Source organism: Trachemys scripta, chromosome 11 (assembly GCF_013100865.1).
Source record: "Trachemys scripta elegans isolate TJP31775 chromosome 11, CAS_Tse_1.0, whole genome shotgun sequence".
NCBI lineage: Eukaryota > Metazoa > Chordata > Testudines > Emydidae > Trachemys > Trachemys scripta.
In genome coordinates, this window is record NC_048308.1 from 37,110,431 (window position 1) to 37,182,519 (window position 72,089).

The 72,089-nt window shown below is 41.8% G+C and overlaps 1 protein-coding gene across 3 annotated transcripts; it reads left to right on the forward strand.

Annotated features, from left to right (window-relative positions):
- The first annotated feature begins 7,126 nt into the window (after nt 1-7,126).
- Nucleotides 7,127-45,466, forward strand: GAD1 (glutamate decarboxylase 1). 3 transcript variants are annotated; one of them, XM_034786075.1, is made up of 17 exons: nt 7,127-7,730; nt 9,126-9,272; nt 12,904-12,966; nt 19,934-20,092; nt 21,185-21,427; nt 25,212-25,302; nt 29,725-29,837; nt 31,101-31,216; nt 31,327-31,406; nt 31,614-31,668; nt 32,818-32,934; nt 33,230-33,294; nt 37,771-37,849; nt 39,824-39,973; nt 41,672-41,779; nt 42,680-42,769; nt 45,091-45,466. In XM_034786075.1, exons 2-17 carry the CDS (start codon nt 9,203-9,205, stop codon nt 45,262-45,264), a joined length of 1,773 nt encoding a protein of 590 aa, XP_034641966.1. In that variant the 5' UTR covers nt 7,127-7,730; nt 9,126-9,202; the 3' UTR covers nt 45,265-45,466. The 3 variants fall into 3 exon arrangements, with proteins under 3 accessions (XP_034641966.1, XP_034641967.1, XP_034641968.1); XM_034786076.1 differs by having other exon boundaries at nt 7,127-7,666; XM_034786077.1 differs by lacking the exon at nt 7,127-7,730 and adding an exon at nt 7,793-7,924.
- The last annotated feature ends 26,623 nt before the right edge of the window (nt 45,467-72,089 follow it).

A 72,089-nucleotide genomic window follows, 5' to 3' on the forward strand; every position in this document is an offset into this window, starting at 1 on the left:
CAACAGAACTTGGTGGCTCCTGGTACACTATAGACAATTCAACCAACCAGTACCATTATCATGGTGCCCAATAGAATACATAGTTCAGAAAATGGCTCAGGTCACAGAGGCCAAAATTTGCTCTGGATGTAGGAAATGTGGTTTTGACCCTTAAAAGTAGATCCTGGTGATCAATATAAATTGGTCTTTTCATTCGGTCGCTAACAGTACATCTGAAATAAGTGCCTTTGGGTACTCTAATGCCCCAGCTGAGTTTAACATTTTGCTGCACAATGCTATATTAGATGCAGACACTGAAAAAAGCTGATATATGTAACAATGTGCTAAGAAGCTGAAATTCATGTTGTCTCAGTTAGAACAGTTCTTATTGCCTAAAAGCCAATAAGGCAGTTCCTGGATCACTTTGGGGCATAAGTGGGAGATAGGTGCACAGAGTGAAGCAGCAGAGGTGGAAACTTTTGCTGAAAAAACTTAAATGCTAAGTTTAGGCACCAACAGATTTAGGTGGCAGCCAAGTGGAGGTTTAGTGGATTGCAGTGGAGCCTAAAAATGAGACTTCGGCACCTAAATCTGGGAGTTATCATGCTTATGCAATGATTTAATCAATTTTGGTCTCAAATTTATTCTTGGTAGTTAACCAATTTTAATTTGTACTGTTGTTAAAAACCTTGCTATAACTTGCATTGTAACCTGAATTGAATTCTCATGTTTTAGAAATTTATAATAAATTAGTTAGCTTTATACTAGCTTATGGTTTCTTTTTTAAGAGCATAAAAACACACCAAATAGGTTTTCTTTGATTAAAGGGACTCTAATTAAACACTAATAAATCATTTGTCTGAGATCCTGAAAACCCTCTTGTTACTACACAGCCCTGTGAAGGAGTACGTAAACTCCTGCAAAGTTGCCATTCACTCAGTGACTTCTATAGTTGACTCTTTTTCTGATTAATCTAGACACTGTGATAGAGTAGATTAGCAACCTTTAATTTCCCCTTTCAGGACAGAGTAGTTTCTGCAAACATTATTTCACAACCCAGGGTAACAGAGTAATTTAAAATAGGATTTACTTTTAATTTAGATAAGCATGTCCTATTTCTTTGACATAACCTCTCCCCCCTGCCCCTTATTCACACCTTAAAAAGTATTAAAGAAAAAATAATTAATAGAGGTGGCAGGCATCCCTGCCAGGTAGCTTAAAAAAGAGGAAGAAAAGTTACTTAGAGGAAAAGGTATCTCTTTAGTTTACTTGGTCTTCAAAGCACCAGTCTGAACTGCAGTTCAGGGGACTAAGTGATATCATCTCTAGTTGGTACCTTATGCTGTATGGCAGGCTCTCGTTGAAGCACCTGACTAGTCAGCTGGCATAGATTTGGCTCCCTCCTTCCAAGGGGAATAGGGTGGTAGGGGCAGCCCTTTCTAGTGTTGTGGTGGCCTAGGAAGATCACTTGAATCTTTACAGTTGCAATTCTAGTTCACTCCCTCCCTTGGCACCTCCCCAGAGATCTGAGCAAATCAGGGGATCACCCTGATAACATGGTCCAATCTGAGGATGAGTGAGCTTGACTTTTGGTCAGACTGGAAAGCCCCATCTCTTATTGGCAATGCTGTAATGACATACATCACTAAACTACAATTGATTAATCCAATACTATTAAAAATCATGGGATTAGCAGGAGTTGGCTCACAGATGTGGCCTAGCTTCCCTCTTTTGTGCAAGTACAGATGACTGGTCTTCACATGATCCGTGTCCTTCACTCATCCTTCCACTCGTTCATTTAATTCTCACTGGGCTTTTTACTGGTAAAGAATTGGGAAACTAACAATGATTTTGCTTAATTGGATAAAGGCTCACCTCTTAGCAAAAGAGTTGTCAGATTTTATTCATATAAATCCTAATTAAAAACTAAGGAAAAAATATTGTTTCCAGAAGCTAAAGGCCTCATTCAGGTAGGACAATACAGGGGAAATGGGCCTATTTACAAAATGTATTTCTCCAGTCATTTCTATGTTGTAATTTGCACTCTGATAGGAAAATGTTCAGTTATTTTTGAGTGGATTTATCTCTTCCTATGCCGCTTTCATTTCAGTCAGGGGCATTTCACCTTCCATTTTGGAAATAAATTTGATTGGATTGCTAATAGAAGGCTCAAGATTACCAGACTTGGTGATCTAGAGACCTACAAATTCGCTGATGCCTGTTCAAGTGTAACCTACGTAAAAATTGTCAAGCAGGAGATTGACCTTCTCCATAGGAGAGATGCCACTTTTAGGTAGGAGAAAAATATCTAATCAAAGACACAGTTTTTGTTATTATAATCTTGAAAAATGGATGTTAAGTCTGATTTAAGAAACCCCTGTAGGAAACCTTCATATGCCCAATGTTACAGTCCTGAAAATAGCTCAGGTCTCCCAGGTCTGGTTATACTCTGAAAAGTGACTCTTTACAATGGCAAGAGGTGCCCTGTTTGCTGTATCTCAATTATTCCTTATCAAATGCTCTTTGGTTACCACTCCCAAAAGAATATATATTCTAAGTTCCAGCCCTCCAAATTCTACCTGAGATTTGAGATTCAACCTGGATTCTTTACTTTTTTGTATATTACCACCATTACTGAAGGTTCTACGGGCCTCATTTATGCCTTTCAGTTGGGTTGCACAGGTATAGTGGGAAGTAAACAATTCCATTGACAACACACAGGAAGGAATGGAATCCAGCTTTTAGCTATATTAACACTGCAGGATTAATTGGGGAGGAGGGAGTAAAAAATTATGAATCACAAAAGTAGGCAGCTGTGACTCTCTAACTACTCCCAAGGAGCAGATCTGCTGAGTAAAGTACCATTTTTACAAAGTTACTTTTCAAAATAGGACCACCTTTCGGTCCTTTCATTAAAGAAAACTACATACATTTTTTTCTTCGTCTTGAGATTAGGGTGTTTAGAATAAACAGCAGCACAAACAAGCGTGAATAAAGAAGGGAATAGCTTGCATAACAGGGAGACCACAGTGTATGTAAAATAATGAGATTTCTGATTAGTCCTTTCTGAATGTCCTTCATCACAGAGGTGCAGAATGTGCTAGCTGGCAGCCTATATTTAGATATTTTTGAAATACCCGATAAGCCCGATTTTAAGTGTGGGACACTTAGCATAGATCTGTGACGGATCAATCATAAACATGAAGCAGACGGTCTCTCATGCAAGGAGGAAAAAATACCATCAACAGTGAAAGCAAACCTTTTATTAAGTACAAGTAGATAACTATACACAACCAAATATTTTGCAATAGAGCTCAGCATAACTAGTTACAGTGGTTACAAGTCTGATGTAATGAAGAAGCATGGGTTTTGAGCAGACTATAAGTTTTATTGTGACACTATAGGCCCCAACTGTGTGAAGATCGTACCTGCCCCGAAGAGTGTTCGGTCTAAACATATGAGGACTGAGGCAAGAAGTGGAGAAAAAACAAATGAAGCTAGAGGACAGGGTATTGGAGAAACTACCATATTTGGTAATGCACTTCCTGAAACTCTAAACAGGCAAAGCTAGCTTCCAGTATTTGGTATATTGTATCTTAATGACCCTTTCCATTTGAGTTTATTCAGATCTATGTTAATTTATATATGCACCTTAATTATTGAATAGCCATATAGAGATATCCATACAGATATTTATTTTTAGTTCCTGTAGCCTCCCAGAATTCTCAAGGTTCATATTAACTGCTCACTGAGAACTTATTCAGATGAGTTTAAATGGAACCAATACTAGGTGTTAAACAATATTTGCATGGGAGATTTCTAACCTGCACCATGATAATAAAGGCACCAAGAATGTAGCACTACAGCATACTATATTCTACTATCTTTGGACATATTTAACTCATTCAGTAAAGGTCTGTAAGTTTAAAGAATGGAGAGGCTCTGTCATGATTCTGGCTTGCAAAGCACACAACAGAAAACAATTGTGTGCATGGTCTGTGTAAGGGGCACTCAAACAAGGCAGCAAAAGCACAATTTACACACCTTTTTAAGATAAAGTAACTGTACAAATAATTCAAGTTTGTATCACAGAGTGAGGGCCTAATCTTGAGAGGTACTGAGTACCTGCAGCTCCCACTGAAACCACTCTCTGATTGGACCCTGTCTAACCATAGGAAATAATCTTTACAACTGCTTAGGAACCTTTTGTGTTTTAAAAGTCTAAATATTTACCATGTTTCTGAATGTTTAAACCCATTGCAGGGACTTACGTTGGGAAAATGTTTAGGGCCTAATACTGTTCCCACTTCCTTCCGTGGGTGTCTTGCCCATACTCTCCAATGGGTGTAAAATGAGACTCCAGACCCCTTAAAGTAAGGATGGATTCTGCACGGTGTAGATCACCCTCGCCTGTCCTTGAAGCCACAGGAGTTGATGGCTCGGCCCCCTTGAACTGCACACTAATTCAGATGACACTACACAGAGTGAAAAAAACGCTGGAAATGTAAGCTATACATTATTGCGTTCACTATAGGCCCATCTCCATTAAGGTTACTTCTGTTCAAAAGCTGAAATTGAGAAATAGCGCCATCTGCAGGAATGTTTCTTAAAACATGTTTTCCCTTTGTAACAAAGGCTGTCTTCACTACTATTGTTTGTCCGGGGTTTTTCCCCTCTGCCCTACTGAGTCCAAATAAATAGACTGCTGCACCCTTGTAAACCCTTGTTTAAAATCACTTTAATGCAACTTGGATTTATTTTACATTTGTTTTAAATTATAAAATAACGTTCCTGACTAATCTATACTGGGGCCCACAAATTTGTGTTTGCCAGCTAGATAAACCGCTGTTCCCTAATTTGGTTTTGACAAAGCCTCTGCCCGGTTAAAAAGTTCGGATTCCTTGCTGTGACACAGAATCTGGTAGCACATAAATACTCCCCTCGTTGATGAAGGGTGTTGCCTTCGATACGTGTAATACCGGGGGGGGGGGGGGGTTATGTTTTGCATGAAACTGCAGGATTAAAGGAATCTAAGCAAATGCGGTGTGTTATTGAACCACCCTTTAGGAGAAGGCTGTAAAATGATCTTTAAGGCATAAGAGCACCTTACATTCAGATCGAAGTTCCATATCTATCCGCCTTGACAAAGAACTGATTTCAAACACAAAACCTTTTATCTGCCGAGAAACAGGCTCCGAGCTCTGTTTCCACTGGAGCTCTGCCCAGGTAAATGTGCCCAGGTTTTGGGGATTCGGGTTAGAAAGGGGGCTAAGGGAGAGAAAGAACCATGGTTTTGCTGGTTTTGCATTGACTTCAAGGCTCTGCGTGCTTCTCTAAGCCACCTCTGTGAGAGAGAGCTCAGCGTGTGCCACTGGTCCCCTTCCCTCTCCCGTCACTCAGCTGTGACTCTTACTCTAGCAGCAGCCTGAAATAATTATGGTCCTGATGGATCCTTGCCTTCCGGCTTCGTTCCCAATAGTTAGTTGAATTATTTGAGTCGATCTTAAAGCTGAAGCAAAAAACCTTGCAGGCAGTTTGCATGTACGTACAAAACCCTGTAAGGGAGAGGCGTGAGGTATAATCGTCGCCTGCCCTTCAAAGTGCTAATTCACAGAAAGCACCGGAAGCGAACTCTCTTTGCATTACAGGATTGCTGTCCGAGGTGCTGAAACCAGAGCTGGTGTTTTGACAGCTAAATGAGCGTGAATGCAATTTCCTTACTATATAGCCTATGCAGGAATGTTCTGCTGTCTACTGGGTTGCCATTTTTCTCGCATTACCTTTTCGGCTGGAAACATGGTGCCTGATAAACGTGGACTAAAAATGCAAAGTTTGGTCCGTTTGCCTTGCAATTCTAAACAGCACTTTTCAGAACCCAACCTGACAGACGTTCGTGCTATTTAATGATTTATTGTTTCAGATGCTGAAACAACTCTATCTTCAGCTTGCCACTGAAAGCACTTTGGGTTCTAGTAGTTTGACTTCTTCCCACTAACGAGTTTGCGTTTTTCTTGAGAGTAGATGTATAGCTTTTCTATTTTACTCGAAGACACAGCTTGAAAAGTTTCACGATCTAGAAGAGCAAATGCACCCATTTCTATATTTTGTATTAATTTCCTATAAGCAAATATATTTATTTACAATTATATAGTCAATTAACTATAATTACATTATTCTGTCTCATTCTCTGTAATGAGCAAACGTTCTGTCTCATTAGTTGAAACATCATTTGAATAGTTTTCCCGAGAATAGCTGGAGCTATTAGATCATTTCAAAGATGTTTTTTGGTTCCGAATATTTCAGTTGTGTGCTCATTTCCTTGGCAGCGCGTCTTCACGGCAGAACGATCCTTCTGGGCATTTAGTGTTGTCATTCGGTAGTTTTGCTCTCCAAATCGGAGATTTTAAGGTGTTTTTTTCCATTCTTCCAACCACCAAGTCCTTCAGAAAGGACACGTCTTTGAACCTTTTACGCTGCTAACATTTCTGACTGACGAACGCTCATTTGACCTCCATAAGACGTTTCCTTTTCAGTCATTGCACATTCCTGCAAATCATGTATCTGTCTTCTTTAGAGTCATTCGTATCTATTCATATGTCTAGTTACTTCAACAATTTGTAACCTAACGCTACAATCGTCATTGGAAATTGCTAGCAAAACATCTCCTTTAAAATATAATGCTTTTCTGAGTTTTAGAGGCTAAAACAAAAGGCTCTCTGAATGTATCTTATTTTAGCAAAAGGATGTCGGTGGTAAGTTCTGGATCTAATGAAAACATTTAAACTAAGTAATAAAAAAACAGGTGTTCCTTGTAGCCATGGTAAAGACCAAAAGATTCGTCCGTCTGGATCTTTGACGCCCTCTGGTGGAGACTCACAAAAATAATTACTCCGAGCTTGGGGGGTTCGTAAAGAGAAAAAAATGAATGGGGTATAAAACTCTGATCATAATGAAGAGAGCGCCACTTAACAAAGACACTGCCTGAAATTATCCCTGAGATAGCATGTGTTATATGGTAGTACAGTGTGATATGAGTTAGAACAAAAGAGACTAAAAGGAAGCTAAAGTTGAGATCAAATAGCTTTCTTTTAAAGAGAAGATTTTTTTAAAAATCGGCTGTTAGTTGGCAGTCACGACTGCTTCGTGTTTATATCATGAACGTTTTTGGTGTGTTTGAAATAATCCTCTCCGGCTCGGAAAGAACTCAAGCGGTATTTTTAAAAGATGTACATCCCCGAGCGGAAGTGTCTTTCCTGCTAGCCCCCCTGCCCCTCTCTGAAAACGGAGCGTGCTGAGTACGTACTGTATTACTCATAGGTTCAGCCCTTCTGGGTGCATCTTCGTGATCTGGATTCACACGCGAGCTATAAAGCCCCGAGGCGACCAAAACACCTGCAAATAAGTCACGTTAGCCTGGGAAGGCAACACTTGGCCGCGTGATTTCCAACCCAGCAAACTGACTTGGTCGACCCCCCCCCGCCTGCTTGCCTTCCATATTGGAGAAGAGGAGGTGGTGGCAGCGGTGTGACTCATGCCTGCGTCGGAGCAGACCAACCGGCGATTCAGGCTTTAAAAAAGCAAATCCAAGTACTTGTGGCAAAAGGTCATATCGAATTAAATTCCGAGGCGCGATTGGTATTCCGACGTCGTTTCTCGCGGAGTTTATAAGCGGCGACTCCCTCCCAAGGTTAGAATTCCCCTGGCTTTTTGGACACTTGGAGTAAGTGTGGGTTTGCTCGCTCTCCTCCGCGGTAAGTCTCCTTTAAACTGTCCTCACTAGATTATATTATTCACGCCTTCAGGAGGCTCTTTTGGAATGGGGCGCTTTTCACAGAACCATTTTTGTGTGGCTGCCCTGCCCAGGAAGAAATAATGGGTATTTTGAGACAGCCGGTGCGGTAGACTATTGGGCTAACCTGTTACTTCACTTCCAGGCATTGTCCAAGTGAGTCCCTCTGCTTTAGGATTTCTATTTATAGCTTGGTTGGTTGTGGGATTTTTTTTTTTAATAATGTACCCGTTTACCATTGAAATCACTGGCCCGTTGTATTTAAACGCTGGTTTTAATCCGCGCACTGAAAATGAATAACGAGTATTATTGGCTTGGGGGGAGAGGGGGGCTTCTTAATTTACTGGACCATGATTATCTTTCTTGAATTTTCTGGATAAAAGAAATCAGACCCAGCCATGGGTGGGAACCGTCAGATAAGCGAGCTATTGATCCTGAGGTTCTCGATCAGCGAGCCAAAACTGGTTATTGGAATGCAATGTCCGTCTGTACAGAACTTAACAGCTGGCTGGGAACAAGGGTTAGTCCATAAAAGGTGGATCTTACTATGATCACCTTATTCAGCTACCTACCCCTGTATAGCATATATAAAATTAAGCCAAAGCTTAAATGTGAATGTCATGGTTCAGTCGTGCGTACGTTTGAACGTGCATCTATGCACACACATGAATACGTGCATATAACACACATACCCGTACAAAGGCAAAAATGTGCCTTTGTTACCGGCGGCAGATCTGAAGATGTATATATCAATCCTTCCTGAATATTTTTGTATTTAGTCTGATGAATATTTCAGGGATTAGATGATAAAACACAGAATCGCAGCAAGAATTCTGTGGAAATTGTAGGTCATTTTGACTGGTAATTTAAAAGCCTGTTTTATAAGTTGGTTTCAATTTGACATGAGCCATAATTGCCCTCTTCAGTGGCCATTGATATAATTGCGATAGACTTCATGGTCTGCTAAATCCATCATTCCGCACAGGATATAGCGCTTCAACATCCAGCAAAGAAACGATTTAGCTCTTCAGCCTATCGAAGCAATTTCTAATTGCCATGTTTCCATGTTAGCTGTCTTAAAACTAAATAAGTGTCCGCGGCGCGCCCTCCCTGATCTTTCCTTTTCATCGCTTTGTTTGTGAATATTTTTGCCTGGCTAAGAAACGTCGTGATAAGGACTCTTCTACTCGAGACGCAACCCTTTGTGCAGGCTTTCCCAGACACTGTCACTTCGCGAGGAGTTTAATTGCTTATTATTGGCTGCAGAATCCCACCCTGACTAGTTAATCTAAACAGGACTCGCGTTTCATCCTTCCAGGAGACCAGATCTCTAAAGCCGCCTTTTCTTTCCTTCCAGTAAATTCTTTACTGTCCATCCACCAGAGAAATATTGGAGGAAAACACGGGACCAAAGGACTTTGACTTTCTGAAGTGATGGCATCCTCTGCTCCATCCTCCTCCAACGCCAATCAGGACTCCAACCCCACTAATTTACGACCCACAAGTAGGTTTTAGTCTTTCTCCTCGTTTTAAACCTTTTGAATGCTTTATCATTTTAGCATGGCACTTCCGTGAGACCAAATTCGCCACAAAACGACAAAGCTGAAAATCCTTCTTCCATGCCTTTAAACTAGGTGTGGAAAATGTATTATAGAAATATTCCATCTTTCTGATGTTTTAAAATCAGAGGCTGGTCCTTAGATTTTTCACTAATTTTCTAAGGATGCCGAAAAGCCTCAGCTTCAGTAGTGTTTGGTTTTACAGGTACATTTTGGGAGATTTAGAAAATAAACTAACTCCCCAAATGGCTAAAAAATCTAGATTTTTTTTAAGAGGTGGAGGGGACTGAATTGGTTAGAGGATGAAACTAGCCCCCGGTGTGTGAAGTGTGTTCCAGACTTGCATTTTATATTGCTAATGCTATAGCTTCCTTTTTGCTTACATTGAAGCCTATAATCAACTGAAATTTGGATGCTAATTGTAGCTTTTCAGAGCTCTGTATCCCTAATTGCTCCGAATTTGCCTTGAGTTATTGAGGTGTGAGTGGGAAGCAGATCTGGTGCAGGTGGATGGAGAATCGTTTTATAGCTTTGCCTAGACAATTCAGACAATCAACTACCGAAAGAAAGGGGAGGGGGGAGCTCGCTGACATAATCACCGGAGACAAAGAGGGGGAAATAGTAAGGGAAAAAGCTTGGCAGGCACAGTAACGCGGGGAATAGCTTTTACCCTGAAAGGGCTGCCTGGGCTATGAGGCATGAACATCAGAGTCATTACTGTGATTATTCTGCAACTGGAAAGAATGGGCGGGGGACACACAAAATGCAAAAACCCGCTGAAAAACAGTTCGTTTGTGTGAGGCTTGAGTTTGAGGGGCGGGTTGTCTTTTGCTGAGATGTCAGGACTAAAAGCGGATTCATCAGAAATTTAGTTTAATGAAGACATAACCTATTAATGCCAGCAACACAAAATCCCATTTTCTCTCTGTATCTACGTTGGATTAGCAAACAATTGTTAGGGGACAATCTGATAGGGTTTGAATTTTAAAAAAATCACCCAGGGGGGCACTTAACGAAATTCTCCATCTAACCAAATCCATAAGCTAAAAATAGCCCAGGAGTGCAGAGCTCCCTCATCCACTTGAGCTATTCCTCCCCCCACTGCTGTTTTCTCAGCCGCCTGGGCACTGATTGGGGAGGGCTGCCATGTTCCCGGAATAGGTGCTTTTCTGCCCCTGGCTCCCTTTGGCCATGATTTTGCTGTCAAGCTCCATCTTATTCTAGCCCTTAGTTGCCTTCGGCTGCTTGACGTGTCAGAGGGTTTTTTTTCCAGGCTGTCACTCTCTCCTCTCCTGCCCTCCTGGGTCCGCCTCTGACCCCTCCAGCCCCCGCACCTCTTCCCTCCTGGCCAAGCCAGTCTCCACCCCTTCAACTGAGCTCACCTCGCCCGCCACCTCCGGCCTTGTGGTCCTAAGCCTCGGCTTTGGTCCTGCCCAGTCTGTTCCCCGCCCCTACCTCTGCCTCTGCCCAGCCCCTCCTTTCCCGCTCGCTCCTGCCCTGCAGCCCCGGCTAGTCTCTGCCTCTCTCCCCTGGCCTCTCCCCGTACTCCCCAAGCCCCCTTCCGAGGCTCCCCCTCCTGCCCCTTACCCCTTTCCTGGTGTGAGCTCCCCTCCCCTGTCTAGTCTCTAGCCAGCCCCGGGCCTCGCTCCTCCCCTCCAGCCGGTAGCGCCCTGCCGCCCCCTACCGGCAGGAAGCCGCGGGGCGCAGCGGCGGCGAGAGACCAGGGGCTGCAAAGCCGGTCCCGCCCGTGCCGGGCGCTGAGAGGCAGCTGGCGGAGCTGGGGCGGGCTCACGCTCGGCACCTCTCTCCAGGGCGCCGGGCTGGGTGGGGGTCAGCTCGCCGAGCCCACGGAAGGGCGCCGGGCAGAGCTGGCTGGTGAGGGGGTGACCCTGCCTGCCCCAGGCCCAGCCAGCCGCCCCCGGGAGCGGGCCAGCGCCGCTGCTCAGACCGCGGGGCCAGCACCCTTCCCGCCCTGCGGGCTCGGCGCGCTCCGCGCCCGCTGACAGCGCTTCGGGGCGGCTCCTGTGGCCTTTGCAAACGCCCGCCTGTGGGAGACCGGCAGGCGGGACCCGCCCCTCTAGCTCAAGCCCCCGCAGGGCTCCCGTGACTCAGGGGTGACCTCGGTCTTCGTTCGTAGAGGCCCCGGGCCCTACCTCCGGGGCTGGGCTGGCTCCATCACCAGAGGCCCGGCGGCTTGCGAGTGGCGAGACACTGCGGGCCCAATCCCCCGGGGCTTTCGCGGCGAGTAGCGAGGGATGCAAGGGGTCCAGGGGCCCAGCTCCTTGTCCGGCCCCACGTGGGGCGCGTGCGCCAGGGCAGGCGGCGAGGTGGGGTCCGTCACTGCACAGGACTCGCCCTGACTGCGGGGCACGTGTTATACCTCGACTGCTTATTCCGGTTACTGACAGGCGCCAAGTGACCCGGAGACCAGCGATCACAGCCCATCGGGCCCATTGCTGCCCACGCCCTGCCACGGGTTAGCCACCCAGCCGAAGCTCTGCGAGAGGAGGCTTTGTTAGGGAAAAGACTGGGCCCGTGCTTTCTCGCCTCCGTTAATCTCTACCCCCCTCTCTCACTCATTGCCTGGTGTTGTTTTGTCTCCATACCCCTCCCGGCGTTGTTTTCGGAGGGGCTAGCTTGCCTGGTCTCTTCACCCCAAGCCCCCTGCCTCACGTTAGCTCAGGTGACCCAGGATCATGCCCTGCGAGGAAACAGATCAAGGCAACCGGAAAGGAACTGCTTATGGTACCGTGGAAATATACCAGCTACTTATGCGTTGTAGCTGCCTGGCACTGTAGGGGGACAGTAACCTCCTGGTAGCTGAATGGCGGGCATTCAATCCCCACACACGCTGACAAACGCCAGGCAAAGAGAAATGTGATTATGTCAACGATTGTTTCTTCTGTCCTCCCTCTCCGCCCACACCCACACGCCCATCCCCAGTTCAGCGGTGAACCCTGCTGGCAGTGCGCACAGCCCGGGGGCGGGGTTGAATGAAGGGGCGGCTGGAAAGTGGGGAGCAGAAGCGGGGGAAAGACGTGAGACGCACTAATGTGCTTCCCACTGTCAGTCCGGTGGAAGCTTATTCATGCAAGTCCGATCATGTAGTCAAATACTATTTTTCACCCAATTAATTCCTGAACTCTTCCAGGACCCCATTTCATGCCAGTTTATTTTAAGCTGCCATTTTGTTGGAGGCATGCCAATAAATTATTAGATGTTCAGGTCTCAGATGCCTTTTCTTGATGGGCTGATGTGACGTCTCGATGGTACTGCTGATTTGAAGACAGTCATCTCTGCCCCGAGTGACTCCAGGCGCCAGTCCAACACAGACCAGGCGCTTGGAGCCCTTTTAAAATGGTGATCTCTGAAATTCTCTGTACACCTCATAGGGCAGTGAGGATGGGGGATGCAAAGGCAGGAGATAGGCAAGAGGGGGAGAGGAGGAGTGTATATTGTATTGATTTGCTGGTATTTTATTACAATGTAACAGCAGATGCCCCCCAAATGGAAGTGGCTGGATCTCAGACCCTAGTGCCTGGCTTCCGTATTATGTGAATCTGTCTTTTGTTTTAGCTTACGACAACTGGTGTGATGTGGCTCATGGATGTACCAGAAAAATTGGTCTCAAAATATGTGGTAAGTACAAAGACGCTGTCCATAGTTCGCAATGTGCATTTGTGACCCTTCTTCTGTCTTTGACCCCATCCATGCCTGGGAGTTTCTTGTCAAAGAGAACGCTCTCTCCTGGTCTGAAGCAAGGCTGAGAAAGGGAAGCTTTAGTAAGCCATCTTCTTTGTATTAAGATAATTCAGCAAAGGGAACAAAATGAGAAGAGATGTGCCTCCTCCCACTGAGAGCCTGAACGATGCAGCCCCAAGCAATCCCCCAAACTCATTTAGCAATCCGATATGCTTTTAGTAATTCGTGGGAGGCTGCGTGAGCGCCGCTCTTTGCGGACTCTTTCGCCCTCTGCTGTCAGAAGTGAGCAAGGGCAGTGCAGGGCATGGAGGCGCAGCACTGCCCTAACTTGGTCTCTAGAGACACAATGAAATCCCGGGTTATTTTATACGACCCCCTTGTGCTCGAACCTGCTCCAGTTGAAGTCAATCGGAGCGCTCCCATCGACGTCCCCGGGAGCAGGTCAGTGGCTCAGAGCGCCGCTTCACGCAGCTTTTCATCCCTTTTCTGAGCCATATTTAAAAGCATTTTTTTCAGCACCGAGGTTGGGAAAAAGTGGCCGAGTCTGTGTGGGGCTGTGGCGGGGAAGATGTATGGGGCGTGGTGGTTACCGTTCCAGCACTATTTGATCTGCTAAAAACGAAGCGTTGTCTCTATGCTTCTTTATGAGAAGAGCCGTGAGGAGCATGGTAGATCACCGTGGTCTCCTGTCTGATGACACAGCTCCACTGAGCTGGGGAGAGGGCTAAGGGGAGACGAAAGGGGCAGGGCCTGGCGCAGAACTTGTGGAAGCTTAATGAGACTGAGGGAGCGGCCAGAAGGGCGGCTGTGAGAAACAAGCAGGGTTTTTGCCACATCTCACTGTCTGAAAATGTTCAACCTTATCAGGCCAGAAAATACGGATCTCCGGGGGGTGGGGGGGAGATTAACGAGAGCCTTATTAAACGGCAATTCGTCAGAGCGCTGTGTTTGGGAGATAGTGCTGGCAGCCAGTCAGCGTGCAGGCACATGAAATGAAGGAAAGGAAACAAATATACAATCAGATTGCAACGTTACAGCACGAGATTCATTTACAGATAACAAGCTGTCTTCGCCTCTCCAGATTTCTTCATAGCGCCTTCCCTTTTGAAGACAAATACTCTGATCTTTATTATCTGATGCCAAACGATCATTCCTTTTACGCAGCATTTCCCCCGTTATGAATAGGAATTATTTTCTCCCCGTTCTCAATTACCTTTTAGTAAGAGGACCATTTTAGTGTGTGTGAAATGGGCGGTGAGAGCGTTTTTATCAATGCAAAGAACTATTTAAACTCCTTTTTCCCTAATCAAAGCTCATTCGCTAGATGCTTTGTTACATGGAAGTTTGGATTCAGGAAAATGTAGGATGCAATTTTTTTAGCCCTAGGTCTATTAAGAAGTTGCATTGGAACCCAATGGTGCTATTAACGGGTAGCCGTTTAGTTCTATAAATAGCCCCTGATCTGGGTTTAATGGACCGTTCCCCTACGGGTCCCTTCAGTGTCTGGAGCTATGGGCTTTTTCATCATCGTTTTAATTTAGCACGGCAAGCAGAACTGATAAAGTAACGCACCGCTGGGTTTGTTCTGTGTTGCTAGACTACCAGGGTTATGAAGGGACATCGCAGCACCACACAATGTAGGTGTTAAATAAAATAAACTGAAAATGAACAGTCTCACCGTGTTGGATCTGAAGAAGGAAAAGGACTGTTGGGGGGAATTCAAACAAATAACCATCTGGTTTCCAAGCAAGCAAACAAGGATTAAAAGGACACTGTATTACATGAAGGCTTACTTTTAATTTTCAGTACTATTTATTTTATTACTCTTTTCTGCTTTATGCTAAAATAATACACTGGATAATGATGATAATACAGGGTAATTCATCTAAAACAGTGATTTGTTTAACTCAGCACACGTATAAGTACACACACACACAATTAATCACCCAACTCTATAGCTCAAGCACAGTAATAAAAAGTTACCCTTGGAAACTAAATAGCGTAAAATCTTAATGCTGCCAAGTACCATTTTTTAATTACAGCTATTTAGAACTATGACATTTGAATAGTTGATTCCTCTTAATTCTACACAATATTGTTTCAGAGCCTAAATATGATGGAATTACAGTTTTACAGTAAACCGGACACCAGTCGCTTCTGTCTGTCAGGCAGAACTGCTTTTTCTTGAAAACCATTAATTTTGAACGCAAACTTTAAATAAGATTCAAAACAGGGTTCAAAGCAAAAGCAAACACCTGAGCAATGTATCGGTCTTTAACAATGTTTTTGTATATCGTGTATTTAATTTTTTACCAACTACTTGTCCAAGATTTATAAGGAATATCTTCCCTTAAATATGTCAGTTTGCCCTCTTATCTAATTAAAAGCCACAGTCTGAAGGGGAAAATACCTTATTATAAGCAAATGTATTTTAAATGGTTTCATTAATTTTCATTGATAGCAAAGTTCGCTGGCAGTGCTCAGATGTTCACTATGGGTATAGTCCATTTATGATCTTTCATTATGACCCACAAAAATAAGTGTCTTCCCCAGACTGCTGTCATTGCTGAACGGACCCCATTCTACAAACACTTGATTTTACTCCCATTGAAATCAATGGAACTACTCTACTGAATAAAACTGTTCAGATGCGTCTGCGTAGTGCGATCGGGACCAGTCTGCTTTCACTGCTGATGATAATGCTCTACAAAATAGCAAGCAACACGGTACGGTGGAAATTTCGAAGGCGCCTAAGTGAGTTAGACGCATAAATCTTACTGAAAGTCAGTGAGATTTTGCTCATGACTCATCTAGGCGCTTTTGGAATTAACACCCTTGGGAGATATTGGTTTATGATGCATCTAATACAAATGATTTATGTGTGTATGGCGGGACTATGGTGTTGTGGTTAAAGCAGTGGACTGGGAATTGGGAAATCTGGATTATATCCCTCATTCTGAAGTCTATTTGATCTGCGATGTAAGTTGTGTAAAAGACAGTTTTACGCACACTATCCATTCCCCCTTTAGAGTGCAAATGCTATTGTTTCCTATCCATTTTATTTGTTATTAAGCCTGAGATTCAGGACTCTAGTTCTGTCCCTTCTGGTACATTCCTGAGAAAAGTAGCGTTTAAAAATTCTGTCCATGCAAAACAATGAAAATAACTTGCAGTTTAATTTCTGAGTGTAGCGGTTGCTAATAAGGGCTTTCGTCTTCTCAGCTAAACGACAAATAGCACGGACAGTAATTTCGTCTCCGCTGCTTCCACTGTCTCTCCAGCATAATTCTTAATTTAAATTCATACGTGGGATACAGATATTTTAACGTTTTGATCTATTCATGTATTTACCCTCAGGCATAGAAACAGCCTTCAAGTAAAGCCCTAGCATGGCTACTCTTTTCTGCATTCCGATGAACTAGTTAGGCGTTTATAAATCACCAGTTCCTAGAAGATGCCCAGGAAAAAAACAAGTAGACGGGAAAAGAAATTGTTGTGCTGTTGTCGGCCAATCAGAAAGCAGTAGACCATTCTATTGGTGCGGCTTTTAACCACGTTGGTTCCCCTTATGTTATAAATTCACAACGTTCCATTAAAATAACAATGTGGTCGAGGAGAGCTCCACGAAGTAAATATGTATACCTGCAGGCAAATAAACGTAAAGCATCAACAGCCCCTATATTCAGTCCTGTGGTATCTATGCCCTCAAACCAGCCTTTTCCCTTGTAGGTTCTCAATAAGGCCAGGTGGTCATATCCCATGTGAGTCTATAAATAGGTAGTAATGCTCCAACTCATAGTCCTGAGCCTGAGTCTCGCAAAATACCCATTGATTTCTCTGGAAGCTTTGGATGAGCAAAAAATACAAGACGAGCCCCTCACATTGACTACAAAGTTGTTATGTAAACCCACCTCGGAGCATGAGTCTCACATCTGGGGGTACAACCGTGTTCTCAGTGACTTGTAACGTTAACCAGCGCTGCGAGATTTTCTGCTAAATGGGAATCAAGACTGATAAAAGCCCTTGCATTATGATTGTGCGCGAAAGTGAAGCTGTCACTTACTATTAATAGTTCAATTGCTTTGTTCCGGATTAATCTCGTTTGCCTTTATTCACTTTAGATTAATTAGATAACAACATAGACCGAGGTGTTGGGGAACTTTCTTAAATATGTCAAAGGAAATATTGTTGTCTTTTCATTTGGACAAGAACTCTGGTTCCGTCTTCTCGGTAAGGTGATACCACCACCGAGATCAATCTGAGCACTGAAACACTGCGACCACCGAGAGGCGACCAAGCAGTTGCCAGCTATACCAATCCCTTTAGCAACTAGACAACTTCTCCAACCATCTTAAATACAATCTTCTGCCTTCCGGGAGGTACTTGCCATCTTGTCTGTAATTCAAGATCTGCCCCTCAGTTTAGTATTGGAAATATTTTAAATATATGTTTATTTTCACGCTATAATATTAACGCCATAGAGGGTATGCAACAGTGAGAAATCGCTGTATTTTTTTTTCAGAGCAGTTGTCCTTTTTACAGAACTTCTTGCACTGAATATTTCAACGAAATGTCTTGTCGTTTATATGGAAAATAATATGCTTCCTGAGACAGAGCATACGCCCGGTATAACACATGCCTACTTTGTTATGCTACAACCTGTTTCTCTTTATTAGAGGATCATTTACTCATAAGGTTACAGCAGTTAGGTGGGTTGTTTGTTTTTTGTTTGTTGGTAAGAAATAATTTATTTTTAATACCTGAACAGCTCCTCTTACTATGCACTAGATCTGAGACACCATTATTTAACTTTTCTGAAGTTTCCGGATTGGAGGTTCATGCTCTTAAATGCATCGGGTGGGGGTGGGAGGATGAGAAATGCCAGATAGAGCAGGTAGAGGTGATCAACAAATGGTAGTCCAAAGTACAATGACTATCTGGGGCCAGCCTTGTAAACCATGGGATAGTAACCCTCAATTATGGGAGTAATCCTGTTGATTTAATTTGGCTGTTCAGGTTACTCGTGCAGTGAGGGTTTGCTGTAGTGCATCCACATTTTTGTGTTGGTGTTATGCGACAAATTCCTTCTCTATCTTGCAGAACTTCCAAGACCATCAATTTTCAGCTAGTGGCTCAGTTTAACTGTTCCACAAGTATTACTCTGTAGCCAATTAGTTCATTGTATCATCCAGTTATTGTGTTATTAGTGTTATGGTAAACTCTGACTCATATGCTATTTCATATACATAACAAAGCAGCAGAGGTGATTTTTCACTCTGTTGAGATTGAAACTGTAGCAACAGGAGCTAAATCCATTGTGGTTTAATACAGAATAATTAAATTCAATTTAAATAAAAAAGGCTACCACTCCCTCTTCTTTGTATTTTGCGCTCCAAGTATACTGAGCCAATCTGGAAAAGGAACCCCAGAGCCTGCGGATTTACTGCGCAATAAATTATAGCAGAATCCCACCCCTATATTCAAGATGTATCTGCAATTTTCAGTTTGCAAAAGTCTAAATCATGAAGGATATTTCAATTGTCAGCCCCCCGTGGCGTTTACCTATGAGAGATTAAACCTCTAGTTGGTAAACTGGTGGCTGCGAGCCCAGAGAGGTAGAAGGGGGGCCTTCCAGTCTAGAAGGCTAGCCAAGGGAAATGGAAAGAACGGAACAAGAAAAACAGTTACAGTGTTGGCTTTTCCTACACGCAGTCTTTCTCCTTAACTCGTAACACAAAGTGTGGTTGGTTTTGATGGATTCAAATTTGATGGTAAAGTTTTTTTTTTTTTTTTTTTTTTTTGTAAGTGTCAAGGCTCGAGAGGCTCGTGGGTCAGTGGGACCTTTGGATGACAGATCATTGCAGTTCTAGTTAAATGTTTACTTTATCAGTATCCCTGTCATAATGTCGAATTACCACAGAATGTGCCATTCTCAAACTAAACTATGGCACCGTTTGACGTTAAGTGGCTACAGAGGCTGAAGAGTGGATCATGTCTAAAGACGTTTCTATAAGGTCTTTAATAAAAATAACGTTGCCGGATGGGAAATAGAAATCCTTACATGGTTAACACAAAGAGACAGGTTACTTTGTTTAGCTAGTGCGGATTGAATGGGAAATATAATTATTGTTTTAATTTCTACTTTATGCACGGAGAATATTGTTGTTTTCTATTAGGATAGTGTATGGAGCCCATCGCTGTAGTACTTGAACGCCTGGAAATATTCTCATAATGATTATTTATATATAATCTTGTGTGTTACAACTGTATCTCCGATAATAGCAGATTTTCTGAAGCCAGAAGGAAATTATTAAAAACACAGAAATATTTTTTTACCTGAAAATCAGCATCTCCTCTCTTTTTACTGATATTAATTTATCGTCACTACTAGGGAGAGGAAGCTCGCTGAGGTTAGTGCCTCTATCTTTAGGACTGGACAGTCTCCTAGGTTAGCCAGTTACTAACATACTTCCTTTGCGTGATGGCAACACGAGGAGGAAAACTGAAAGTTTCCCTGATTTTAATCACACATCACTGCCCTTTTCTGTCTGCTAGGCCCATAAACTTCGCCTGCAGGCTGCAATGGCATTGACTCATCCTGAACGCTCTTCCAGTGCCTGATTACTGAAGTGGAATCTGTCTGATCGACTTAATAAGAATTTACCACTGCACTAAATGACGAGAATTTGTTTTTTGCATGGCTGGGTTTCTGTAGTTGATGTCATTTGGAGCTCACCCTCCTCGAGGCAAATAATCCCCATAAATACTCTTACTCCTGACCTCATTAAGTAGATACGGAGCAAACCCCACTTTGAACAGTTGTCTAGTGAGCTGCTTTAAGAGTTTATAAAGATGCTGGGAAGTGAGAATACTCTGACCTGTGGATCTTGTAATAATAATGTAGGGTTCTTGCAAAGGAACAACAGCCTGGAAGATAAGAGCCGGATTGTGAGCTCTCTCAAAGAAAGGCAATCTTCCAAGAACCTGCTGGCTTGTGAGAACAGCGAGAGGGAAGCCAGGTTCAGGCGGGCCGAGACAGACTTCTCCAATTTATTTGCTAGAGGTAAGTGCTCCTTACAACTATTGTCTGCTTAATCTCAGCAGTGTTTTTCTGGTCTGTCTTTCTGGCATTACATCTAGCTGCAGATTTTTGCTCTTTACTAACTTTTTTTTCTGAGAATTTTGCTGTCAGAGTAACACCCTGTAGAAGTTGTAGATAACATGTATACTATCAATATATACGTACCTATATGTATTTAAAATACTTTGGGCCAGATCCTCAGCTGGTGTAAATCGGATCAGCTCCAGAGACTTCAGTGGAGTTACGCCAATTGCACCACCTAAGCATTTGCCCCACAAAAAATAATCAGTTAGACGCATTTTTTCATTGTAAATCGGCCATTAAAAACGTTAAATTCTTTCCAGTACAACGTATGCTTGACGGGTGTGTTTGTGTCAGTCTGCTGTGATTACGTTTTGATGCATAAACTGGTATCTTCTGACAATCTGCTGGAGGCGAGAGAGGATAGGCAGAGTGCTGGTCTTATATTTTATTGCTCCATTATCCCATGAATACTTACAGTAAATCTATTTTTAATTTGGGAAGAGCGCTCATTACCAATGTGTGTTTAAAAGCTAGTTAAAACAGCATAGCTATCTGATTAGGAAGCATCGCAGTTAATATACTCCTAATGGGGTGAGGTGGGGGAGAACCAGAAGCACCTTCCGCCACAGGTTTCATTTGCCAGACAGAGCGAGTGAACTGAGACAATGTTGTGCAGGGAGCAGCGTCTAACTCTCGGGCTGGTGGCTAAGCATGTTTCCCCCTCGGAACACGATAGATTAGCTTGTAGGGTGTCATGATTTCAGTGACATGCGCTTTTTAGCATCTAGCAGGAAGCTGCTATTGAGTGCCCTCGCCGCCCGATGATGAATGGGAATGAAGTTGACAGAGCCCTGGCAGGGGATACCAGACACTGTCACGCAATTCCTGTGCTGGCGGCCGCGGTGCGGCGGAGCGGAAGCCGGGGCATTCCGCTGCCTCCGGGCGGTCGTGTTGCAGGACCCTGGAAATGACGCTCCGCAGGGAGCGGGTCCATATTCTGCCTCCCGATTGCTAGGCAGGCGCTGAGTTCTTGTGTCTCGCCCGCCGCAGATTTGCTGCCTGCCAAGAATGGCGAGGAGCAGACCATGCAGTTCCTGCTGGAGGTGGTTGACATTCTCCTGAACTACGTGAAGAAGACGTTCGACAGGTCCACCAAAGTCCTGGACTTCCATCACCCGCACCAGCTGCTGGAAGGGATGGAGGGCTTCAACCTGGAGCTCTCGGACAACCCCGAGTCCCTGGAGCAGATCCTGGTGGACTGCAGGGACACGCTGAAGTACGGAGTCAGGACAGGTACCGTCTCACAGACCCTGCTCTCCATAGTGGGGGGAAGGGAAAAGCGCGGTAAGGGGCCGGTTTCTGCGGGCTTGGCTCAGGCCTAGGGGGCCTGTTGACTCTTATGTTGCTCCCTGTGTGGGTCATCAGAGCAGGATTGGGCCCAATTTATTAACGATACACTCCCCCGGCCTCTACCTCGCCGGAAGGGGCTCAACTTTGTAAAGGTTCATTCCAGCCCCTCTCTCTCGCTGAAAGCGACTTTGTCACCAGTGCCAGGCGCGGCTGCTCCATCCCTCACTCAAATGGGTATCATTTCCCGGGGTTGTTTGTGGAGCCCAGACACAAGTTTTTAAGACGTAATCTCTTTCACTTGATGAAATGCAAGCCGCCTGCATCTCCGGGGAGCGATGTCATTAGGCAAATGAGGGTATAAATGAGACTGAATTCGCAGTTTTTCTTCTTTATGTTCACCAGACGTTTAATGAAATCCTAGGAATCGTTAATAATCAGATTTAAACTCACTACACAGGGAGTCTCTCACTTCCAGGTCATTTTGAATCCCATACCAATAAATACTTTTATCACAACTTCCCTTCTTATTCAGTGAGCTGTAGCCACAAACCCAAAATAAAGCCACTGATCGTCCGCTTGAAATGTTTTACTTTTAAGTCTGTATGGTAGGAATCTAAATTTCCAATAACTCGGCATATGGCAGTTACCCGAATAGCAGTTCAGGACCTGAAGCAATAACAGAGCAGAGCCCCTCTGCCCCATCCTCCCACCCCTACCCCTACCCCTACCCCTTGCCGCTAATTCTGCTCACTCCGTGAGACCGATGGGAAAGGCTACAACTTCTGTCATAACTATTCATGATCATCGCTCCATATGGTTTTACAATAGAAGCTCCTTGGGGAGGGGGGAGTCAGAAGGGTTTCAAATCTTCTTTCTGAAATTCTCCTGATGAGCTATTAAGAGCAATGCTTTCTAAACTACGAGCATTGCTTGCGGAACGGTTCAGCCATGGGACTGAGGGGGGTTGTCCATCATATCTTCCTTCCTAATACAAAACCGATAGATTTGAACTAATCAACAAAAACTACGAAAATAACGTTTTGATCTTGTCGGCCCAACTTGCACTGTTTGAATTCTTCAAGAGTAGCAAGTACTGTGTTTTTGTCTTGTGCCTGTTTTAACAAGTGATAGCGTATTTCAGATTCCCAAGTCTGCCTTTTTAACCCGTGGCCAGCATGTTCTTTCAACAAAAGCAACAGTTACTGCAGTTTAATTTAATTTCCTAATCCCATGCCTGGTTGTCTCTGTTCTCTATTGTCCTGTTAGTGGGGTTATGTTGTTATGCTGTTTAGCTAGCACTTTTCTCCTGACTCTTCCTACTTGTTACCTGGGATTTTATTGGTGCTATATGCTGGCAGCTAATTCTTATTAATGTTATTAAATGGCACCTGAGACGCAGATATGGTCAAATAGACTGTATTCATAGTAGCAGCAGGTTAAGGATTTTAATAACAGAAACTTAAGGCTTTGTGACGGATCCAGCAGCGGCCATTAAAGGCAATGGAAAGACTCCAATTAACTTCACTGGAGCTTGGATCGGGCACGGAGTTGTAAAGTCTTTCTTCAGGCAAAACTCCAGTTGAAGTCCATGGGATTTAGTCTGTTGTTTAAAAAAGTAATCCATCATAAGGGGGAAAAGAAAAGATACGCGCTGAAAACATCAGCAGAAGATACCCCGCTGCTTTATTAAAATAGTTTCTCAAACTATGTCAAGACAGCAAGAGAAGAATAATTCTTTTGTAAAATAAAAAGCGAATCCATTTTAATATAACTGCTATTTAACCTCTACCCAACCACTATTCAGCACAGCAGTAACTGGAAACAAATATTTACGTTCATTTGGCATACGGTTTTCTGGAGAGTGTGAAACTTCTCTGCAAAAACTGTGAGGGTTAATGTTGTTAGAAAAGATGTGGCTTGTTAATATACAACTGTAAAATCCTGGTGGGCATATAATGTAGACATTATGTGCACCGGAATGAAAGGAGTAGCTAACCCCATGCATGAGGGGTTTGCAGGAAAAGTGTAGAATACATGAGCAATTAATTTTGTATAACTAAAATAATTAATTAGGCTATAATAATTAATGGATGTTGAGCAAGTTGCATACTGCTTAGGAATGTTATTACTTAGTGGACAGTCCTCTCTCCCCCGATCCCCACAAATCTTACATTATTTAGAGCAGAGTTCTGGAGCCTTTTTTACTTTATTCTATTAATTATTTTACAGCACCTCACGGATCAATTGCTCATAGGTTATCCTATTTGCAAGAAAGGGATATTAGCAATGTTCTAGAGAAAATTTACATATCTATATTAAGGATCCCGTAAAAGGAAGGATAGCCTAGGGTATTAGCCTAGGATTTGGGGGAGCAGCATTCAATTCCCCGGTCCACCACAAACTTCTTGTGTGATTTTAGGCAAATCATTTTGTCTTTCTGTGTGTCAGTTCCCCATCTGTAAAATGGAGATGGTGTGAAAATCAGTACATTAAAGATTATAGAGCCTGATCCTGGCAGTTCTGCCAGTTGATTTCGGTGGTAGAAGGATTTGGCCATTTATTACAACTGCAATGATTCTAAAGTTCTTATTTGCCTTTTCTTATTAATGGTGTTTGTTGTATGTATTTGTTTATGCATGCATGCATTATTGAGGTGGGGCAATGAAAGTCGATAGTCAGTTTATAGTCCGTGTCAGCTTCAGGTTTTCTAGACTGTTGGGGATACAAACACTACAGACTCAGAGGAATATTTATTTGTTTTAAAAATTGTTTGCACCGAAATGTTTAAAAATCCTATGGCAATACTTCTCTCGCTCAACTTTTTGTAAAAACTGGGGTTTTTTAAGAGGAGGGGAGGTTGTTTAGTTTGGATTTTGTTTGTTTGTTTTCAAGCTAAATGTTGGGCCAAATTTGAGGTGCCCGTGTCCCTTTTTGATGTTCAACATTGAACCTTACCATAGTTCCCCGATGAATTGATAAATATGTGAGAGAGCTCTACATTATACATTATATGTTCCAGGTACTCCTCGGGAGCTCAGGATTTCTGATCGGGAGAGATTACCACCTGTTAGTGTTAGGTGTGAACAGGCTTGGTCTAATATTTGGACTCACTCTGTCTTTGCAAAGAGAGGCCAGCTAAAATACAGCGGTCTGCCTGACTCTGAAGTAATTCGAAGTTAGAGCAATACCCTCGTTTTAGTTTAGCTGAATGTTCTCTTTCAAAACTTTTCAGGGGCCCCGCCCCGATCCTGTCCCATTGAAGTCTGTGGGAATCATGCCATTCCGTGCAAGCAGGATCAGGCCCAGCGAAACTTTCCTTTATTGCAGAGGCTCATGCAAGAGAAGGAAGAGCAGAGTTCTTGGCTGTTCAGCTCCGCCTGCCTACTGTTCGCGGCCCTAACCATTGCTTATCTAAAGAGACCCAGGAGTACACTCTGCATAGCTTTTCTCTATTTAAATGCAAATATGACCCAAATCTGCTGGCCACTGGTGCTGAAATATGTTATCCCCCTGCACTTCACCACCACCCCAATTATAGAAGTTCTAGGAGCATCTAACAGAATAAACCACAGATTCAACCTTTTCACTTTGTGAAAAGGTATTACTTGGTGCCACACATTTTGTCTTATAAAGCCAGGCTTTGGGTGACTCTGATATAAAAATGAACGGCCAAAGATAACAATGAAAGGCATGTGACGTGCTATATTGTTTTCAATCATCTTCCCAGGTCATCCTCGTTTTTTCAACCAGCTTTCCACTGGACTGGATATTATTGGCTTGGCTGGTGAATGGCTGACATCAACTGCAAATACTAACATGTAAGCAGTCTCCTATTTTTTCTTTCTTTTTTTGTGATTAATGATTATACAGGTTGCCAGGACTGATTTCTGCAACTCATTTATAATAAAGATGTCCCATGTAATGTATTACACATCCTATGCATTCTTATGTTATATAACGACGCAGCAATAAACTAGTGGAAACAGTTATAGCTTTCAACAGATTTTAAGAGGAAATCTTGCATTACTATCACACACAAACTCAAATATCCCAGAATAAAGTGTAAGTAAACTATAGGCATTCTGATAATACAACACCAAATGATGGAACCTCTTTTGGGAGAAATTTTTGTTTATCTATCCCAGTGTGTTACAACCAGAACTCTTACAATTTAGATGATCTTTCTTTCTTTCTTTCTTTCTTTCTTTCTTTCTTTCTTTCTTTCTTTCTGCCTGAGCTAATTTGGGTCCATTCTTGTTAAGATATGACTTTCCAATTAATAATTTTGCAATTATCCTAATGCAAATACTAGAGCATAAACTCTTTATGGACCTGATTCTGCTCCTGCTCCCATTGACCTCAGTGAGAGCAGGATTGGGCCCTTAGCTTCCTCTTTATTCAGCTGTCATCACATAAGTGGCTTTTAAGAGGCTTCAGAAAAGCTGTCAAAAGGATTAAAAACCATAACATTCAAAATTAACTTGATAATATAAAGGAATTATCCTGACTGAGATTAGTTAAAATACAGAGTATGGCAGGATCAGACAGATAACCTTTTGGACCTAGATTGTATTTAATAATTTACCCTCCATTATTCATTACATTGAAATGAAATGAAAGTGAAAATTAAGTTCAAGGTGTGTTGCTGTATTTCTACAACAAATAGTGTCATTCAGAGAGGGGAAAAAAGCCTTTGGGCAGTTTTAAATTATGTATTGATTTGTGTATGCTCCAAAAAGTGTGACATGCTTGGAGTCAAAATACTTATCAGATAACAAATACCACTTTCCATTTCAGGACTTTAATGGATGTGTGTATGTATTGTGTTATGGCTGTGTTCATTTCACCTAAACTGCCACTAGCATGGAAATGTAGCTTTGTTGTTGCTAATGTGTAGGGCGCAATGAAATTTACCTGCAAATTGAAAAATGAAGATTATTTTCATTTCCTTCATCCATTGATAATGGTTCACTGGGTATAGCTGATTACTAGCTGCTGTATGTAGTTTGCCAGATGTGCCCATCCAGTGACTCCAGAAACAAAGAAACCACATAAGAGACTCAATTCGAAAACACCTAGTTCTTTTTAATAATACTGCTCCCAGTTAATTTCGTATTTTCAAAAAATTGTATTAGTGAGTCAAATGAGAAAAATAATTGAAAAAACCCATTATACACTCAATTTGTAATGTGACTGTTGAATGATTTGTTTAGTATGACACACATCATTTTAAAATTAAAAATGTGATTAATTTTCTAAAAAAAATTTGCTTAAATTCCACTACTGTATAGGGAGAAAGCATACTCTGTATTTTTAAAGTTATCAGGTAAATTAAGCAGATGACACTTATTATGAGCCAAATTCTTTCTTGACTATCATCTCATGTAATCTCAATGAAGTCAGTTAGGTTGCACAAGCTATAAATCAATGCAGAGTTTTACCTTATGACAGCATGCTGTGTGGCTGTATATATTAAAAATAATTATTAAGAACATTTCATTCACTTATCTAATTTCAAAAAGGTGATTATTATGAAGGATTTTTTTTCTTGGATTGCCTTAGAAAATTGTCCTGTTAAAATAGCTTAACTCAGTGAAGTTCTTTACCCTTTCTGGCCAATTTGCACTTTAAACAGAGAAACATATTAAATACATATAGAAAATGATTTTCTGTAAGCATGAAAATTGCACAGCTTCCCCTTTTTGTGTTGGATTTACCAAACACAAATCACATAGACTGTTCCCTTACTTCAGCTGTGCAATGGAAAAATGCAATATATTTCAAGAATTTAAGACCAATATGAAATAGCTTAATAGAACACATTAATTACAGAGACTGTTAAAGACGTGTTTATACAATATTATATGATTCAAACAGATCAATAGAGAAAGTTACTTAAAATTATCATATAGTTTCTATCCATTCTAGAGAATAGATTCTCTGGTTAGTGCAGCTTTCCAGCACTGAAGAAGAGTTAATGAATGACCTTTATGTAGAAATTGTTCTAACCTAGTTCTGCAAGAGAAGCATGTAATGTGGTACGTAACATTGGATTCTTGTGACAAAATTATCTTCCTATTGCCATTTTTCTTTTCCACCTCTAAACACCTCTAAATACTTTTGATTAATTGCACAGAATATTTTTTCCCCATATGTGCTTTGAGTGATCAGAATTTCATCTTACCATCTTTATATTTTGTTGGTGTTATTATGAATCTGATCAGCCATGTTAATCATAGTAGAGTCTCCATGTAGATATACAAATTGAGTACCAGAGTAGTATCAGTAATTGAAATTACGACTCATAAGACATTTAGGGTGGAATTTTCAGAATTGATCAGTGTTGATCTGACTCTGCTCCCATGTAGTCAGCGATAAACCTTCCATTGGCTTCAGTGGGAGCAGAATTAAGCTAGTGCTGGGTACTTTTAAAAAAAACACCCTTCCATGTTTTCAATCACTGTCAATGATATCTGTAAAGACTATATTTGTATGAGAGTTCCAAGGGTCATATCCACATGAAGGTCATTTCATAACAAGAGTTGTTTTTCCATGGCGGCACACATTTTTTACTTTCAGGCTGAGATTGTCAAAGACACTTAAGGGTAAAAATAAATGGGAATAGACTAGAGCATCCAAATCCCAAAAGTGATTTTGAAAATCTTAGCCTTAGTCTTTGGGTATTGGACTTATGATTTTTTATCATCCACAATCTTCCATCATTTCTTTGTGAATCTTTGCAGGCTCATGCAATAGTTTCCCTAGCAATTGCATTAATTCATTTTGACTTATTTAACATTTTCTCTGTGAATACTCTTACTATGACACACACAAAAACCCCTTGTTAATAGCTATGTACTCTGTGTACAGGCAATTTATTCTTTCAGGAGGTATTTGGAGTTCCATTTGAAAGTATTCGGAGCCAAATCCAAAGGCTATTTAAATCAATGGAAAAAAATCCCTTTGACTTCAGTTGGCTTTGGGTTAGGCCCTCAATGACCTATACACTAGAGGATTCACATGGGCTTTGGTTGGAGTTTTTCCAAATAAGGACTGAAAGATTGGGCCCTAGATTTGCAATGTATAAAAACAATGTTATAACTTTGTTCCTGGATATACTGCAGATGGAGCTTAATTTATAAACTCTGTATTTCTGTCATTGCTGGCAAAATAAATGTACTGTTTTGACTCTTCAAAACTGAAAATAACTAGGAATAGACAAAAATACAAAGCCTATCTCATCTTAAATGGACATCCTAACAATGTCATCTTGGTACTAGGACAGAAGAGGGATATCATTAAGGACTTTGGCTGGGTTTTGAAAAGGCAACTAAGGAATTTAGATGCCCAGATCCCATGAAATTCAGGTGTCTAACTCCCTTGGGCCCCTTTGAAAATCCACCCCTTACATTTAGTTACTTTCTGCCCCATTCTAAATTCTTTTTTTTTTTTTCAGTGTTCAAAATAAACGTAGTCTCTCATAACTTGCTTACACTGATAGTAATTTGACAATAAGCCTTCCTTGGTCACCTAGCAGAGTAGCATAGCCTATCAATCTAATTCAAATTTTTGTCCATGACATGTATGGCATACTAGACTATGCAATGCTTCTGGTCTGCGTTAGGTGGATATAATAGTTGACTGCTCTCTTGTTGTTTGTAATTGGTAATTAGAAAATCATCATTTATAATTACTCTTGACAGATATTGATTGCATGGCATTGTAGAAATAAATTGTCCTTGGGGATTATTAGCAGAATATGTCCACATAAATAATTGTATTTAGATTTTTGAGTCCTAGTTCAATATTTCTAATTATCTTTGTGGTAAGCTGTCTAATGCTTACTGTTTTCATAACTCTACAATTCTGACAATATGCTATTCTACAAGTGTGAAACTGGCACTCTGTGAACCAAATATTTTACAATCTAATTTTGCATAGTACTGACTGTCAATATTGTTGTAATTACTGTAAATTGTATAACCACAGAATGTTCTGATCAATGGTTAGCAGAAACAATAGAAAACATACATGAGGCCTAATACTGCAGTTCTTACTTGCAAAATATTCTCACTGGCCTTGCAGGAAGTTTTGCTTGAGTAAGAGCTGCAGTATCAGGTCCCGAATTCACAGGCAATTTGGTTATGAATCTTAATCATTTTCACAAAGGATCAAAGATTCAGCATTTATGTGCATTTTGGAATGTGAACTATGTATCAGGTTTTTTTTTATCCACTCAGGTTTACATATGAGATTGCACCTGTTTTTGTCCTCATGGAGCAAATAACGCTTCGAAAGATGAGAGAGATTATTGGATGGTCAAATAAAGATGGTGATGGAATATTCTCACCTGGTAGGTTTTAGTCTCACTTTTGACAAGTTGAGATAAATATCGCCTGTAGCTGAACGCATACATTCATGTAAGTACTGTAATAGAAAATGCAGTGTCTGAGTTTTAAAACTAATAATGGTCCACCTAAAGCATGTTTCTTTCAAACTTCCCATAAAGGGTTAAAAACATTCATATGCAGTTTTCATCTTTTAGTATAGTTATGAATATAACTATTCAGAAACTTTGCCAAAATTTTCAAACTTTAGTCCTAAAGTTAGGTACCAAAATCCATATTAGGTGCCTAATTTCCAAAGGTGTTGAGCAACTACATATCCTTGGCTGACAGCCCACACCTCTAAAAATCCTGACACATATTTAGGTGCAGATCTGGGCTGGAGGTCGTGGACGAGGAGTATGCTGTCTTTGCCACATCATCCTCCCTTTTCTCATAATTCATAGATGCAGCTCTATGGGTGATCAATAAGGATTTGGATTCTAGGTGAGGGACTGGAGGATGGCTACTTTCTATGGCATCATCTCCCCGGAAACCTGCAGAGAATCTGAGAGTATGATTATGCTGGCCCCGTCCAAAGTACCTCTCTTATCACTCCACTCCATGCTCTGAACCCACTCCATGAATGGAGCATAGGGACCATGGTCAGTGGCAGAGGGGGCTGGGAAGCAGTGCAAAGGTGCATGGCCTCTTTGCTGATGGCCTTCGTTTCTAGCAGGATTCCTGAGATGTGTGGGTTTTGGGGGATTAATCCCCTTCTTGTTTCAGAAGATGGAGCACAAATCCCAAGCACAAAACCCATGAATGCAAACTCATATGCAGTTCCTTGTCCCCTATGCAGGAAAAAGACACAAATCAGTCTGGCCTAATGCACTGGTTAATGGTAATGTTTAAGGAAAGCTGTTTTAGAGTCTATTATAGGTCTTCAGTGTCATGGAATTAGGTATGAAGTTGCTATTCTTGTTAAGTGAGGTTGTGGGCCTCATTCCCAAGTGCAGCATATTGAACACTGACCATCTAATGAATGTGTTACAGAAATATTAACAATCAGAAGGGGAGATAAATAAGAAATTCTGACTTCCAATATGGATTTTTAAAAGGTCCGTCTTTTAGACCTTCCTGACAGATAACCATGCATCTCAGTAATTTGTTCTTTCATACTTCACTGAAGTTTTCACTACATTGCACAAATGATATTGATACGCCTTTGTTCTATAAAAGGTCAGATTGCTTTTCTCATTTTCAGTGTTTTATTATGTGCTCTTTTATAGGAGGGGCTATATCCAATATGTACAGCGTAATGGCTGCTCGCTACAAGTATTTCCCTGAAGTCAAAACTAAAGGCATGGCTGCAGTTCCTAAACTGGTTCTCTTCACTTCGGAACATGTGAGTTCAACACACTGCTAATTGTTGTTGTTAATATATTGCCAAATGTTTTAAAGACATTCAGATAAGTGACTATTCCACCATTAAGGCTGTGTATGTTTTTCCTGCAGAGTCACTACTCAATAAAGAAAGCTGGGGCTGCACTTGGGTTTGGAACAGAAAATGTGATTTTGATAAAATGCAATGAAAGGTAGGATGAATGTTAAGTTCTTGATATATTAAATGTGTTCATCTGTTAAATTTGTTTTATTGTGCTTAAGGACTGGTTCAGTACAGTGTGTCAAGCTGCTAATGATCTGTTGAAAAGATCCCATTAAATTATTTCTGCTGTAGCTGATACTCTTTTGTGTGCAATCTTTTAATTTTCTTTGTCTTTTTGTTTCTGCAATAATTACAGAGGGAAAATAATACCAGCTGATTTGGAAGCCAAAATTCTGGAAGCTAAGCAAAAGGTACGCATTTTAAAGCTTAGTAGTTTAATGTTTAGATTAAGAATTTATTACTTTTTCCCTTTGAGGATGAGGAATAACATTCAATCGGAATATTTATTCTAGACGCTATCAGAGACCTATTTTATTCTACAATGATAATTTTGGTTGTATAGCTCTATATTTCTACACTGTTCAAGAAATAATCTACAGATCTTGGTTTTCATTTACTGTTTAATTCATGTAGTTATTTCAAACTCTTGATATACATATATATCTTTGTGAAGAAGGGCTAAATAGTTACAATTTTTCCTTTTTTAGTTTTCTGTTTTAGAAAAATTGAAAAAGATTAGTATTAATATGGAAAATTATATCAAAATGGTACAACCTTTTGGGGGCTAATCCTATGAACTTTTCAGAATTCCTATTGACTTCAAGGGTGGGTTTGTAGGATTGTCCTTTTAAACGTTAATTTTAATTTTCCATGTGAGGAATCCTATATTTAAAAATAAAAATCAATAAAATAACAAATTAATGTTTTGTAAAGCAGTGAAGAGGAATCTTCAAAAGTTGGTGTTCAAGAGTACCTATTCTAACTAAGCTGTAGCTTGCATATTAAATAAATATATTTTTGTAGCTATGCTATCCCAGTAACAAGTAGATAGGTATATTTTAAATTGTATTTAATGAAGTTCAAAGTCATCTCCATTTGATACGACTTACAGTTGCACTTTTAAAATTCTTCTGTATACAAGAAAGATCAAAGGAACAACTGTCAACTTAAAATCACACTTCTGTCTGAAGTTTTTTATTTTTCATTTATTTATTTTTTGCTTAATATTGTTACAAGAGTCTCCTAACTGTACCATAACTGAAAGAGATCAGAGACCAAATTTTTCTTTGTTTTTTTACATTTGACAGCACTTTGTATAATCAGTTTCCCCATTTCCCATGTCGCCAATCAGGGAATCAGTTTTCATTGTTGTTTGTGGGGGCTTTTATGCAGCAACAATGGAGACAAAAACATTTTTAAAAAAATGGAAAAATTGAGTAGTTAAACCACAAACGTTGACACGGGGACACAGAGGCAGGTGAAGCATCTGAAATCACTTTTAAGTCTGATTTTTGAGATGGACCAGATTTCACACTGAATCAGCATTATTTATATTGCAGGGACATGTTCCACTTTATGTAAATGCAACCGCAGGCACAACAGTGTACGGGGCCTTTGATCCAATAGAGGAGATTGCAGACATTTGTGAAAAATATAACCTCTGGCTCCATGTAGATGTAAGTAACCGAACAATCTGCTCAAACTAATCCTAGTGACAGAGGATTCTAGTCTGCAAATGTTTCATGTTGAATTTAAATCTTTACTATTGAGCAGTGCTCATCTTTCCTGTGATTTTGATTTTAAGAGCATTGCAAATAGATATAGAGCCCCATCCTAAGAATCCTCCACATATTTAACTTCCATTAGAAGTTCAGTGGTCAGAGGGTTTAAAGGGCTGGGTGCGTGGTAAACTAAAATATTATAGACTTTTCAAAAATACTGACTCTTTACCTGTTCTTCCAACACTTTCAGGCGGCTTGGGGAGGTGGACTTCTAATGTCCAGGAAGCATCGTCATAAACTGAATGGAATAGAAAGGTACTGCACACGGCTTATTGGTGTTGCTATTTATTTATAGAGTTGTACATGGTCTTTCACAAATGTATGAAAGGACAAAGTCCCTGCCTCAAGGAGCTCACACTGTAAATTGAAACTGCACTGGAGAGGAGGTCAGTGATGGAAGGCAAAGTGAAAGGTAAGTTTGAAGGAGGACAGGGAGATTGTTTAGCAAATAGGAGGAGGGGAGACAGTTCCAAGAGTAAAGTGTAACTTCGAAGGAGGCACAATGGGAAAACTAAAGAGAGAGGACAGGCTGACCTGTAGGAAGTGAGATTTAAGATGGGCTGGGCCTTGAGAATAAGGATTACAAGACTAAACTTGGTGTGGGGGGAAAAAGAGGAATGCTGGGAAGGGATTTGAGAGAGAGAGAGTGAGAGTGTGTGTGTGTGTGTGTGTGTGAGTGAGGGGAAGGTTTATGGGAATCCTTACCTGGAAGCTCTTTGCAATCACTTCCAGTAATTATTGAGCCTTTATTCTAGCTACAGATGAATTTTCTATAAATGAGAGCCAATGATCTCAACTAGAACAGGGGTCACATCTGGGTATGGAAATTGTATGGGGACCCATGAATGCTCATGAAAATGGAGTTTGGGTGCAGGAGGGGGTGAGGGTTCTGGCAGGGGGTGCGGGCTCTGGGGTGGGGCCAGAAATGAGGAGTTCAGGGTATGGGAGGGGTTCCTGGCTGGGGCAGGGAGTTGGGGTTCGGGGGGGAGGGATCCTGCTGGAGATGCGGGCTCTGGGGTGGGGCTGAGGATGAGGGATTTGGAGTGTAGGAGGGTGTCCAGGCCGGGACCGAGGGGTTCGGAGGGAAGGAGGGGGTTCTGGGCTGGGCCATGGTGTGGGGGGTGAGGGCTCCAATTGGGGGTGCAGGCTCTGGGGTGGGGCTGGGGATGAGAGGTTTGGGGTGCAGGAGGGTGCACCAGGCTGGGACTGAGGGGTTTGGAGGGCAGAAGGGGGATCAGGGCTGGGTCAGGGGGTTGGGGCATGGGGGGGTCAAGGGTGCAGGCTCTGGGTGGCACTTACCTCAAGCAGCTCCTGGAAGCAGCGGCATATCCCCCCTCCAGCTCCTACGCGGAGACACAACCAGGCGGCTCAGTGCGCTGCCCGGTCCGCAGGTGCCGTCCCTGCAGCTCCCATTGGCTACAGTTCCTGGCCAATGGGAGCTGTGGGGGCGGTGCTTGGAGAGGGGGCAGCATGTGGAGCCCCCTGGCTGCTCCTAAATGTAGGAGCCAGAGGGGGGACACGCGGAGTGGCCCCTGACCCCACTCCTGGCAGGAGCGTGGCAGCGGGACAAGCCCCAGACCCTGCTCCCCAGTGGGAGCTCGAGGGCCAGATTAAATCAGCTGAAGGGCCGGATGTGGCCCGTGGGTCGTAGTTTGCCCACCCCTGAACTAGAGGGACACATGGTGGGGTCACAATGGCAGCAGCTTTTGGGGACAGATCTTCCCTCTCCATGGCTGAAAAGGGCAATGACAGCAGAGCTGGTACCATTCCATTATGCAGGGGTAGAAGGATTTGTAGAGCTCACATAGGGGTCTTCCTGCAGCACAGCATCACAGAGTCACTGCACTTCAATGTGCAGGGGACTTGGGAGGTGTGACTAGTGGTTCCATAAATACACTGGTCCAAAAGCTATTCCCTCTTTACAGCAGGACACAAGTGCCGTGAGGGCTACTGAAAGCCTAAGGCTACTGTAGTGTCCAGAGAATGGTCTGTGGGAAATATACCTTGCCTCCATGGGCCTTTTTGACATTTCCTATTACACAGCCCCATTCATCTGGATGTTCACTGAGGCAAGGATCTGACCTTTACTGAATAACCTTGATTCAAATCAACCAAATTTAAAACAGGCAGGAAGTTCTTGCTGAACTTGACCCAGACTCATGTGCCGGTAACCTGCATCATCAGGGCACTGTCTTGGTCCACAGACTGTGTCATAAGACAGACCCCCTATGTATTTCCAAGCTTATCCATACCTCAACTATGGTCCAGTCTAGTATGATAAGCAGACTTTTCCACAGGTATGGCTCTCATCCAATAATGGCAAGGCCTTAACCTATGTGAGGGTCTGTCTCTTGACTCACCTGGCCCCAGTGGATACTGCTCTATCAGCAAGAACTGCCCATATGCATGTAAATCAGAAAAGTGCTGCATACCCAGACACCATACAAGGTACACCATTAATATGTGCAAGATATCTGAATCCCCAAGGAAAGCAAAAAGGCATTTGAGGTAAAATCTACCCCTGGCTAGCCAAATTAGCATGGAAAAGCCTAGCACAAAATTCCTTCCATACCCTAGAGGTAGTCATTTCTAATTCCCAGGGTACAAAGGTAGATTTAATGTAGCACGATAAAAGGAAACAATGAAACATAAGCACTTGTAAAAGCCAAAATTTCCCACCAGTGGGAAATTTAGCATATATAGCAAACAACCCAGCAAAAATAGGATAAAGAATGAGGTGGTGGGTGGGGAAATAATGTGGACCATCCTGGTGCAGAGATCAAGAAAGCAGTATGAAGCACTTGGCAGGGAAACCACAAAGAAACTGAGCCACACAAACCCAGGTCTAACCACTGGCCAATCGAGTTGGCCAGCCACTCTTATTATGGCAGTAGGTCCACTGAGGAGCTATAGTGCCAAATTCTGCCCTTAGGCTCTATTCAACCCATTGGTGAATCAGGACAGAATCTGGCACACTGATGCTGACCTGAGGGCAGCTGGGGCTAATCATTAAATCCCAACTCTAAGCAGTGACTGAAAACAGCAGGTCCCAGTGGGTGCTGTGATTTTTCTCACCACAATAAACCACATTGATCTGCAGTCACTGGTAGAAGACACATGCTGCATAACTGATTGCAGCAGGCCCCAGCTGGGAGCTGTTAGCACTCTAGCCAGACTTGGTATACCCAAAAATACATACATGCTCTGAATGGCCTTCTGCCATGGAGACAGGGCCTGAATGAGCTATCCTGGTATGCCCTTTTATTGTACAAGGCAGTGAATGGTGCCCTTATGTTAAAACCCTCCTAATATCCCCCTTTTTTATTTTTTAATATGTCCTGAGAAAACTACTTAAAATTCTCTCATGCTTTTGAAACATAAAGATCAGATTCTGTAACACAGATGGTAAATTGAGACCATATCTCACCAGTTGAAAATATAACAAATAAATTCTACTTCCTAAATGTTTCTTCTAATATGCCATTGAGCTTTTTTGAAAAAAATCACATCCCATACAAAGTCTGGTTTCTATGCAAAGAGGTCAGATTGTGCTTTATGCATGCAGGGCCTGTATCGGACTGCATTACACAAAGAGGAGTTCCTGGAGGGACTACGAGTTCCCAGAGGTGCAGGGTGACCACACATGCTGCACTATTCCTTTGGTGGATGTGCTCCATTCTCCATCCCTGAGATAGCTCTGCTAGCAGAGGCACACCAGCTCCATTTGTGGCCACTAGGGTGGACCAGTCACTGTGCTCCCCAGAATGCAGGGACTATGATTATTTCTGGCCCTTGAGAGGGGGATGCAAAAAGAGAACGACTCTTTGAATTGTCCTTCCCCACCCTGTGTGCACCCAGGCAAATACCATGAAAAATGTCACCCATACTATATACTTTCTCTCTTTAAAGAATCTAAATACATAGTTACACAAGGGGATATTCAGTAGTTAATAAGATGGAATGGAGAGGGCAGTAGCAGCAAAATGTTGGAACATTTCTTCTAGCAACGCCCTGAAACTATCTAGGATAGTGTGTTTAAAACACAGGACATCTCACCTGCTTGGCAAGTAAATTAACTGATCTTGCACATTCATTGACTCTTCAGCCTAAAAAGTTTATACATTATATGTTTGGCGTGCACTGTAGGGATTTTTATAGCCTCTTAACAACCTATATGTTTGACAAATTAACAAGAAAAAGATCCCTTAGAGCTTTAGCTGGAAAAGTGGGTATGAATTAGCAGCTTCTTTTCTTTTCTTTTCCTACTGGAGAACTATAACAGCACCAGCCATTTAGCAAAGAACTACAGATACCTGGAGTGTGAGAATGTCTCCATAATTCCCTGCCCACCTGCAGATACTTTGAACTAATCGAAGCTGTCGTGCTGTTTTTGTTATTCCTGTTATTGCTGGCTCCAGAAGGTGATTCTTCTGGGAATAAAGTTATAATATCAAGTAATCAGCATAGTTTGACACTAATTAGTTGACATTAATTACAATACCAAGTAATCACTATTGTCTGACACAGTAATATCAATCCTGGAAGAACTGCTTTCCTAGGCAGCACATCTGGGAAAAGTGACATCAAAGACAGATACCCTCCATAGTTAGATCAATTAGGCAAAACATCTAACCTGTTTTTGACAATTCTCTTGTCATTACACTGGCTTTACAGTGGTGTAAGTTTATCTTTGTTTTCCATATCTACTCTGAGGGCATCATTCTTTTGCAGAGCCAATTCGGTCACATGGAATCCACACAAGATGATGGGAGTTTTGTTACAATGTTCGGCCATTCTGATTCGGGAAAAGGTCTGTTTTATATTGTTTGATAGTCTTGCAATAGAACAATTAGTGAAATGAGCCTTGATTTTTTAGGACATGCTGCAAGGCCTGTTTCTTTGTAGGCTTCTTTCTGAAGGGAAAAGTTGGATAGATTTATGTTTGTTTTATTTGGAGGAGGAGGTAAGTACTTTTTCCTTTTTCAGCTTTTGGTTAACATTATAAACACCATGGGGCAAGATCCTCAGATTGCTTCAATGATGTCAGTGGAGTCATGCTGATGTATACCAGCTGAGGATCTGGCCTTGTGTTTTTATAAAACATTGTACATGCACCCTCTGACTTGATAATTGGACAAATGTTAAGCTTTAAAAATAAACAGCAAACATTTTGCATTGCACAAGTGGTTTAAGAGTTTAAAATCTTGTTGGAAAGCAGCCACATTACTTTTTGTTCTACTCCAGAAGCAATTTTAGGACTTTGTCATCAATTGGAGCAGGATTAGGATCCAAATACTTCTCTTTCAATATGTGAATATTATCATCTATGAGCAGGACATTTTAATCTTTCTAATTTCCATTAACTTGTCTAACTACCAGTCTTGGAAATGAGTACTCAGAGAGGCAGTGTGGTCTAGTCTCTAGTGCAATGTTTCTCAACGACCGGTCCGTAGACTGGTGCTGGTCCCTGAGAGCTCACTGACACAGTTTAGGAAGGCAGCAAGGTGGTCCCTGGCATCAAAAAGGTTAAGAAACACTGGTCGACTAGATATATCACAAGAGTGGGACTTGGAAGGCCTCAGTTCTAGTCATGCCATGATCTACTGAGTGACCTTGGACAAATCACATCATTTCTCGGTGCTTTCCTTCCCCAACATAAAATTGCTTTCCTTTATAAAGTGCTTTGAGATCTAAAGATGAAAGTATAGTCTACGTTCTTAATATTATAATTCAGAACATGAGAACTTTGGTTTCTCTTTATATTACTGTGTAGAGGGGTCGGCAACCTTTCAGAAGCAATGTGCCGAGTCTCATTTATTCACTCTGATTTAAGGTTTCGTGTGCCAGTAATACATTTTAACATTTTTAGAAGGTCTCTTTCTATAAGTCTATAATATATAACTAAACTATTGTTGTATGTAAAGTAAATAGGTTTTTAAAATGTTTAAGAAGCTTCATTTAAAATTAAATTAAAATGCAGAGCCCCAGGACCGGTGGCCAGGACCCGGGCAGTGTGAGTGCCACTGAAAATCAGCTTGTGTGCTGCCTTCGGCACTCATGCCATAAGTTGCCTACCCCAGTATAGATCATATGCAGTCAAGGAAAAATAGTGTTACTAATTGAGCTCGTGAAGAAGTAGAACAGTTCTTTTTCTTTTTATTGTTAAAGCATACTAGATGTGTCTAGTACGGGCCCAGTTATGCTCATACTTATTACTGATGTTTAGTAGTACCAGAGTTGGGCCCTAAATGTAGTTGAAGCCTTCCTCCACACTTTAAGTTAATTTATGCACCAGAATGAGCTTACGCAGTCTCACAGTTCAATATAAACATATAGCAACAAAGAAAATAACAATGAAAAATTAACTCTTAAAAGTCTTATTTTCTAAGAAAGAGCAGTCTCAAATTCTAGAATCCAGGAGTATAAGGCAGGAAACATTTGTTTGGAATACTAAGAATTCAAATACATTTAGGCTGGCATTTTCAGTAATATTATTTTTAAGTATTGTTAAAACTTATTTTTATCTCAGTGTGATATGCATGTAATGTCTCAGTGTGATATGCATGCAGCTTCACCACTTGTATAATCAGGAACGTAGACATCTAAATGACCAACTTGAGAGCACAAAATTATGTCTACAGCTTGTGCCCTCAAAAGCAGGTCAGTATCTGAAAATGTGGTCCCTAAAAGCATAATTTTTCTACAATATATGTTTGTTTATATATATTCAATGGATATATTTATATTTACATATGTGTTATATATATTTGCTTTTTCATAATAGGGTATACTTCAAGGTTGCAATCAGATGTGTGCAGGATATCTGTTCCAGCAAGATAAACAATATGATATATCCTATGACACTGGAGATAAAGCAATACAATGTGGTCGTCATGTGGACATTTTCAAATTCTGGTTGATGTGGAAAGCTAAGGTAAACAATAAATGCCCAATTAAAATGACTCAGAAATATATTTAATTTGTGTGTATGTAAGAGAGAAAATACCTACATTGTTTCTTTAAAAGAGTTGTTTGGACTTTATGGAAAACTTAGAAAACAAAGTTTGGTTCTATGAAGAGCTTTGCCTGACAAAGGACAGCAGGATTGGTTCCCAAGACTCTGAGACAGCAAACACTTAGGCTCATGCTTAACATTAATCACATTGAAGTCAATGCGGCTTCTCATGTGACTAATGTTGAGCACGTGCATAAGTATTTGTGGGATCGAGGCCCAGATTTGCAGGTAAACACATTTTCTTCCTGTTAATAGGTCTTTCTTGCCAGGGCCGGCTCTAGCTTTTTTGCTGCCCCAAGCAGCAAAAAAAGCGCCGCCCCCCGAGGTCCCCCCCCCGAGCGCTGCCGGAACCCCCGCCCCCCCCCCCCACAGCCGCGCCGCCGGAGCGCCCCCCGCCCGCGGAATGCCACGCTGCGCTGCGCTCCCCCCGCCGCCCCTTACCAGGTTCCGCCCCAAGCATGTGTTTGGATGCCTGATGCCTGGAGCCGGCCCTGTTTCTTGCTCTCTATTTCTCTACATGAAATTGTAATGCTCTGTGGCCATTCCTGCAGTGCTCAGTCAGGCAAAATTACCTAACTGCGTGATTCAGTTGATAAGGTGGCCACAATCTAATCCTTTATAAAATCATAATTATTCCTGTGGCACACACTAAAATTATATAAAGAGGATTTTGACTTCAGAGGAGGATTAAGCAGCACATAACCTCTGATGAATAAAAGCTCCTGTTTACTACAAATTTCTTTAATATTAAGAGTGAGGGAAGCAAATAACAAGTATGCTTCTCTATTTCTGTTTTTTAAACAAAATATTTTTTCAAAGTTTTCTCTGAGTTATCAGAGAGTCTTTAAAAATACTGCAGCAAAGGAAATACAACTGAATAAAATATTAACATTCAGATTTGCAAAAGCATGAAAAATTATTGGAACATCCTAAATTATCTTTTCTTGTGTTCATTTTACCAATTACTGTGGTATCCAACACAAATTTGGTGGCAGTTCTGAGTACACTGAATACCAGTTCTTTCTCCAAATCAAATCTTTTTGGGGCTGCAGCTCCAGGACATAAATCCACCAATGATTAATTAAAATTGAACTGTGACCCATAACTTGAAAATATTATATGTATAATACTAATCACCATTGACTGACTACAGAACCCTGTCAACCCTGAGTTCCCCATAGATCAGTTGGCCTTCTAAAAATCAGTCTAGCATGTGTTTTCAGTGCCTTTGGCTTTCTTCGACAAAATCAGCAGTCCACACTGTGGCCCTCTCTTGGCAGACCAACCTCACTACAAACATTCTCTTTTGTGGTTGAGAGCCTGGGCAGTGGGTATCATAGGCCAGGGGAGACTGTGCGTCCCCAAACAGCCTGGCATGGCTCCATCCAGGCTCCGCCCCCATACCTCCTTCCTGCAGTTCCCGTTGCTCTTCCGTGGCCCAGGCTGGCTGGGGCTGGGATGGGCCGGCCTGCCGCTAGGACTCGGGACAGCTGGCACTGGGGCCAGGGCTGCGCCACCCACCTGGCACTCGGACTGCACCTCCTGGCTGCCCGGCATTCCGGGGGAAACGGAGGGGGAAACTTTTTTAACTAATAAAACATTTTCTTTTTAAAATAGGGTACAGTAGGATTTGAAAATCAGATCAACAAATGTCTGGAATTGTCAGAGTACCTCTATACTAAAATTAAAAACAGGGAAGAATATGAGATGGTTTTTGATGGAGAGGTAAGTCATTACATAGACCAAAAATATTTTTCATGTAACCTGACATCTGGGAACCAAGTTTGTATACATTTCTTGGAGCAATCTTGAAATTTCTTCAGGTTTCTCAAGAACTCATGTTATGTATGAAAAAGAACAACATGGCAACTGACATCTGGGCAGACTTTTGGCCAGACACATACTGAACTTCTATATGGATTTCAATTATGAACACAGGGATTCCTCCCCTCTTTTCTTTTCTCCTTAAAGGACTGTATTGGGCCACAAGCTGAACACTTCAGATGGTATTTATCAACAAAGAGCCAGATTCCCGTAAGAATGTAGTGCAGAGGAACTGGTTTGGCTTCTCAGATTAGGGTATGAAGATGGCCTTAATAAAGCCTATTCATGCTGACATTCCAGAGGTTGTCACTCCTGGTTCTCTGAAAGCTGCTACCTCCTCGGCTGCTGGTGCCTCTGCATAAAGTCTTGGTTGATACACGCTTTGTCTCTTCACTTACTCAGAGGAGGAAAATTAGTTACCAAAAGACAGACCTATCTGTGTAGGATGTCACTGAATACTACTGGGGGCTGTCTGGCACTGGAATCTTGGAAGGGACATCCTCTTAAGATTGCATAAGTGTTGAACAATGTTTGTACTTCATCAGCACTCTAGAATATTGTAAAAGGGACAATACATAGTGAATCCAAGATGGCAGCTGCAAGTAGAATGAAGTAGCAATATTATACAGAATTGATTGTTTCTTAATATATAGAACTAACAGCCTTAATAAAATGTATGGACTCCACTTCTGTAATAAAATATTCAATAACAATTTATTGTCCTTCAGGAGATTGGTGTGGGTGATTCATATATTCCTATTATGTTTATTCACTTATGTGTTTGTTTTTTCTTTTTTTCAGCCTGAACACACAAATGTATGTTTCTGGTACATTCCTCAGAGTCTCAGGGGCATACCAGACTCTGAGGAGAGAAGAGAAAAGCTACATAGGGTATGCAGCTCACATTAAATGTATAATATATTGATTCATTTCTAAGCCAGAGGGTTTCATTTATCTAAAATAACATATCTCTGCATGTGCTGATTGATGAGTCTGATTCTGAGCCAGCTTTCCAAAATAGAGTTGATGGAGATTTGGGATTTCCGTTTAGCAAAGGAATGGGGAATTCTGTAAAATCATTGTTCTGGAAATGTCAACACATGGTATTTCCAAAAATAATTGTTTCCTGCAGGACCCTGGCAGCTGTTCACTGAGATTGTCATGATTCTTGACAATGATCCTTATAATTTTCACAGCTGCTTTTCAGTGATGGGTGGAAGTGACAAGAATAATGTCCCTTTCAGTCCACATCTGTAAGATTTTCAAGGATCTGTGTCTTTGGGCATCCACATCATGCAGACTGTCTAGGACCAGGAAGCCCAGGGCTTCAAGACTCCTAGGCCAGCTAGCTCCCTGGGCTGCCCAATTCCTGCAGCCTGGGGAGTCAACAGCTCAGAGAGCCATCGGGCCCAGGAGCCTGGAGTCTCCATGGTGGGACTCCTCTGAGCTGTGAACCATGGAAGCCTGTGCTCCTCAGCAGCACACCAGCTGAGCTGGCAGGAACCCAGGCAGGTGGTTAGTCAGTTTGTTGAACCCCATACATTGCTATGAAACACTTTGGGTACAACAAATCAGCATTTTCTAAACCTATTCCACTGGAAAATTGCAGACCAGCTCTACCCCAGAGTTCCATGTTATGACTGGCCTCTGGACCTTGACACTTCCTCTCCTGTTCTTATTGGGGCTGAAGTTATATTTCTCCTTTGAAATCAGACATGGAACATATCCAGTTCTTCTAAAGTACATTGTTTTGTGGCAGCATTTTGGATAGTTAGGGTTGGGGTAAGGTTAAGAATACAAGAGACAAAAAGAGATTACAGTTGTCAAGATGAGATAATCAGGCCCTGACCAAGAGTTTTGTGTGGTGGGAATAGAAAGGAGAGGGCAGATTGGCGATATTGTAGAGGAAGAACCAGCAGGATTTTGTGGCAGCATCATTGTGGGGAAAGAAGGACAGGAAGGAATTAAAATTACTTGTGTGAATCTATGGGACAAGATGTCTAATGGAATTGCCAACGGTGATAGAAAAGAGAGGGAGAGGGAAAAGTCTGGGAAGAAAGATGAAGTGTTTGATTTGACCATGTTAAGAGTGAGCTGATGATGGGACATTGTGAGACATCAAGGAAAAAGTATCATATGGCACCCAGAGATAGACACTGAATGGCAGGGGCTAGGTCAGGGGTGAAGTAGTTCTGGGAACCGTCATATTACCTTGCCTGTGTACTCTACCGAGTCTTCTCAGATAGACTCTCGATTTCACAAGACTAAATTGTGTCACCCTTAGTCACATAGAGTACTACTCAAGATGAGTAAGGGTGGCAGAATCTGACCCATAATTAGGTAAGGAAAGGCAAGGGGCTCTGCTCTTTATTGACAGATATTATGCAACTGTTAAGACTTTGATGGAATTTTTTCTTTGAAAGTGAAAATAAAGAAGATAATTGTAATAACTTCATGGTGCTGTAAAACCAATCCAAATGTTTTCATGATTTAAAAAAAAAAATACCAGTAGAAAGTTTTCTTTATACAATAGGGCTGGTTGAAAATTTTCCATCAAAATTTTTGACAGAAAGGCTTTCTGAGTAAACAAAAAATTTTAATGGAAAATGTTTCCTGTCCTTGTTTTTTATACAAAATCTAAATTTTCCACTGAAAATTCCTACAAAGACAAAAAAAGTCATGTTTGTTAAAATTTTCCAATGAATTCTTTTCCTGACCTGTTTTAACAGTTAACGATGCACTTTCAGTGTTTGTCATCCAAATACTGAAACATTAAGAAATTGAAAATGAGACTATAAACCAGAGTGAAATTGGCTTTGTTACTTTTCATTGTCCAAACTATAAGAATTCCAATAATTAATCAGAGAATAAATAGTGACATGTAAATTTAGATTTGTAAATTCTTCCAGTACTCTAAGATGTTATTAGTAGCTTAATAAGGAATACTGTTTGCTTAAGCTATGGTTTTTAAGACGACATCGTTGTTAATCATAACATCTTAGATTATTAAGTATGGAAGAATTTAAACATCTAATTTACATATCACTATTATATATATATATATATATATAATCAAGCATTTTTTTTCTACAGTATTATGTAAACATCTATCACTGGTGTAATTGCTCTCTTTTCTAAATTAAGAAATGTGGTGAATAGTAAGAAAGGAAAAGGGTTCTAAATTTCTTTCCTGTTTTGTTTTAATTATAAAGGTGGCACCAAAAATCAAAGCTCTGATGATGGAGTCAGGTACCACAATGGTTGGATATCAGCCACAGGCAGATAAAGTCAACTTCTTCCGAATGGTTGTCTCAAACCCGGCGGCAACTAAGTCTGACATTGACTTCCTCATTGAAGAAATAGAAAGATTGGGGCAGGATCTGTAATACTCTTGGCAAACTATTCCTCTAGTCCACTGTTTTCCAGCTATTTTTTACCCAGTTCTGCAGAACACCCTTTAAGGAAATTCCCTTTCTAAATGTTCCGCTCTCACTCAAAAATCTGTAGGTTACTGCAGAGGTGCTGGAACAATTTGTATACTGGGGGTGCTGAGAGCCATTGAACCAAACTGTAAACCCAGTATATGATGGAAACCACTTCAAGCCAGGTGGTGCAGTAGCCCACACACACCCCAGTACCCCTAGTTCCAGCACCTATGGGTTACTGAAACATATATGTATTGGTAGGTCATTTTACTGAAAGAAAATATATTATCTTGACGTGTACTATTGATCCTTATTTTAGTCTGTTTATTATAGTCAGCAGGAAACTAATAAGTATTAAATTAGGAATTAAGAACTCTGCACAATATGTATGTACAGTATATATATATATACATATATATATATATAAATGGTAATGAATTTAGAACTAGGCCACAGCATGTTTTCCACTTTAAGAGAACTAACTTTTCTTTCAACAGTTAATGATGTGGACAATGTGCAGCAGATCAGTCTAACAGATGCAAATAGCTGTAAAGAAACATTTTTTAAAATGTAGCTTCTTAGGAGCTAAGGAAAATGTTTAACAGTATTAAACCTTATTGTTGGTGCTTCTCTCACATATAAAAACAATGGATCCTAAAAGCACCCCCCAGTAAGATAGTTGTATCTCCCCTTTAGTGTCCTATCAGGGGATAATAGTAGCAGAGTCATTGTAACAGGTATATTATTGCTGTATTTTTAGAGATTAATTTGTGTAGATTGTGTATATTATTGTTAAATGACTTTGTGAAAAGGAATTAAATGTAATAGTTTTACAGCAAGATAACTGTTCAATTCTAGGTATATGAAATATTTGCTTATTTATATGCAGAGATTTACCATGCTAAAGAGTTGTCTTGTATTTTCTTCCATTTGTAATGTATCCTATTTATATATTATTGAAGTTCTAACTGATGTTTATGGTATTTTAGTGCATTTGTGAGCCAAAGAGACGATAAAATATTAGTTGACACTTTCATTTATATAATAGTGCCCTTAAAATAACAACTTACAGTTAATTTTACTGATCATTAGGAATTCTAACATTGTATATAGACTCTAGTATAATTAAATCCCTTTACTTTAATAGACTCTTCACCTTTATTAATTGTAATGTCTGCCTGTACGTCCGGTGTTCTGAATGCTTTTCTAGTGAATATTGGATAATAACCAAGGCCCCTGTACTTCTGTTGTAGTTCAGGACCAATCTCTCTGACTAGTTTAGCTAAATTCTGGGGGCAAGATTCCTGAAGAAAATCTGTACCAAATCTGTGAGATTGTTAACCAGGTTTATTAATGTTTTGTAGAAGGGGATTCACTATGTATTTTGGAGTTTACAGAGGAAAAGAAAAACTCACCACAGAATGTTTAAATTCAGCTGGCTTGTCACCATAGTTTTAACTGATGAGACATTTCAAAATATAGACACAAGAGTCATCTGCAGCCCATTCAGTTTTTAATAACTAGGTAACCAGTTCTACAAAGTACATGATTTTGTACTTGCAGACCAGCAAAGTAGTGGAATCAAATAAAGACTCAATAGTCCTCTGTCTACAGAATGACTATTGTCCTGATAACTGAAATCTGCTGATTCAAAATCTTTTCAAAATATGCTGCTATGGCTATTGTACAGGAAAGTCTGTAATAAGCTACTTTTCTTTCAGCTCTGAAATAAAATTTAATTACATTAGAAATATTCTATTAAAGGATTGTAAAGAGACACATTTTGATTTAAAACTACAGCAAGACTCTGTCCAAAAAGATCCTCACACTTTGTGTTGCTTTTTCATTTATTTAAAGGGGGTAAGACACTCACCACCTCGCCACCCCACTTTATGCCATGTGAACAGGCTGCAGAAGCATGAAGGGGCCCTAAAAGCATTGGCTGTAGCCAGAAGAGGATTCCCTTAGTACAGGCAATGCAGAAGACATATGTAAGGTTGGCTTAGTCGGCACACTGGAGGCAGGGCCACATCACAGCACTAAGCAAATTCCAGACATCACTGCAGCTCATTGGACAATCCAGGGAGTCAGCCATAACTTACACATTCCCCCTAGGTCTTTCCAGCCCCTGGAGCAGCCCAGGATTGGGAAGGCACAAAGGTGACCATGGTCCCCTTGGGCTGCAAATTCTATGCTGTGCCTCACCTGTGGTCTTTAGAGTAAATACCAGTTGGATATTCAAAACACCATGTCTAACCTGTCTCATATAGCCAGAAAAGCCTGGGGCATTTTGACATTCTGTGAATGGAAAAACGGAGAAACCTATTTCAAGAGTCTAACATTGGTGGGCCCAATCTAACTTCCAGGTCCAGAGTTCTAATTCTGATGTATAAGCACTCCATGCTTATTTTTGTCACCAGGACTCTTCCAAAATTTAAGGAGATTAATTTTGGGTGGCTAGCCATTCCCAAGCACTGTTTTCTCTTTCTTTTCCTAGAGACCCAGTATACCTCTCTCCTCCCTTACACTCTGTAGAAGCTTCTTCTTGAACTCCATTTTGTTATGACCTTATTGCTCATTGGAGTCAAGTTCAGGGCTTGTTTTACTTCTGTGGCTCTCTTTTTGCCTCCTAACTATAACATACAGAAGATGATCCATATTATCCACCACAAAATCTTACGACTATGAAGCCACCCAGTAATCCCACTAGCACAGTTGTCCTTCTAGTAGTCCCATCTCCTTAGGGCAATGTTTTTACTTCACGCAGCTGGTGCAGATAGTTGCAGTGGGCCATGCTTCTACAGTCTTGAATTTTGATCTTCCAGAATAAATATTCCTGACATCTTCCCTTCTTTGATGCTAGCACCTTTAGTATAAAAGTCAATGACATAAGGTCTGAATCCTGCTACCATGGATATTGTCAGCAACAGTGTTGGTTCTGGCTTCAATCTTTTAAAATCAAATGCCATTCTCTCTAGATGCAGGCCATTTCTCATTAAAGGTTAGAGTTCTCCTACTCACAAGGCTGTTTTCAGGTGTTCAGAAACAAATTCTTCTCTTAGAAAGGAAAAGGCTGGATTCATTTTTGAAGCATAAGCTTATAGATGAGATTTTCCCCCTCTGAATAGTTCACTTTATTCAAAGACCTGCTACAGAAGAATACAGCATCTCTCTACTCTTCACAGTGTATGAAAAACATTATGGCCTATGATAGTCATTGCCAAGACATCTGACCAGCCTTGAAAGGGGAGTCTACTTCTTCCACACACAGCAGCAGCAGCCTCTTGTGGTTTCTTTGACCAATTTTTAGCTTAGAGTTTATGACCCCCTTCATTCCCTCACTCAGGGAATCTCAGTGACAGTACCACTGGAGAGGTAAGATGCAGTCTTCATACTTTATGCTCTAACTTTAAAATCTTAACTTTCTGGCCCTAGTGTCCAGATTATCACCACCTTATAACAATAATATCTGAAGAACTCTATACACTTTAGAAACATATGTGGAAGCTAAGTAATAGGATCCCCATTTTGCAGACTGGAAAAGGACAAAGATCATGCAGCAAGTCCTGAATGGTATTGGCTGGGAACAGAATCTCATTCTCCTGAGTAGTGTGCAAACTGTAATTTGATTACTACAAATTGCTTCTCTTCCATTTGGCACAGTTTCTCCTTTTGCCGGATCAGAACTACCAGACTGCTCTAGCTACTGCCCATGATAGTATGCATCTAGAAGTGACATTTAATAATGTAGATCCTGCTGCCTATCACAGAGTCATGAAGTTTATCTTTGAGGTGGTTCTCGCAGCCATGAGAATTAAATTTATCTTCATACCTGATGTATGGGATTTTTTCTTTCTGGTACCACTGTATATTAATTTTGTGGCAAATGATGCTCACAACCAGTTTCTGGTGTCTCCTTGTGATTGATGTCGGTCATTAGGATATTTAGCAGTAATGACTGCCCATCGCCACCAGCACAGGGTCCTGGTTTACCTCAACTCAGATAGCTGATTTAACAGAGCCTTATTTAGGGGATGGCCATGGTCATCAATGAGACAAATTCTCTCTATTTCCCTTTCAGTAGTCAATCTTCATCTGAGTAATATTCTATGGCTTCTCAAACAAAGACCTCTCTGGAACTCTCCTGTTCTTAAATCCACACAGCAATGTGGGAGAAGACCAGAAAGTGTGAAGCCATGGATGAGGTGACTCATTCTAAGAAATACAATTATAGATGAGTAACTCAATTTTCCTGATGTAATGAGTTGGTAATTTACTCTGAGGTTGTGATTTCTTCTTTAAAAATCTTACTGACAAGCACTGTACTATTAAGGTGGGTGAATTCAAAGTACCTTGACAAATGCCAAATAGAGGGAAGATGCCAAACTGGAAATTGTTGCTTCGGTGTTTACAAGCTGATGTATTAGATTTGGAAAAGGATAACCAAAGCAGCTGTTGATTTTAAGTAGGAAAAGTCCCAGTTTCAGTTGTTAGATCTGTTTTTGGAGAACACAGCAAGATTCTACCATTCATGGCAGACACACAGAACCAAGGTTCTCAAGAATAGCCCAGAATTTTAAAATCATCATTTATTCAGGGCACAACATGTTTTTTGAATGGTGACGAATAAAAAGAGATTTTTTAAACAGAATCTCTGTGTTTTGTGGCTAAAAGAACTGTGAAATTATAAAAATGATATGCAATGCAATTTAAATTTTTCAATAAAAATGTATCTTAAAATTGTTTCATTTGTCTCATATTATTTGTGAGTTCTCTGCTTTTCCTCAAGAACATGATACGTACATCTCACAGCAAATCTTAAACACTAAAAACAGTGAGCCAAATCTTAAGGACACAACACAGCTTTTAATCCTGAATTCAGTGGGAGCTTGCATGCATACAAGCTGCATAAAAACTTCAGTATTCAGATATGAACAGAGTAATGAAGTTTTACTACTTCGCAGGGATTGTGGATCATCTGGTGAAAAGCATAAAGCAGAAACATCTCTTCACCTGGTACTGCTGAAAGCCCAGTTCAGCTTATTCACATAAAAGTATGTGAGTTTAGTGTGACTAAGATAGGGGGTTCTCAAACTTCATTGCACTGAGACCCCCTTCTGACAACAAAAATTACTATGTGACCGGGGGAGGGGGGCAAAGCCGAACCTTGCTGCCCCAGGCTAAAGCACTCAGGCTTTGGCTTCAGTCCTGTGTCCCAACGAGTCTAATGCTGGTCCTGGTGACCCCATTAAAATGGGGTCCTGACCCACTTTGGGGTCCAAACCCATAGTTTGAGAACCGCTGGACTAAGAAGAGGTGGACCAAGCTCTTCTGGAAGACAGAGAGCCAAATATTTGCATTTCACTGCTATTTAAAACTAATATCCTTGTAGCAGAGATCATCATGAGCCCAATCATAGGCCCCAATCCTGCAAAGACTTGTACATGTGCTTAACTTTTCACACTTAGTAGTTCCATTGACTTCAGTGGGACTATTCACACTGTGTAAAGTTAAGCACGTATGTAAGTCTTTGCAGGATCAGGGATCATATACTGCAAGGGGAATTTTGTATGTACAAGAAATATAGGATCAGGTTTTGCAAGTGTGGTCAGAGGTGTTATGTGTATTAACTTGCATCCTGATCTTGCAACTACCTGATCCTGCAAAGCACAGGTGCCAGACTGCACCCACACACAATCAAATGCAAGCTCAAGGGCTACCTGCTCATTATGGGTTCAGACCTACAAGGCGCAGAATGCCCTAGACCTGTTGCAGAAAAGCATTTAAGTGCTTGTTTAACTTTAAACACATGAGTTTTCTTTTGGAAGTCAATGCAACTACGAACGAACGTAGCATTATGTATGTTCTTAAGTATTGTGTTGGGTCAGGGCTAGAATGCTCAACATCTTGAATGACTGAGCATTATAATACACAATCAGTTATAGTAAAATGATTCATTTAAACATATGTAAATTAGGTTTAAATTTTTATGTTGTGAATGACCTGAACAAACTTTAAAAGAAATCATTTTGTAAAGGTATACATGCAAGACCCAGTCCTGTGGCCACTGAAGTCAATGGGAGGTTTTCTATTTATTTCAATGGAAGCAGAATCCAGTCCCTGATAAGTGAAATACAATGGGAGTTTTGCTAACATAACAACTATAGAATGGGATTCTACATCAGAGCTGGGGAAAAAATTGTGACATCTCTATACTATTTGTAAAAATAGGCACTGACATGTATCAAGGTCATACACATTCAGAATATTATAGCTAATATTGTATAAATGTTAATATCAGCCACAACTTGCATTTCAATGAGTATGTAATAGTTGAGCAAAATACTAATTATATTTTACTATCATTTATGTGTTAAACATGGATGTAAAATATCTATCATGTAAAAATAAGACACAGGGTTTGCAAGAATGCCATAATTTACTGCAGTAGAAGATAATTTTAAATTGGACTTGAATTATGCATCATAAATACAGAAGCCAAGACTTTTCCTGTATAAGAAATATATGAACGTGTGGCAATTTGTCATAAAATTTCTTAAATACTATCTTACATGTATAAATTGAAGAAGATGGTTCAAAAGATTAGTGTGCTTTTGGTTAATGTATTGTGTTCTATGGCACACTACAGTTCCATTATAGGAGTCTAATTAGTTTTAACACTTTCCTCATGTGTGTCACTGAAAAATAAAGGTGATTTGAATTAGTACTCAAAATAACAAAAACATTTTCTTCTTGCTTGATGACAGAAAAATGCTGAAAAAATATTGCCTTATGTATTATTTATAGCATGATATTAAAATTTGTGTCAATTTATTTCAATAGCATGCACACAAATGTGGATTTGTATAAACTTTGAGGTTGCTTGTATTTATATGCTAAAGGATTTTAGGACCTGTTCTAGTTCTGATTTATAAGATTACATAAAGCAGACAGACTGAGGCAGTCAATTTATACTACAAATAAGTTTTCTAAAGGTTAATATCTAAGTGTAATATATAAAAGTGTAATATAAAGCACTGACATAAAATAATTATTGTATTATGTTGGAGAATATTTTCTTCCTCCAAGAATGTTTAGGAATGATCAGCTAATGCAGAGACCTGGTTGACTGACTAATAAAATGTTAGCCCCAAATTCAGACTGTTTGGGAGTGGGTGCTACTTCACTGAGGTCAAGGGAATTTCACCTCTTTGCACTAGGCCTGAATTTGTCCCTTAGTGTTTTATAATTTTCAGTTACAACCTCTACACTAGGGATGAAGTTATTTGAAAGAAGAAGAACTTGCAATGGGAAATAGTAACTCACTGAAGAACAAAGCGAGCAAGTAAAACTGCGGAAGTTAAAATGAGAAGATGCAGCATCAACAGGAAACAAAGAAAGTTAAAAGGAGAACTGCACAAGGTGAAGTGATTTGGGTTTCATCGGAGCATGATTGGGGATCAGTATTCTGGAGAAAGCAAGAATTTAAATTACAGTTGGGAAAAAAGAGGAGGGGGGAATAGGTTTTGCAATGGACTCAGTAAAGAAAGAAAAATCTTCTTGTGCTCTGTTCCTTTAGAAAAGTCTCCTGAAGAAAAGGGTGAAGGTTCTCAGTACAGATAGACATAAAAAAGGTACAGAAACATGTTACACACCAAGATTTAAAATGTTTTAATTTGTACTAGTTAATCTATTCTATTGTCCAAGTGGAATTCTTACAGAGTGAACATATGTGTGCATATAATATAACATATAATTGTATGATCAGGCTGGCTATGACTTCCTCCAGGACATGTATGGTAAGAAAGTACAATTTAAAAAAATTCTAAAAGTCAGGACACAATATAAAAGAAGCATTCCATCAAGAATGAAAGCAATAATGTTCTCTTATCTATGAATATATATATGATGGAATCTCCAGCACCTGAAATCTTTAAATCAAGATTTAACGCCTTTCTAAAAGATGTGTTCTAGTTAATCCCGAAATTGAGAGTCTGATGCAGGAATTCTTAGATTAAATTCTTCAGCCTGCGTTGTGCAGGAAGTCAGATTAGATCATCAGAATGGTCCCCCCCGGTTTTAGTATCTGTTAATCTGGGGGTTTAGACATTTTATAAGGCCTATAATTGCCTCTGAGCCAAATTCCCAAAGTGCTTTAGGAGTCGGCTAAGAAGAGGGAAAATAGCTTGCTAAGAATTGCCAGAAAATATCTGACAACCTCTACAATAATTGTTTAGAAAGGAATATTATTTTTAGCAATGTACTAAGAACAAGTAACAGATACTTCAATTAGCAGGACCTAAAATTAAACTATGGATGTGCAGTGTAATTTTAGAAATGTGAGGTACATCTTCTAGTCCAAGGAATATTAATAAACACCTGAGAACTACTGATGTGCCCCACTATTAGTTCTTTTCAGAATGTAGATCTGGTACATACTGCTTGCAAAGTACCATTTTTGGCCCTACACTGTGGAAAGTGTTTAGAAGAGCGAGAACAGCAGAAAAAAGGTGTTGTTTCTTGTTAGTTACTTGGCATTTGAACTGTAGAACTTGATACACGAAAACACTTCAGATGCTAGAGAAGAAGAAGAAGCTGCTGAGAATTTTATTGAGCTGAAGATGTTAGCTTATGGCTTTTGAATGTTGTGGCTACTTCAAGTCTCAAAACCTGGGTTTGGAAGTTTGTGGCTTTCTGCAAGTCATAGATTCCTTCTCCTGAGACAGATTACTGGAGAATTATGGAGTAAGAGTAGCAGCTGGCTGGGCTCAGAGATTATGGCTCTTTATTTTTGACATGTCAGAAGAACTGGGCCTGGTGAGTGTTACTATTGGGATTTCACAGGTGTGAGTGTGACTGAGGAATTTTTTTTTTTTTTTTTTTTTTTGGGACAAAACTAATTGGCTCTTAGTTATTGCTAGATTTTGCTTTGGAAAAATAACTAATTTTAAATATTCATTAATTTTTCATGGTTATACCTTGTTTGCATAATCTCTGGATATTTTTAAACCATTGTCTCCTGGTTTCAAGGTTGTTGGGTTGTTTTTTTTTTTTTTTGGTATGTATATTGAATGTACTAACAACAAGTACAGAGTACTGCAAATTAATTAACAAAAATTAACAAATTTTGTTAATTTACTGGTATGTAAAGGTCTGCAGTTAATTAGGTCAGTTTAAACTTATTAATATCAGTTTCATTTTTCCTATTATACTGTTTGCACTTTATTGGGTTGGGTTTCAGGGTTAGTTTACAACTTGGAACTATTTTGCATTATTATGAGTCTTCAATTATTTCATATATTTTTCCACATGGAAGAGCACCGGTGCTATTAAACACCCTCAAGTTGGAAGCTTGACTTCTAGGAGTCTCCATTCTGTTTTATTATTCTAGTGAATTGTAGTATTTCTATAAGTGCATTTGAGCCTCAGTAATCTAACCAGTGGTTTTGTTATCAGTAGTGTGTTAGACAATGACACTGTGCTTTATATATGCCTGTCTTCCAAAGAAAGCCATGCTTTGTTTTTGCAAGATGTGATCAGAGATCAAAATATGCTCTTCAATTTTATATTTGTGCAACATGGCCCCACCACAGTGAGAATTTTCATTGGCTTCAGACAGCTCCCTCAGATTTCTCTTGTGAGCACAAGCCATGTTCTGATTGCAGCTCTGGAATAAAAACTGCTGTAGTATCACACACCCTGATTAAAACCAAAACCCTCCACAAAATTCTCCTTTGAATTCATCACCCATACTATAAAAAGAACCAGTAGTCCAGTAACTGCAACAAGTTGCCTTCCCCAAAAGTCTTATCTCATGGAGGGGTGAGGGTGTTGGAAATTCTGTGAGCATAGTGTCAATAATTATGTTGTTGAATGACTCAAGTACTCATATTTATTGTCCATAGCCTGCTATAATTTTAGAATTTTTGAAGCTCTGAAAGTGCTACAGGAATGGTATGTACAGCCACTGGGGGCTCTGGAGAATCTTCAGTTTACTCCGCACCTCAGTTCAGGAGCGGCTTTTGGCTGTCTGGAAGGTTTATAGAAGGCTGGCAAGGGGACTGGAAGGGGATACACCTCTACCCCAATATAACACGAATTCGCATATAACGCGGTAAATCAGTGTTCCACGGGGTTTGAGGGAGAGGGGGCTGCGCACTCCGGTGGATCAAAGCAAGTGCGATATAACGCGGTTTCATCTATAAAGCAGTAAGATTTTTTGGCTCCGGGGGACAGCGTTATATCGGGGTAGAGGTGTAGTTGGAATCGTCATGGATCCCAAAGGAGTATTATTGAATCCCCAGGCAACTAAAGAAGACTCTGGTTAACAGAATAAACTTTTTTTGCCCAAAAAATACATTAAATCTAACAAACGAAACCCCTCAAAACATGTCCTCAATTTGGTTTTATGAGATGATCTTCTAATTTGTCTGTAATCCACCCAATCATGTTGCTCTCTTTACAAACATAGTTAATAAATAAATGAAGGGTACCGTTATTGTGTTACCCTTCACTTACAGTATCCTAAAGCATTGTCAGAATGAATAATGATCCGTCTGTCTGTCCCACAGTACGGGTACCTCTGTCCTGTACTGGATGGAAAATCAGACCAATCAAGAGAGAGTGGTGCATGTGTTTGTGAGGTAGGGAATGTACAAAAAGGGATCACAATAATGTGAAATTGTGAATCAGACCCTCTCATCCCACATACAAGTAGAAGGGAAAGAGATGGTACAATTCCAAGTAACATTCACACAGTGCCCATTCCAGAGACACGTCAAAACTAAATTACCAAGAGGAGGAAAAAGAAACAAAGAGCACCCCTAAGAATGAATAATTTATAAGATAGCAAGCAATCAAGAGAAGCCCAATTATTTAATCACATAATCTAGAATTATTTAATGATTTATCCACTGTATATAGCTTGCAGTGGAATGTCCTCACCATCCCACTTTACCATGTGATAATTTATATGTATATATTCAAAGTGTGAATTTATTTGAATATTTACTTTCCCTTAACTGTTAATTTCCATATTTTTAAATGCTTAGGGTTTTTCTAGCTGTATTTTTAGAATACATGCATCTCTAATAGAACCCTCAGCTTAGTTCATTAATTTTTTGTCTGTTAATGTATTTCACTAAACAATGACTTAGGTCGATATTATAAGTATTTACAAAACTTTGAAAAGTGATGATACCATGAAGAGAATTGTTTAGGGTGTTCTGGAGGGGAAGAGTTAATTTAAAATAATGAGATAAAATGGGCAAAGGAAAACTTAGATCAGGAACAATTCATAATGGTATGGCGGAGTCTATAACAGTTCCTGAGTTAAATGACGAAAGTCTCATCACTTGACTCATTTGAAACTGGAAAGGGTAAAGCCATGGAGAATGTAAGGTAACAGTCCTGCAATGACCTCTGTGGGAAAATAATGTGACCTATCAGATAGATATAAAATATATAAGTCCCATCTGGTAGTTTAATCATTTGTATGTATCTCACTTGTATCTACTGGAGATACAGTGCTTAGTGTCTTGTGAGACTGGGTTATTTGATGCATGACACATATTGACTGAAGTTGTGTTATTCCTGGTTTTATGCTCTATCTTCATATCCTTGTTGCTATCCTATACAGTTTGTAATACATTTTCTTTAAAGTGGGATTTAAGACCAAATGGCCCTGGTTTGGGTATTTCAAATGAAATCTGAAAAACAAGGTCTGTCAAAACCAAACAAATCTTGGTTTTACAGTTCTGTTTGAAACAGAGACAAAAACCCACACCCAAACCACTTATGTGACCCCCGCTGATTTGTGTGTGTCTGTGTTTGCATTCAATTTCTGACTCCCTGTCTGTATTTACATGCTTTCACATTTCAGACTGAATTTTTCATGCTAAGGCCTTGGCTACACTTACCAGCTAGTTCGACGGCTGGAAATCGAAGTTCTGGGTTCGACTTATCGCGTCTAGTCTGGACGCGATAAGTCGAACCCGGAAGTGCTTGCCGTCGACTGCGGTACTCCAGCTCGGCGAGAGGAGTACCGCGGAGTCGACGGGGGAGCCTGCCTGCCGCGTGTGGACCAAGGTAAGTTCGAACTAAGGTACTTCGACTTCAGCTACGTTATTCACGTAGCTGAAGTTGCGTACCTTAGTTCGAATTGGGGCGGGTAGTGTAGACCAAGCCTAAGTTTCTGCCTGACGGTAATTTTTGAGGAAAATCTGAGCAAAAGCAACAGAGCCATTTTTGAATAGGAGAGCGAGGAAAAGAATTCCCCATTATTTAAAAAAAATAATAAACAGCCAAAATGACTTGTTAATAGAAAGCTTGAAATTTGGCATGGAAATAGCCCTTGTGGCAGAGAAGTGCCTTTGATCTTTTTGATATAGCCAAATTGTGAACCTTTGAAAATTGCATGCAGCACATGATCAGTAGATTTTTTTGGGGTGTTTTCCTGCCACATTTGTAGAGTGCACAGACAGAGATGGCCAATTTTGTGGCAAATGCATGCAAGGCTAATTCACCTATGTATTGAAAACTGTAGTAAAGGACCACAGGGGTTGAGTCAAGCGCTGTAGAACCACTACATACCTTCTAAGGTGTTCAGGGACTCACAATGAACATATTACTCAACATCTCAGTGTGGTACAAAGTAAATTCACTGCTCCAACCCACTGCATCATGGCCTTTAGACTCAGAGAACCTTTGCAGGCCCTTGTTTGCAATTTTCTTCTTCTCCCTTCCACTTTGGAGCTACTTTCTGGTAGTTTGCTGGATCAGGGCGTAAGCCTGTAGGGCCCCAACCGGTTCTAAAGAACCCCCTTGTTTCTCTCTTAGAATCTAGCTTACTAAGGCCAGGTATACACTACAGATTTATGCTGGCATAGCTATGTCGGTCAGGGGTGTGAAGAGGTATGATCCTTGACTGACATAACTATGATGACAAAGGCACCTAGTGTGGATGCAGTTATACCAGCAAAATGGGGCTTCTACTGGTGTAGCTGTGTCCGTGCTAGGAGCACTTTACCAGTACAGTACACCACTATTCCTACACTGCTAAAGTGCTCCTAGTGCACACAGAGCCTAAATAGTTTTGTGGCTACTGCCAGTGCCAATGACTAAACTGCAGATCACCCATTCAGTCTTCTGGCCTCAGTAACATTCTCTGCACTGGCGTTTGACCTTTTGTCTGCTTTCTGCGAAAGCTCTTTCTCTTCATGCTGACCACACTAACAAGGATCCCAACTGATTCCCTGCTTGTCTCTGCCATTTCGCAATTGCTATTCCTATAGCAACTTTGTCACATTTTCCCTAGCAGTTCCCAGTATACACTTGTTATACCTGCTCTGGAGCCCAGTCCCACATCCTGCTTTTTGACGGGACCCACCACAAAGAAGGTTATAAGTTTGACATAAGAAGTGAATGGGTCTGAGGCCATGATAAGCAAAGGACACTCAGAAAAAGAGGTCAGTTCTGTTATATCAATCTCCCGAGATTCCCGACTAAGATATTACAGACATGGGCACCTTAGCAACACCTACCAGTAAAACAGACATAATGTTTTGTACATAAATTCTTTGTCTATTGCAGTCAGTCTCTTCTAAAGCAAAAGGAAAGGACTGTGAGTCCATTTGGGAAAAAGTTTTATCCTTAAGCCAGTGGTCTGATGCTTGAGTTAAAATATTATTATGATATATTTATTATACATTTCAAATGTTGTATCTAGGCGGTTTCCACAGCAACTCAAGATACAACATTGTTGTCCTTCTGAAAGGGATACCTCATCGCCCTCTGCTAAAGCCACTGACTGCTAGTGATCAGATCAAGTGGCTGGTTTCTAGGCCAGCGTCGGGACAATGACTGATGACATGAGTAACTGGGAAGTGCCAGTGTCAATAAGGTGAGTCTTGCACATTCTTATGCCAAAGTTAGGATTTGTTCTGGAAAGAATTTCACCAGAGACATTAGAAGAGAACATTTAGTAACCCAGTATCCGCCACAATGAAAAATGTTATTGTTCTGTTTCATTTGGTCCTACCTGCAGTCATTTAAAATGGCAAGCTAGTCTGGATCATCCATTGGCATAACACATGAGTGACAGCAATGTCTCTCTGCTGTTGCTCTCAGTACACTACAGCATTTAAATGAGTAGGAACAAGAAAGGGAGCCATATTCACCTGTCAAACTTTGCAGTTGAAATTGGATATAAAATTAAATAAATCCATATATGGAATGGTGCATCTTTTCCTAAGCTATACAACTACTGCAGTTTAATTGCTGCTGATTTTGGGGAGCAGTGGAAGTAAATGGTGCAATTTTTTTTCCTTCTAAAGTGCAAGTAATTCCGCTGCAAGGCATTTTTTTAGTTTATACACTGCAGCAAGTCTTTTAGCGTCCCCACATACACACATACAAGCACAATGCTATGCAAGGGTACTCTGTGGTCCCCGTTGAACAAGGGGTTAACCTCAACATAGCTCTCTATCCCTTCTAAACAGGTGTGCATGGGAAGACCAGCTTCTTTTAAGACAGAGGAAAATGTCTTTGGGAAGACAGGGCTTTACATCCAACCTCCTGGGATTGGTTGATCTCCAAGCACAAGGGAGTTTTCTCTTTCCTTTTCTGTTTATATTAATAGCTTTTGTTTTCTTCCTATAAAAATGATCCTTTGAGGAAAGACCTTGCTGACTGCAGCTGAATCTATTTCTGTGGAGTCATTTCACCAGCTTGCATTCTCATTAGGGTGGTTTTTTTTGTTTGTTTTGGGGGTTTTTTTGCCGCTGCCCTGCCATTATTCCCAATTAGCACATTACACTTGTGTGGCCATGACCACGTTGCTATTTTTAGCACTCTAGCTTGGGCAGAGCTAGTGTATGGCTGTCTGAGCTGGGAATCACGCCTCACAACTGCTGTTTAGACATAGCCTTGGTTACCACCTTTAAATTTCATTCCTTAATAAACATATAAGCTCAGAATTAGTAAGGTGTATTTCAGAAGTTTCCAACAGAAGCAGTGCCCTGTTTCAATGTGACAAATATCAGCAAAATGCTAAAAGATCCACAGCAAGGAGGGGTAGTAAAATCAGGAAGATAAAAGAGCCCTTCTCCTGGAGGTCTGAAGGGAAAGAAGTTAGCAGCCACCAGGGCAGAAGCAAATGAATCATTAAAGGCATCTCAGGGTCAAAATAAAAAAAGAGAGAGAGTGAGACAGAGAGTTGAGGAACCTTTTTTTTTCCTGAGGAGGGAGAAAAAATAGCTCAAGAAATATACAATAGAGTAAGCAGAATCTGTGTCCTGGATAAAAATAATTATCAAAATATAACAGAGACTAAACAAATCCATTCTTAAGAACATAAGAGCTGCCATATTGGGTCAGACCATGATCCATCTTGACCAGTATCTTGTCTCTAACAGTGGTCCATTCCAGAGCTTCAGGGGGAGCATACAGAACAGGGTAATTATGGAGTGATCCACCTGTCTTCCATTCCTGGCTTCTGGTAGTCAGAGGTTTAGGGTTGCCCCAAGCATGGGGTTGTGTCCCTGACCATCTAGACTAACAAATTAACTTATCCAGTTTTTTTCTGAAACCAATTATATTTTCAGCCATCACAGCATCTCATGAGACTGAGCTTCATGGGTTAGTTGTGGGGTGTGTGAAAAAGTATTTCCTCTTGTTTGTATTAAACCTGCTGCCTATTAATGTCATTGCATGACCCCATTTTTTTTTAATTGTGTGAAAGGGTAAAACATACTTCTCTATTCACTTTTTCCACACCCATTCATGCCTCTATTATATTCCCCCCTTGGAAGTCTCCTTTCCAAGCTAAACAGCCTTAATTGTTTTAGTCTCTCATTGTATGGAAGCCTTTCCATACCCAGATCATCTTTGTTGCCCTTCTGTGAACCTTTTCCAGTTCAACTATGTCCTTTTTGAGATGGGGTGACCAGAACTGGACACAGTATTCCAGGAGTGGGCACACCATGGAGTTATATAGTGGCACTATGATACTTTCTCTTATTTTCTATCTCCTTCCTAATAATTCCTAACATAGTGTGAGCCTTTTTGTCCGCTGCTAAAGAAAGATTACTTTGAGCTACAAATGTATCATTCTGAGTCTGAGTGAGAACTTCTAATGGTGTTTAGTATGAAGCTGCCCAGAAGATGGAGGAATGTGCCTTTGTATGACTAATGAAGGAGAAAGGAAGGAATGTCAAACTGTAAGAGTGGGGAAGGTCAGTGTTATGGTTAAGGCACTGGACTGGGATTCAACCACTTTGGTTTCAGTTCATGGCTCTGTGTGACCTTGAGCACTTGCTTTCTGTGCCTCAATTCCCCATTTGCAAAATGGGAATAATAATACTTCCTTCCTCCTATCTTTTGTCTACACTTAGGCCTTGTCTACACTACGAGAGTAGTTCGATTTTACTTAAATCGAATATTTGGAATCGATATTGCAAAGTCGAACGTGTGTGTCCACACTAAGGACAGTAATTCGACTTTGTGAGTCCACACTAACGGGGAAAGCGTCGACATTGGAAGCGGTGCACTGTGGGCAGCTATCCCACAGTTCCCGCAGTCCCCGCTGCCCATTGGAATTCTGGGTCGAGCCAGCAATGCCTTCTGGGTAAAAAAATGTGTCGAGGGTGCTTTTGGGTAACTGTCGTCATCCATCCATCACTCACTCCCGCCCTCCCTCCCTCCCTGAAAGCGCCGGCGGGAAATCATTTCGCGCACTTTTCAAGTCATTGACAGCGCGGACGCCACAGCACTGTGAGCATGGAGCCCGCTGCAACCATCGCTGCAGTTGTGGCCGCTCTCAACGCCTCGCAGCTTATCATACAGGTTGCCCTGAGGCAGATGCAGAAAAGTCAGGCGAGGAGGCTACGTCAACGCGGTGATGGCCTGAAGTCTGAGAGTAGCACAGACCTCTCAGAAAGCAGGGGACCCAGCGCCGAGGACATCACGGTGGCAATGGGTCATGTTGATGCCGTGGAACGGCGATTCTGGGCCCGGGAAACAAGCACTGAGTGGTGGGACCGCATAGTGCTGCAGGTCTGGGATGAATCACAGTGGCTGCGAAACTTCCGCATGCGGAAGGGAACTTTCCTTGAACTTTGTGAGTTGCTGTCCCCTGCCCTGAAGCGCAATGACACCCGGATGCGACCAGCCCTGACTGTCCAGAAGCGAGTGGCCATAGCCCTCTGGAAGCTTGCAACGCCTGACTGCTACCGGTCAGTCGCGAGCCAGTTTGGGGTGGGCAAATCTACCGTGGGGGTTGTTGTGATGCAAGTAGCCAAGGCAATCGTTGATGTACTGCTGCCAAAGGTAGTGACCCTGGGAAACTTGGAGGCGATCATAGATGGCTTCACAGCGATGGGATTCCCAAACTGCGGTGGGGCCATAGATGGAACTCACATCCCTATCCTGGCACCGGACCACCAGGCCAGCCAGTACATTAACAGAAAGGGCTACTTTTCCATGGTGCTGCAAGCACTGGTGGACCACAGGGGACGTTTTACCAACATCTACGTGGGATGGCCGGGCAAGGTTCATGACGCTCGTGTTTTCAGGAACTCTGGTCTGTTTAGACGGCTGCAGCAAGGTATTTACTTCCCGGACCACAAAATAACTGTTGGGGATGTGGAGATGCCTATAGTCATCCTCGGGGACCCAGCCTACCCGCTAATGCCCTGGCTCATGAAGCCCTATACAGGTGCCCTGGACACTGAAAAAGAACTCTTCAACTACCGGCTGAGCAAGTGCAGAATGGTGGTGGAGTGTGCTTTTGGACGTCTCAAGGGGAGATGGAGAAGCTTGCTGACTCGCTGTGATCTCAGCGAAACCAATATCCCCATTGTTATAGCAGCTTGCTGTGTGCTCCACAATCTCTGTGAGAGCAAGGGGGAGACCTTTATGGCGGGGTGGGAGGTTGAGGAAATTAGCCTGGCTGCTGATTACTCACAGCCAGACAGCCGGGCGATTAGAAGAGACCAGCGGGAAGCGCTGTGCATCCGGGAGGCTTTGAAAGCAAAGTTCCTGAGTGAGCAGGGTAACCTGTGACTTTCTAATTTTGTGTACAGAGAAGCCTTCACCCCACTTCCAACACACGTTTCAAAATAAAAATAGTTCAACTTTGTTAAAGCACACCGTTTTCTTTAATACTGTTTTCGCGGGAATTTTTAAAAACTGGGACGCAGACTGTGGTGCGGAGCGGGTGTAGTGTAGTCGCGCGAATGCAGCTTCTAAACTCAAGGACTGACAGGCTCCGCTGCAGTGGGATGGTTCTTTCAACGGAGCCTGTCACCCCTCCTGATAGGGACTGTGTGTATGGGGGGTCTATGTGACTTTGTGGCAGGGGGGGGACGGTTACAGATCCCCTGCTGTGTGGCTCTGTGATCCTGCCTAAGGACCGCCGCTTAAGATCTCTAACTGCCCTCCCCTGCCACAAAGTCACAGAGCAACCCACCCCCCACCACATAACATGAAAAGAACCTCCCAGACTAACCAGGGTAAGTAGTCACTGCATCACTGCACTATGTATGTGCCTTGCTGCTGTGCCTGCCCCCGACTATGTACCCTGCCAAAGGTGACTGTCCTGTCCAATTACCAACCCCCTTTCCCCCCCTCCTCCAAAAGAACATGATGGAAACAGTAGTTAACAGAAACATATTTTTTATTATCAACTACACATGGGACTGGGAAGTGAAACTTGGACGGGGGCTTGTGTCAGGCGGGAAGGAAAGTACTTGTCAAACTTTGGGGAATGAGAGCCTTCTGCTGCTCGAGCTCTCTGCAGGGGTGGAGTGAGAGTTAGCAGGGACTCTGCCGCCTCTCCTTCTGTGCACTTTGGGTGAAGGGAGTATGGGACTTGGTGGCGGGGGAGGGCGGTTAGAGATGGACTGCAGCGGGGCTCTGTCCTCCTGCCTCCGTTCCTGCAGAACATCCACAAGGCGCCGGAGCGTGTCCGTTTGCTCCCTCAGTAGTCCAAGCAGGGTTTGAGTCGCCTGCTGGTCTTCCTGACGCCACCTCTCCTCCCGATCCATGTTTGCTTGGTGCATTCGGGTCAAGTTTTCCCGCCACTGGGTCTGCTGTGCTGCCTGGGCTCGGGAGCAGGCTATAAGCTCTGAGAACATGTCCTCCCGTGTCCTCTTCTTCTTATGCCTAATCCTCCCTAGCCTCTGGGAGTGTGATGACAGGCTAGGTTGTGAGACAGTCGCAGATGGGGCTGTGGGAATGGGAAAAAGGGAGTGAATTCCTCAGAAAGCTAAATGTACTTGTGAACAAAGAACATAGTCTTTCTCTGTGAACAGGACCATGCACAGCACCTATCACATGCGCACTCAGCACAAGGTCGAATTCTCGGCCTTCGCATTCAGTGTCTGGGGTTTTGCAGAGCACTTTCGAGAACCCTGTCAGGACAACGGAATTGCTCTTGCACGCAGACATGGTAAGCCGTAGATTCGTGGCAGCTTAAAACTTTAATATTAGCAATGGCCTCATTTCACATTGAAATCAATGTCGGTCCCTGCTGCCAGCAATCCGGCAAGCAGGAAGTCTGCTCCTGTCCCACACCCTCGCGGCTGTCCCCGGGAACGATCCCTTTCGGCTGACCCTCTCCCGCCTCCACCGCGTGGCTGCAAACCAGCGGTTACAGTTCTGTAAAGGAACGGTAAAGCAGTCCCAACACTAACATTCCCCTACCTCATTCAAAGCAGGTCGTCATGAGCGACATCACCCTCATGAGGATCTCTGAGAGCGACAGACAGAGAATGCTCCGGGAAAGCCTTCAAAGACCAGGGCCGTATGCCGCCATGCTGTGCCAAGCAATGATTCCGGAGTACTTGCTAGTCTCGTGGCGCGGCAACGTGTCCTACAACGGAGGACCCAATAAGGCCGCTCTCCCCAAGAACCTAATGCAGCGGATTTCAAATTACCTGCAGGAGAGCTTCCTTGAGATGTCCCCGGAGGATTTCTGCTCCATCCCCGGACATATAGACCGCATCTTACTGTAGCTGCAGTAGCAGGGACTAAACAGTAGAGCGGCTTGGGCAGGACAATCATGCAAAACCGGACATTGCTAGATTTTTTTCAAATAGTTGCACTGCCCATGACTGAACCGTTAAGTTAATCAAACTAATCATGAGAAACCCATTTTTTAAATTGTTAATAATCATGTTCTGTTACAAATAAATGTTTAGATGTTTACAACACTTACTGGATGATCCTTCACCAGATTCTGTGTCCGGGGTAACGGCTGGGGAGGGTTGGTAGGGGATCTCTGTAAGGGTGATGAAGAGATCCTGGCTGTCGGGGAAATCAGCGTTGTGAGCGCTGTCGACTGCCTCGTCCTCCTCATCTCCTTCCTCATCTTCCCCGTCCGCTAACATGTCCGAGGATCCGGCCGTGGACACTATCCCATCCTCAGAGTCCACAGTCAGTGGTGGGGTAGTGGTGGCGGCCGCACCGAGGATGGAATGCAGTGCCTCGTAGAAACGGGATGTCTGGGGATGGGATCCGGAGCGTCCGTTTGCCTCTTTGGTCTTCTGGTAGCCTTGCCTCAGCTCCTTGATTTTCACGCGGCACTGCGTTACATCCCGGCTGTATCCTCTCTCTGCCATGTCTTTAGAGATCTTCTCATAGATCTTTGCATTCCGTCTTTTGGATCGCAGCTCGGAAAGCACGGACTCATCGCCCCACACAGCGATGAGATCCAAGACTTCCCGATCAGTCCATGCTGGGGCCCTCTTTCTATTCTGAGATTGCACTGCCATCAGTGCTGGAGAGCTCTGCATCGTTGCCAGTGCTGCTGAGCTCGCCACGATGTCCAGACAGGAAATGAGATTCAAACTGGCCAGACAGGAAAAGGAATTCCAATTCAAATTTTCCCGGGGCTTTTCCTGTGTGGCAGTTCAGAACATCCGAGCTCTTACTGCTGTCCAGAGCGTCAACAGAGTGGTGCACTGTGGGATAGCTCCTGGAGCTATTAGCGTCGATTTCCATCCACACCTAGCCTAATTCGACATGGCCATGTCGAATTTAGCGCTACTCCCCTCGTCGGGGAGGAGTACAGAAGTCGAATTAAAGAGACCTCTATGTCGAACTAAATACCTTCGCGGTGTGGACGGGTGCAGGGTTAATTCGATGTAACGGCGCTAACTTCGACATAAACGTCTAGTGTAGACCAGGCCTTAGTGTGGAAGTTCCTCATGGGAAAGCTTGATTGTCTCCTTTCTGGTTTTGCAGCACCTTGGCTAGGGCCTCTAGGTTCTAGAAATCATAAATAATAATAAAATATAAATCTGCATTACAGCTCATGAATAATAATGAAATTCTTGTGCCTTTTCTTGCACCTGTCTGTAGGGAGAGGCCTTCTGTCTCTCTCATATTCCCCCTGCCAGGCAAGAGAAGGTTCAACATGGTCCAGTAATACCATAAATAATATACTCTGCATTTGTATAGGGCTCGGTGTGGGCAGTGCCAGTAGGGAGTGACTATTTAAAATTTAGGGGACTGAAGTGAATCATGAAATTTCTAGAGGAGACAAATCTGCCTTAGTTAAACGTTGTTTCATATGCAGTTCCTTGTTCTGAAGGCCTCTAAGGCTGCTCTTGGGCCTTGGAGATCATTGTGTATTGGTCAAGTATACACAATTAGGTACAAGTTATGACACCATTACAGAAACATTCTTTCTTATAGATACATTAGGGATGATGTTGCCCTCCCTGCCATCTAGCCAAGTGTAATGTCTTTTGTGAATTTGTAGTACATTTTCTGTATCTCTGCAACATATATGTGGAGGGTCAGGGGGTTGGCAGCCATGAAAAGTAAAGACTTCTATACACAAGTTAGATGTAGTAACCCTAGGCCCTTGCAAGGTAAGCAGAGGTCAGCTAAGAAAGTCAGGTTTAGATTTTTGCTAAACCTAGGCAGTTCAGATTTCAGAGTGAAGGACTAAAAGATTTCAGTGTTGGCCCATCTCTAAATTCAAGCTTCCTCACCCATGACCTCAAGCCTAGGCAGGCTGCCCTTAGGAATGTGATGTAAATCAGTCTCCATACCAGGTTAGTTCTAGACTTTTCTGGAGCAGAAACTCCAATTGGGTAGCAACACTGCTTAATTTGTGCCAGCGCTGAGCCCCGGCACCTCTATGCTTGGCAGGTCATAGCCCCGTCACCTCTGGGCTTGTTGCATCAGTTATGAATGTAAAAAAATTGCTTGAGCCTAGTTGCTTCAGCCCCGGCAGAAATTGCTTCAGCCCCAGCACCTCTTTCATTACAAATTAAACACTGAGTAGCAAATTCCTGATCCAAGTTTGTAGCTCAAGTCTCTCTCTATAACAAGCTGAATCCAAACTTTAGTAAAGGTTGGATGTGGATCCAGCTTTCAAACTCCTAGATTGGGAGAGTTCAGCTCCAGGCATTTGTTTGAGAGCCATCTCTGGATAAAATACTTTGAAATGACATGTAAAGAAGTGGTTCAAAATTATTTCATTCAACAGCTATTATACATCCTCTTTTTTGAACATCTTTAGCCCTTAACACTCTAAGGGCCAGCTGCCACCTGCAGCAGACTAGTAGTTGGGTCTATTAAACCTATTAAGTACTTGCTTTCTAATTCCTAAATGGGATGGATAGACCCCCTAGATTATAGAATTGCTTGTATAATTAAGATTCTCAGTGTTTCTATTATTAACCCTGTTTTCAGCCTCCAGCTTATTTAAATAAAAGAGCCATTCAATCATTATTTTTCACTCACAAAGAAGCAAATCCATTGTCTATGATTTCTGGTGCAGTATGTAACTGGCTAGCTAAAAACAAAGCAAACCTGAGTTAAAATCATTCTGACATTTGTTATTAATTCTCGGTTCTCTATTAACCATTTACCTAGGCATCTTTTATGCCAAGTGCATGAACATAGTGATTATTCTCTTTTATTCTTGCTGCTTTTAGTCATCCATTCAATAACCTGTTTTTCACTGGTATTCTGGCCAGGAATCAGGGGCTGATGACTGGAGACAATGGGACAAGGCCTGGGTAAGGACTGCAGGATCAGAGCCATATCTTGTAGGGGTAAAAATCAAGGACAGTCTCACCTGTAAACTGTCTTCTTCTGGCTCATTCAGGTTCACATTCCAAATGTGTCCACTCATTTTGGGGACCTTGGTTTTTGGATGTCCAACTGGAGACACCTAGGGCCTGATTTTCAAAAGTGCTGACTGTGACAGATATTGCAGCAACAGGCAGGATCTTTGAAGACCATATTGTATTTTATGGCTGAAGCATGAAAACCTCAAAAAGCCATTATATTGAGATGTGCCAGATAGTGTGAGCTGTAGAATATTAATGGCCTTTTGTATCAATACAGGTGATGTATATGTATATGTTCCTCATCCACTGGGGGGTGGAGGGGAAGGACGAGGAATGTTTCCTGTGGAATCTGGAAGCACTAGGGGGTGATTAATGCAAAATCCCAAGGCTCACTATGTAAATTCCTAGCCTTTGAAGCTTGATCTCTTGGGCAACAGAGGGAGGCACTGGTTTTACCTGTTTTCAAGAGGCTGGGGGACAAAGCAAGATTTTGCTATAAAAGGCTGAATTTAAACAGACTCTGGCTCTTCCTTTTGATTCAGTGAACGGACAGGAGCTTTGGGCCTGGGAGAGGCAACCCTGGAGGGAAAGGTTGGAAAGGACATTGCTATCAGACTGCCCTGGGTGATTTCTTGTACAGTCAGTAAGCATGTGGGAACTTTTATTGTTTTTATATGTTTTCTCTTTGCTGCTTTTGCCCTAAGACTAAATGTACTTTGCTTTGGAAGTGCTGTGTGGTAACTTGCAACACCTGGCAATGCCCTGTTCAGAGCCCTTGGAGAGAAAGCACAGCCCAAGTGCTGGCCTTTAGGCAGACTGGCCTGCTGGGGATATCAGTGTAAGGCAGGAAGTTGTGCAGCCTTAAAAACCCTGATCAGAAGGGAATGGGAGCCAGGTCCCTGCCCAGAGACAGGTGATGGCTGGAGGCCTGAGACCTAAATGGTCGCTCTTGGAGTGGATCATGGATGGGAAATACAGGCACAGCTATGCTGGCATTGTGATACAAAGCATCCATAACTCCAACAGAAGTCAATGGGATCTAGTCGGTGCTCAGCCTGACCCAAACTCAACCACTTCTGCTAGTCTAGACAAGGCCCAAACGTCTATCAAAATTCTACTTAACTTCTAATGGTAATATCACAAGTCAATGGGGGCATAATTTGGCCTAGTTGCTAGTTTCTGAAATAATGGCCCTGGTTCTGAGCTGGGCTGTGGATGGCTCAGGGAGGAGGGCTGTGTGCTACCTTTGCAACCTTCTTCACCCCAAAGAGATTGACTAACTAGTGACTGCTGTAGTCCTCAGCGTAAATTAGAGCAGGCAGAGGACTGCTCGAGCTTACATTTGGCTGCAATGGCCCTCAAGAAGCTGTTTCTGCTTTTGACAATAGCTAGAGTACAACAGCACTCCGACTATTCCTCTGGCATGTTGCCTGTCCCCGAGGTTGGGGTGAGAACCATTCAGCCAGCTCTAGGCGCCTCATATATTCCCCTTATGTACCAGTAGGGGATATGACCCAGGACACAGGTCTGCCAGTTTTGTGGCCACTTCCTGCTAGTGAAGGGGTAAGGGGGCTGCAGCAGAGCCCAGAATGAGGGCCAGTGTTACCAAGTTAGAATTTTCTTTTAGTTGTAAAATGATGAATTAATTGGTCCTAATACTTTCCCTGCAAGATATGAATAAGTCCCACTCACGTCCCACTGGACCCGTTTCCCTTTTCATGTCCACATGTCTAGATCGGGAGTAACGCTATTAGAGTCAGTGGAGTTACACTGGTGTAAAACTGATGAGAGATCAGAATCTTCAGTGGGAGCTACTCATGCCCTGCCCCACATCCAGCCAAAGGGGGGAATTGGGCTTGTAGAGTTCTGAGTGAGGAAAAGATACTTCCAGGCAAAGCTGGTTGGCTAGTTCTAGCCTCTCCCTCCCTTTACAGCTGTTCAGACACTAATGACCATTTAAAGAAATGCTTTATTCCTCAATTTAATTAACTTTTAGAGCATCAGACCATAGTACTTTATCACAGCCTGCCTAATTTCTGGGGGCCATTTGGTGTGAGAGTCACTAATGCTCGAGTCTGTTCAGAATGATTCACTGTTACTTCTTACTATATTTCACGCATGAGCTGAGAACCAGAAAAACCAAACCTTTTAACATCCCCAGTCAAGGTCAGGTTCCAAGGCTAACACTGGTTTGCATCTTGCATCCAAGCCAGCGGTCCCTGTTTTATCAGACTATCTATCCTTATGCCACATCCATCTAAAGGCTACCTAGGCTAATATTGCATTGAAATGGCAAGTGTGTGTCTACTACTGCAGATTGCTGAACAGGTTTAGAGCTGTTCCACTGTGTGTCATCAGACCTATACTGGTGACAGCTAATAGTGCTACTTGTTTCGCTCCAGTGGTAGTGGTCTGTGTCCTGGGGCAGCAGGAACTAGGTTCTATCCCCTCCACTGCTGTGAAGTTCCAAGTAGCTCAGTGCCATCTGGACAGCTCCTCAGTAGCCATAATTTGTGACACTGGTGTTGAGTGGAATTTAAACTCCTGAAGACCCCACAAAATTAAAGATCTACTTTTCTAAGTGGTGTGTGTGTGTGTGTGTGTGTGTGTGAATAACATGCAAACTGGCTGCACAAAAGGGAATCTGGCCCTGCATGTTACAGTGGGTAACTAGGACACAGACTGAATACATGAGGGCACGCATTGATCAAGTGGAAAAGATAGGATTAGAAGTTAGACCCAAGGAGCTCCTGACTCCCGGTCTTGTGTTCAATCCACTAGATCACACTGTCTCGCTGTTGCTGTGCCTTCTATCTGGAACTATCTCCCCTGAACTCGCTGTCCCCAGGGACATTTTCTCTGAGATTTATCTGTCTATCTACCTGAGACATTTGTGCCCTTTACATTCCTGTTATTTACTTCAGTGCAGTAATTACTTTGTAAAGTATATTTTCTTACTGTCTACTGAAGACAGTACAATGAAAAGGAACTTCACGCTCCTCCAAATTCTTCCTTAAAGTCCATCTTTCACTACTCAGATAATTCCCATTGGCATTCCCATGATAAAGCTATAAAACAAAACAGAAAATTAATCCAGAAAGTTACTTGCCTGTAGCAGTCCTCAGATGTCAGCACCTAACTGTGCTGAATAAATAAAAAGAAATCTGGGTGAAATTCTATGGCTGGTGGTCAAACTAATTTATCGTATAATGGTCCCTTCTATCCCAGGAGCTTTCACCTCCCATGATATAGTACCTACTGTCTCCCTCTCTTCCTAGCCATGCCTCTGACTTGACGTTTTTACCCACTGAGTTGTAAATTCTTTGGAGCCTTTTCTTATTTCTATGGGGCAGATCCTCAGCTACCCCAGTGCTGCAACTGCACAGCTGAGGCGAGTGGTGCAAAGATTTGCACACCCATTGCAGCTCCCCAATCCAGAAACTGATTCCATCCCCAGCTTAACTTCAAGAGGACTCAAGGCTGTTTTAAGTTTCATGTGGCTGCAATTGCCCTCAAGGTGCTGTTCTAGCAGCAGAGGACTGCCACAGTGTAATGTCCCCTGTCCCACTCTATTTATAGATACCTAATATTCTCCAGAAAAGTTTTGGGTCTGGCATAATTGTCTGTGTTTGACTTTAGGTACCTTTCTTTAATAAATAATCATTTTCTGGCTGCCTTAGCTTCTAAATGCTTTAGGTC

Coding starts and splice junctions, on each gene's coding strand:
- GAD1 (XM_034786075.1), top strand. CDS start 9,203: ATGGCATCCTCTGCTCCATCCTCCTCCAACGCCAATCAGGACTCCAAC. Junction 33,295..37,770: donor AAACTGAATGGAATAGAAAG/GTACTGCACACG, acceptor ATTCTTTTGCAG/AGCCAATTCGGTCACATGGA. Junction 39,974..41,671: donor GGTTGATGTGGAAAGCTAAG/GTAAACAATAAA, acceptor TTTTTAAAATAG/GGTACAGTAGGATTTGAAAA.